Below are 60,309 nucleotides of genomic sequence, written 5' to 3' on the forward strand. Positions count from 1 at the left end.
CTCTCTCTCTCTCTCTCACACACACACACACACACACACACACACATACTGCCTGTCTTTCTAAAAAAGGGCTTTGTAGTTTTCCCTTTAGAACCAGGGTGAGGAACCTTTGGCCCTCCAGATGTTATTGGACTGCAGCTCCCAGCAGGCTCAACTAATGGCCATGCTGGCTGGGGCTGATGGGAAATGCAGTTCAGCAACGTCTGGAGGGCCAAAGATTCCTGAGCCCTGTCTTATAAGAGTAATACAAAAGCTATTAAAAGATAAAGGCAAACCAAAAAAGAGAAGGGAAGAGGTGAGGACATTGCTTTATAAAGGAAGAAGGAAAGCATTTATCTTTGTTCAATGTGGGTGTGTAACTCAGGAAGAATAGTATGCTTGGGGGGAAAAGAACTTTCCCAAGGTACTATTGCATTAATGTTTCAAGCATACAAAGGTCTTTGCAATCCTTGCTTCATCCACCAATGTAGATCTTTAGTGTTGCCAGTTTACAGATGGACACATGTAGGCTGAATGATAAGGACATTTCCAACTTCACTGGGTCCAGTGCTGACACACTTCCCCATTTATGCTGGCTCTCATTACTTACTGTAGTGAAGGAAAGTAGCTGTGGTGGTGGTTTGATCAAAGAGAAGGGTAAACTCCTTTAAGCTGGCTCTACCTTTGTGTTTTTTCACTGAAGCAGGGAGAAGTATTTCAGCACTGATATTGATTGTGATGAAGGAATTCAGAGGATAGAATTGCTAAGTGTTGCATGTACAGCACACTGTCCCCTGCACATGGCACACTTCCTTTCTTGTTTTGGATGCTTGGAATCCTTTCTCTGCCTGAAAATCTGTGTCACCTTCTTCTGTGTAAAGCTGCATTGCCACCTGGTTATAGGCTCCTCCCCTGTGCATTCATAGCATGAGTTTGGCAACTCGTGCCCAGACGACAAGTCCCTCCCAGCAAACACGGTGTGATGATTCCCAACACCCAGACCTCAGGCTTCTTCCCAACCATGTTCAGAGTGAGAGCCTGATTCACAGCATCCAGGTTACAGGCTCCCTCCTTCATACAGCTTGGTGAGTTTGCATGTTTTCCTGTTTGCTCGTCAGCCTTGTTATTCAAGATAAGTTCCTATCCTTGCTTAAAATCATATTGTTGATCAGACACATAAATCTTTCCCTTCTGTGCTACTGTGTCTGGGGCAAAGACTGGCGTCTGCTCTGTTGTGTCCCTTTATTTCTTATGCACTTTTATATTGTAAAACAAAATTCTCATCTGAAGAGGGAAGAATAATTGTTTCAAAGTGTCACACTACCTAAAACAAGAGATGGATTAAAATATAATTTCATTGTTACAGATTATCACATAGTCCTTGGAACTTTACAATTCAAGTACTGGACATCAACTCAGTGTACATCTAGCCATAAAGTTAACATTGCCAGGATATTATTATTATTACTACTACTACTACTACTACTATTACTACTACTACTACTATTACTACTACTACTACTATTATCATTATTATTATTATTATTGCATCTAAGCAGCTATATGTGGGAACTGGAATAGTAACAGGCAAACATTCTTCAAGAGGCATTTAAATCAGTATAATAATCTCTCTTTCAAAATTCCTATATTTCCATTTGAAATAAATGTGAATTTAAAAAATGTAATTATTCAGTATGTAGATATTAAAGATTAACATCTAGTGTTTTCTTTTCTTTTACTCTCCTCTCTCCAATTTAGTGTTAGAGATAGGTGTGGCACTTCTATGTTATCATTATGTTATTTGGGACACAGATCCAAAGGTGCCTTTAACTCAATTTTTTTGGGAGTATAGGGGTAGGTGGACATTGGGGATTTTGCCCATGCCCTCTGATTGTTGGAACACTGCTCACCACTCCCTAAAACTTCAACACAGTTAATTTCCAGGAATGTGGACCATCTTCACATGAGTATGTGACTCTAAAATAACAACAGAGTTCACAATGTTACAATTATCCAGCATTACGTAGGAGTGATTATACAGACAGCATACAATGGATACAGTTAGATGTGGCAGCAGCACCGATTTTTAATGAGATGCTGGTGGAAATGCATATTTTAAGCTGATGTAACTAGCATTTCCATGGATTCCGTTACAATGGAGTAAACCCTACTATCTCTCTATGGTCTCTGCTATATTCTATCCTTGTCCTACAGAGAACAGACACACACAATTATGAATATTTAAGGAATATTAAACAAAGTAACAAGCAGTATTTATGAGCAGTTACGATCAATTATTTTTTTTAAAATGCACACATTGATACCAAGAGTGTGATGTGATCCTGGGGCTTGAACACAAAGGTACTCAGGTGATCATACTGCACATATGTTGCAATGTTGTGGAATTATTCAGAAGCTGAAGCCAGTGACTGAATCATTTTACCTCCACTCAGAAAAAAACAAAAACCCATTTCCACACTATATGCTCAGTCCAACCCCAACAAGCCAAAAATATATCCCCAGCATAAAATTGCTAAAAGTGCCTAAAATTTAAAATAGCAGAAGCTGGCAATGGAAATTGACAGATTACTCTCTCTCTCTCTCCCTCTCTCTCTCTCTCTCTCTCTCTGTGTGTGTGTGTGAAGTTGACAGATTACTCTGTGTGTGGGGGGGGTTTCCAAGGAAACCACTGCCATAACCCTTCAACCCACTCACCCGATTGCCTTCCCCCATTTCCAGGAGCCATTTTACTACCACAAAACACTGCGAATGTAGTAAAAATGTTCAGCTGCATGTGGTCTTTTTTCCTACCACATTTTACACAAAACATCAGTACAGTAAACATCAGTATAATAAATCCAGTCAACCTACTTGCTTTTATTTCTGCACAGACAGAGATAGACAAATCAGTCTATTTCCATTCTGTGTCAGTTTCAAATATACTCAATCATAGGTCAGTTCCTTCCCAATTTTTGAAGATTTTTAATGCCCCCAATTTGCATTTAAATGTTTACATATTTTGTATGCATTCTTCTACAAAAATATTATTTTTGTACTTTTTCATGCATCATCCCTAAAATATGTATTTTATATGCATTTTTCTGTAAAATATGCATTTTTGTGTGCATTTGTTTGAATCAAAACTACATTGCAAAATTTAGAGAAGTGCATAATCTGACTGATAGCAGCATTCTGATCTGCACATTTATTTCGGTTATTTATTTGAAGATTTATAAACTGCTTCCTAACACCTTTCCAAAGCAGTGTACAGCAGAAATAGAAAAAAAAACCCACTACATATATGATAAATATGAATTATACGTAACAATCTAAAAAAAACCCCAGATCTTAAAAACATTGAATTACAAAATTTTGTATGGTATACAGTATAAAATGGCTGAGCTTCAGAGAAAGCCTTCTTAACAAGATAAGTTTACAGTTGCCACTTAAAAGCAAAAATGCTAGGTACTTGTCTGAGTTCCATCAGAAGCTGACTACATATAGCTGGAGCCACAACACTAAAGGTCCAGTTTCCAATTGATATCAGGCATATCTCTGGGGTATATGGAACTTTTAACAACACCCCATCAGAGGAATGCAATTGCCCCCCAGAGTTATATGGGGCAAGGTTGGGACTGTCAAATTACATCAGTCTGCCTAAAGTATGGACCAAATACATTTCTCCTCTATCCCTAGTCATGAACTGGATATCACTGGCCTAGACTGCTTCAGTGTACTGATAATGTCCTTAGCCTGCAGCCGTACAATCAGAGTAAGCCCCACCCTGTCTAATCTGGGAATGTTTCTAATAAGAGTGCCTATACATATACCACCAAACTGGAGTCAATTTATGTATTTTTTTCCTGCTGTGAAGTGACCTCTAATGACACACACACATTCCAAACCCAGCGCTGATTTTCTCTTTCCCCTTCTACATCAATATATGGAAATGTGTTCTGAAAATTATCTGTGACAGAGTGACTCTGTGTTTCCATAAGTATAAGCATCAAGACCTGCTGTCAGCTAACTCATAACTTTCCCCCCAGCAAAGTCATCTTGAATGACAAATGATACCTGTTTTCAAAAGTCAGAAGGAAAAGTTTTCGTGGGAACCATTTTCTATAAAAGGTCATTTTGAGACTATACTGAAGTATGCCACCATCACAGATTCCAGTATTATAGAAAGGTATATGACTGTGTTCATTAGTTGAAAAAGATTCATCACACAGAATATATTCCATACCTGTTAACCTAAATGTGTGGCACTCTTAATCAGAGCAACACAGGAATCTGGCTTATACCACGTCACATCATTTGTTAACCTAGTTCATTACTGGTACTGACGTGCAGCAGCTCTCCAAAGTTTCAGGCAAGAGTCTTTCTCATCTTTACCTGGAGATGCCACGACTTTCTGCATGAAAAACATGTGCTTTACCACTTAGCAATGGATCTTCCCCAGACACACCTCCCCACAAAAAACTCCCAACCTATCAGAACAAGTTGTTTTCAAAAAGCTGAATTTCCTTCTTAATATTCATGTGACAAAGTGGCCCTGTGAAAGGGCTATCACATCACAATATTATTTTATGAAATTCCAACAGGGTAGGATTTTATTTTTCAAGCCACAGTAACTAGCAGGGTTTCAACATGATGATGCCTTCACAATGCAAAAATGCATGATATGGAACAACCAGTTATATGCAGTTCCATCTTTTCCAGAGTTTCAAATATGGAGCCGCTTAGTTGCCATTTGAATCAGAAAATCAGCATGGAAGGGAGCTTCTTAACCCCTTGCCCTTGGAATTTCCCCGATATGCTTTTTAAATCCCCAATGAGGCAAAATATGGGGCAGTATTTAGCACAAAAACAGTGAGGTGGTAGAGAAGCCCGTCTCCCTCTGTGCCAATTCTTGGCTTAAAATTGTAGTCTTGGTGGTTGGATTATGTAAAAAAGGAATGAATGGTACAGTTGTGCCCTGTGTGGAACATTTTCAGCTGGTATCTATATTAAGACCCTCCGTGGTGCAGAGTGGTAAGCAGCGGTAATGCAGCCGAAGCTCTGCTCATGGCTGGAGTTCAATTCCAATGGAAGAAGGAAGTCAAATCTCCGGTAAAAGGGGTCAAGGTCCACTCAGCCTTCCATCCATCCGTGGTCGGTAAAATGAGTACCCGGCATATGCTGGGGGGTAAAGAAAGGCCGGGGAAGGAACTGGCAATCCCACCCCATATATACGGTCTGCCTAGTAAATGTCACAAGACGTCACCCTAAGAGACGGAAACGACTCGCACTATAAGTGCGGGGACACCTTTACCTTTTTATCTATATTTTAAAAAAGGCAATCCCCTCTGCAGAGAAAATAAGTGAATTGCATTGTATTCCTCAGCTGTTTAATCTATTAATTTGTTGAGCAGACAATTTATTACCTGCCCAGGAGTCAATGCCTTATAATTCCTAATTCTCAGGGAGAAAGTCAGTATATATCTTATTTAAAATAATTTAAATATCTTTAAATATAATTATTCCCATGATTTGTTTTTAACATTTTCCCCCCAAAACCTTTCTAGAAATCAGAATTTAAGGAAGGAGTTACATTCTTCAGAGGACAATGGCAGTGCTGTCCAATGACACAGCATTAAACCTTCTTTCAAAACTGCTAGAAGACTATGTGCATAAACCAAATGACCCTACACCTGCGCCATTCATTGCAACAAATGATCACCTGGAAGTAGTGTATATACTCTTATTGCTCGGCTTCTTTGGCTTCTTCGCATTTGGAATAATGATGAGTTACATCCGCTCCAAAAAGCTTGAACATTCGAATGACCCATACAATGTGTACATTGCCACAGACGTTTGGTATAAGAAGGACATGGCCAACTTGCAAGCCAAAGTGGTGGAAAGCTACAAGTCATGTTTTGTCTTGAAGAACCAGCATGCAGTAGAACAACCTAGCAGTCACATTCCTGAAGCAAAATCTTCCTAGCAAATAGGCAGTTGATTTTGCGGGAATCATCATGCCATATCTTCCAAAAGAAAGCAGTTAATGGACTATATTTACCAAAAACAAAACAGAAATGTCTTGTCTTTTCTTTCCTTCTTTTCCTTCTTTCTTTCTTTGGTTCTTTGCAATCTTCTTGCATAATGAGGGAAGTGCATTAGCAGCATTTTGAAATCCAATGCATTTTAAATAACTGTTCTTAATAATGCTGCTGTTTGTTGCTGCTGTTAGGTCAAAACTAAAATTCTGAGCTGTCATTTAAACCTTACTCACCTCACGTTCACCCTGGGAAGAGTGCGGAGCTGAGTCACATGAACCCACTGCCAGAGACCCAGGAAATAATGACAACAAGAACCTTTGACAAAGGGGACCCAACCTGTCCAGCAAGGTGCCTTCCAGAAATGGGAACCCCGTTTATTGAAAGGGGTTCAGAATATATACCCTCGAGGAGGGACTACAGGCCAGGGGGATGAACTCCATAAAACATAAAGAATTTACACGGTGGCATAAAGGTCATGACAAGAGGGGGGGAAGGAGAGCAGGGGGAGATGAGCGAAATTGCCCGGGGCATGCTGCCCCTTTGTAAATCAGAATTTGCAGACTGTGTACAGCCTTGAGATAAAGGCTGGAGCCAGAGAGCTGAAACAACCAGGAAGAGAACACTAAAACAGAGACAGAGTATAAACAAATGCAAAACACATTCATGTGGGGAACAAAGGCTTCCATCCTTTGACACCTATCTGTTAAAGCTCAACAAGCATGTGAAAAGCTGAATTCAGTTTACATTCTGGACCAAAATTTTTCCTGCAAAGCTTCCTGGGATGGGGGTCAGGTTAGGGGCAAATAAACCAAAATCAATTTTATTTCAACCATAATTCATTTTAACCCAACACTGCGGTATCGGCAGCAGCGCAGTGGCAAATCCAGAAGTGCAGGGTCCCTTCATGATAGTCATGCCACACCCCCTCACTTGCTTGGCCTCTCCATTGTCATCACCACACTCCTCAATCCTTTCAGCACATGCCTTCCTCCACAACAACAGACATTTCTAGGAGTCAGTCGGCAGGAAAGGGGAAAGAAGCATGTTAAAAGGTTATTCTCAGAGGCTAACACACTATCCTTTCACGCTGATTGGCTTGTAGGTTGCTGGAGACATAGGAATCCCACTGGTACCCTGTTCCCAAAAAAGTAAGGGGTCTAAGACACCCCCCCAAGACCACAGATGTCTAGACCTTTTGGACTGTATCTGCTGAAGGAGATATCTGTAGGCTATAATCTACTTTCACCATAATTTCTCCAAAAGGAATTTGGTCAAAAATTCATTCCACAAAAAACAGATCAATAGAGTTGTCTTGATCTCACATAGGGTTAGATATCGCTATCCAACCAACTGTAAACAAGTTGCTGATCCATGAGGGATGGAGGATGACAAGTCATTTTAACGTAATGCTAGTCGCATCATTTCCTTGTGTACAACAGGCCATCCCAAACTGGTCAGCTTTTAGCCACTTCCAATTGATGGCTTGCAAAAGATGTTTACTTTGGTAACAATTAGAAATAGCCAGAAGCTGGCTGTGCAACTTCAAAGGTGAAGTTAAAATGCATCAGTAGGTGGCACCCTAGGGCAAATGAACATGCCAGTAAACTGTGAATGGGACCTACAGACTATTTCTTTTCTATTCTTTATCCTCTGCTGTTTTTTTGTTTTTCTTTGCTTTTGCTTTTGAAAGCTCATTACCATAATGTCTTGTATCTCTAAGTTTAATTTTTGCTTCTTGGAAAGAGACCTTAAACTGAATTCTCACATGATAACTTCTTTAGTTGCTGCTCAACGTTTACTTTCTAGCTATCTATACATGTGCCATATGTTTAAGTTTGGTACTTTCCTTTCATTTCTTCAGTGAAATGTTTTGTATCCTGGTTTTCATATGTTCTTCAAAATGCTATGCATTTCATTTTAAAATCTGAGTGTGTTAAATCAACTAGGCAAATTGCATAGTAATCTGTACATCCATTCAGATCAATGAGATATTTGCTGTGAAATCCAAAGAATGGAAAATGAAAAAAAGAGAAGCAAAACAAATCCTATTACTAATCAGTCTTTTTTCAAACATTGCACATTGATTATTATTAATTTATATTGTTGCTCTTCTCAAATAATGTGCTTTCCCTTCAGTATAAATTTTCTTCATTGAAGGCGTCTATAATTTCTAGTTATTATATAACTTCTGCATTATTTTTAAAGCAATTATTTCTTTTATTTATAATAAGGGGATGATTGTAGTTACAATTTCCTCTGTTGAGGAACACATCATTGGGTGTTGTGGTTTTTTAAAAAAATATTGTGGTATGGTATTATATCATTTGGGTTGCCAACTAACCAGAAAAAATGACCCTAGCCTGTTGTTGGACTTTTAACCATGGCATGATTTGCAGAAATGAACAGGTAAATCTTTCCTTACGTTATGGAGGTAAACATTATTACCTGCTAATAACTGCAGATTAAACTGCGATTAAAGACACAAGAGCATGGACTGGTGGGGGGGAAAAGCCACCTCTATTGGCATAAATTTAGAGTGTTTTCCTTGCAATTGTAATTCTTCTTTGTTAATTGTACATTTTCTTTACACAATTTAATAAAGTATTAATAACAAACATGTAGCACATTTGTCTCTTGTATAATATTCTGCATCATGGCAAAGCCATTTTGGTTAAAGTCTTTAGTGAACAAATGCCTAGCTTTTGTTATATATTTCTTATTGTATATCTATTATTCAGACACCAAATTTGATTCCTCATCCATTCAAAATTTCTTGTTCACACAATTACAGTTGACCACAGGAATGAACAGTATACTTCTATGCAGCACTTTGTTTTGTAAAAAAATGAGGTGCCAGTAGGCATATATTGATAAAAGTGGTGTAGGTGTCAGCATAAAATAGCTGCCAAAAAAGAGGTGATGGTACTCCATACCAGTGAGTACTGTCACGAAAAAGCCCTGTTTTGGGGTATTTGCTCCTTACTTGTAAATGGCACACAAACAGTGACGGCTGGTGCCCACTAGATCTAGTAGGGCTGCTAGGAGGTCATATGGTCATGACATAGGAGTATCACGGGGGAGTGCCAGGTTGTTCTGGTTTTCTCCCCAACCTCCTCCCTTGCAAACTACTGTGGACATTTAGCATTACAATTTTACAAAGAATTAGCACCTACCTACCTCATTTTGGCTCAGAAGGGGTCCTTGCAGTCACAGTAGTTTCTCTGCTGGGAGTAAAGTGGTGTGGCCCTCACCTATTTTGATTCTCTCCTTATTCTCTTCTTTTCTAAAAAGAAACAGTAGACACTAATTCATTGCAGTTTTAGCAATACTTAGCATTGCTAAAACTGGAATGAATTCGTGTCCATAGAAGGGGTTCCTGCTGTCATAATTTCTAGTGTGGGTTCATGTAAAAAACCATAAAAACTGTACATTTCTCAGCACCAAGCCACACTGAATTCCATGGGGATTGCTCTCTGTTAAGTATGTACAGGACTGCAGCCTGAATTGGTTAGTCTCAAAGGTGCCACACAGGACTGTTAACAAGGGACCCCATACATTTCCACATCTAGGGGAAAAGATTATTCCCCTCCCCCAGCTTATTAAATTCTACATCTTTTTTTCCAGAACAAGGTGGAGGGATATTAAGTATACTAGGACGTGGGAGATGAGGGTTAAAATCAGCCATGAAACTCAGTGTGTGACCTTTGGCCAGTCACTGTCTCTCAGCCTAACCTATCTCGCATGGGGAAAAGGAGACCCAGGAATGCCGCTTTGAGCCCCTTGGAGGAAAGGTTGAATGGATATAAACATAATACTGACAAATAAAGAACAAACAAAATCAAAAGTTTCTCTCCAGCCTGCCTGCTCCTGATTTTGAATTGGAGAAGGGTACCCAGGATTGGAAAAATCAAAGAAAAAAGAATCTGGAACACAACAAGGATATTCAGGTCTGCAAGCATTGAACTTTACATGTAAATCCTTGGCAAATCAATGTGTGGCTGTCTGCAAGGACAAGCTTGCTTGGGTGCAATGTGCAGGCAGGGTGCAATCCATGAACTCATACTACATAAAAGCTGTGCACTGAGTCCTCTGAACCATCCTCTGCACCACGCTACTTTTTAGAATAACATCTTAAGTTTGCCAAAGTCTTTTATAGTATTTTTATCCTCACAACAACTCTGTAAAGAATATAATGTGCAATTTTAGCAAAACAGCAAAACAACAACAACAAAACAGTACAAGCATCTTAAAGACCAATAAAAATATTTTGGTATAAGCTTTTAGGGGCTAAAATCCATTTCCTCAGATCATTTTTGGTAGTCCATGAAAGCTTATGGAATAATATATGTGCTAGCCTCTAAAGTGCTGTTGTTTCATCCTGCTGTAAGTTAGCTACCCCTTTGATTGAGAGGATACCAGAGTAATGTACCCAACACTACACAATCAGCTGGTGATAGAGAGAAGGATATTTTTGTTAAGTCTCCAGATCTTCTGGTGTGCTTGTTTTCTAAAGGTATAAAGCCATTTATGGCTCATTTTGCGGGGCTGGCAGGAGAACTGGGTGTGCCCCTTGCAGCCAAGAAAACTGAGGGCCCGTCCACCACTCTCACTTTTCTGGGAATCGACGTCGATACTGTGGCCCAATGCTGTAGGCTCCCTCAGGATAAGCTGGTGGCCCTTAGGGGGAAAATCTCAGAGGTAGTCGGGTCTAAGAAGTTGACGTTGTCCCCACTCCAGGAGCTGGCAGGCCATATGAACTTCGTGTGCAGGGTTGTAGCACCCAGGCGCTAATTTCTGCAGCATGTATATGATGCCATGTCAAGCCTGTCATGACCCCACCACCACACGTGGGTTACAGCCACTCTTAGAGCTGACCTGGCAGTGTGGTCTACCTTTTTGCGAGAATTTAATGGGGTCTCCCTATGGAGAAGGGATCGCCTATTGGAGGCTGAGTTACTGGTAAACTCTGATGCCTCAGGTTCCTTCGTTTTTGGGGTCATTCTCCATTACTCTTGGTGCCATGGCAGCTGGCCACAGCACTGGGCACAGGCTGGGCTAACCAGAGACCTTACTTTCTTGGAGTTCTTTCCCATTGTTGTGGCCGTACACTTCTGGCCCGACAAGCTGGGTAATTCCTCAGTCCACTTTTGGTGTGACAACCTTCCTACGGTCCATGTCATCAACACCCTGTCTTCTAGAAACCCCAACGTTATGCGCCTTGTGCGAATGTTCGTGCTTCAGTGTCTTCACTATAATATCCAGTTCCTTGCACGCCATGTTCTGGGTATTGATAACTGTATTGCTGATGCTCTATCACAGAACCAGATGGAGAGGTTTCGCCAGCTGGTGCTGTGGGCAAGGGCTCAGCCAGACGTGGTCCCCCCAGCGCTATGGGAGATTGGAGGACCGAATTGGAAAGGGCCTGTCCATGGCACCCAGCACTTTGGCCAGCTACCAGGGGGCAGGTAGGGAACTGTCAAACTTCAGGGGGACCAGAGGCTACGCCCAGGAGTGGCCCATCCCCATGGAGCATCTTATGGAGTTCTGCATGGAGGAAAACTGAGGGGCTCTTCTGGTTTCCGACCTCAGCTGGAAGGCAGAGCGGGCCCTCCTGCGACTCAGATGGTCCAAAATGGACCAACATCATAAGGGGCGCGTGATTGTATTAGACCCCTGCCAGCAGGAGGAGCTCTGTCTGGTGACAGCCCTGCGCAGCTTTGCGGCAGTGCGGGGGGGGCGCAGTGAGGGTACTATTCATACACAGGGACTCCCAGCACCTTACCCGGTATCAGTTTTGGTTGGTGGCAAAAGCCGCACTGCGCAACTTAGGTGTGGACCCCAGTAAGTTCAGGACACACTCCTTCAGGATAGGTGCGGCGTGCACTGTGGCCCACCTGGGTTTCTCCAAAGAGAGGCTACAGGCGGTGGGCAGGTGGTCCTCGGACACATATAGGTCTTATGTTAGACCACTCGCTGAGGTGCATGAGGCCAGCAGCTGATTGTTGCCCCTTCACCCTGATGTCGTTTGTTGTTGTTTTGACAGGCTGCTGGAAAAGATCGGAGCAGGCGTGCATCCTCCTCTGCGGCTACAGCATGGTTTTCCGGGCAGGCCACAGGGTGGCGAAGTCTCGCTTTGGTACGCAGCTGGGGCTCAGTCAATGGGCCTCAGTGTGGTGGCTGGGATGCCAGGGGATGTGTTGGGATGGGCTCCTACCTGCCTTGTTTCAGCCAGCTGTCGACCTGGTGGTGCCCCAGGTGCTTGTCATCCACCTTGGGGGTAATGACTTGGGTCTGTTGAAGGGCAAGGCCCTAATCAAACAGGCTTGTAGTGACCTCCGGGCCATCGCACGTCGCTGGCTGGGGGTGCACTTGATGTGGTCGGACATCCTGCCGTGCAGGAAATGGAATTGTACCGGTGACCCACGGGGTTGAACAGGGCTCGGAAAAAGGTTAATAGGCAAATTCAGAAGGCCCTCAGGGACTTGGGGGGTTCTGTCATCCACCACCCAGGGATAGGGCACGATAGGTTGGAGCTGTTTCAGCCAGATGGCTTGCATTTAACTGACAGGGGCAATGACATCTTTCTAATGGACCTGCAGAGGGGCTTACACCAGATTCTTATCAGGTGTGGGGTAAAGGGAGACTAAGCAGAGGCTTGTCCCCCTTTGGTGGCAAAGAAGTGTGGGGAAAGGTTAAAAGGGAAAGGGCAGCTAGGTGACACCTTTAGGCATCTTTGGGGGTGATAGGCGGTCCAGAGGCCTGCAGCTCAGGGCTATACGGCCCGGGGGCAGAATACCTTTGGGGCCAACGTGCCTTATCCGCTCAGAGTTTCAGGGCTCCAGGGGGTGGTGATGTGGGTTGAGCCCCCTACACATCTTCAGGGTGTGGCCTGAGCTGGGGTCTGGCACAGGGCAGCCCCGGGCTCAGGCAGGGTTTGGTTACCCAATAACTGCAAGCAGGCTTTGCCTGGATCATCAGAATGCTCCCGCACTTGATTTCCCCTCTGCAGGTTCATTATTCTAATTGATTCCGTTTAATAAAGTGGCCCATGATTTAACCCAATGAATGGTGTTTGTGTTTTATTTCGGCAATAGGCTGCAAATAGATATTATAGAAAGATACTCACACAGAGAGTGTTGAAGAAGCTGAGAGCTTCTGAGAGCTCAGAGCAATGCCGTCAGGAGTCTAGAACAAGAGGCTAGATTCCTAGCAGGGGAACCCAAGGTGGAATGGTCAAAGCTGAGACAACAGACCATGATGCATCCAAACTCAGAGGAAGGCAATGGTAAACCACCTCTGAATACCTCTTACCACGAAAACCCTATGAACACAGTATCTAAAATTCAACACAAGATAGTGCTGGAAGATGAGACCCCCAGGTCAGAAGGCACTCAACGAGCTAATGGGGAAGAACAAAGGACAAGTACGAGTAGCGCTGTGACTAATGATGCAGCTGGGTCAAAGTTGAAAGGAAGCCCAGAGGCTGATGAGCACAGAAGCAAAAGGAGAGTCCGGAGTTGTATGATGCACACAATAGGAACATGGAATGTAAGAAGCATGAACCAGGGAAAGTTAGAAATTGTCAAGCAAGAAATGGAACGCATCAACATTACAATACTTGGCGTAAGTGAATTAAAATGGACAGGAATGGGACATTTTCAATCAGGTAACTACAAAATATTTTATACAGGAAATAAGAAATCAAGAAGAAACAGGGTTGCTTTAATAGTGAGAAGTGATGTAGCAAAAGCAATTAGGAGCTACAACACAAGGTCTGAGCAAGTGATATCAATGAGATTAAACAGGAAACCTATTAACATAACCATCACCCAAGTCTACGCTCCAATGGCAAATGCAGAAGAAGAAGAATTGTAGAGATTTTACACAGAAGTACAGGAGGAAATTGATCACACACCAAAACAAGATGTGATGATTATCATGGGGGACTGGAATGCAAAAGTAGGGAACAGAGAAGAACTAGGAATTGTGGGGAAGCAGGAGAAACAATCATTGAATTCTGTGAAGCCAATAATTTGTTTCTTGCAAACACATTTTTTGAGCAACCAAAAGGACGACTGTACCAGATGGACATCACCAGATGGTCAATTATAGGAATCAAATTGATTATATAATTGGTAACAGAAAATGGAGAAGTTCCATTTTCTGTTACCAATTCTGCAAAAACAAGACCAGGAGCAGACTGCAGTACAGATCATGAAGTGGTCATATCGAAAATCAGAGTAAAGCTAAAGAAGGACAACAAAGCAATCATAATGCCAAAATACAATTTAAATAACATCCCAGAAGAATGTAAAGATCAAATAAGGAACAGGTTTGAGGCTTTAAACTTAGTTGACACAGATCCAGAAAAACTATAGAGTGAAGTCAGAGACATTATCAGGAAAGAATGCAAAAAGACAATACCGCTCGTTAAAAAGAGAGAAAGACCTCAATGGATGACTGAAGAAACTCTTAAAATGGTTAAAGACAGAAGGAAAGCAAGAGCTAAAGGAGATAGAAACATGGTCAGAGCCCTAAAAGCAACAATACAGCAACTAGTATGTAGGGACAAAGAGAACTATTACAATAGTTAGTGTATAGAAACAAAAAGGGAAGAACAAGAGCCCTATTCCAAAAGATTAGAGAAATGAAAGGGAAATTTTAACCAAGAGTAGGGATGTTGAATAATCAACAGGGGAACACACTGACTGACCAAGATGAAATAAAAGAAAGATGGAAGCAATACACTGAAGAACTCTATAAAAGATATGCAAGGATGACAGATTCATTCACGGAGGAACCATATGATGAAGAACCAGAAATTTTAGAATGTGAGGTAAAAGCTGCTCTTAAAATACTTGGAAGAAACAAATCACCAGGAACAGATGGCATACCAATAGAGTTGCTACAAGCTACTGAGAATGAATCTGTCCAGATTTTGACAAAAAAATTGTCAACAAATATGGAAAACTAAACAATGGCCCACAGACTGGAAGAGTCCAATATATATCCCAATTCCAAAGAAAGGGGATCCCAGGGAATGCAGTAATTATCAAACTATTGTCTTAATATCCCATGCAAGTAAAGTAATGCTCAAGATTCTACAACAAAGGCTCTTACCATATATGGAGCAAGAAATGCCAGACATCCAAGCTGGATTTAGAAAGGGAAGAGGCACCAGAGATCATATCACAAACGTATGTCGGACAATGGAACGGACCAAGGAATTTCAGAAGAAAATCACCCTGTGCTTCATAGATTATAGCAAAGCCTTTGACTGTGTAGATCATGAAAAACTATGGAATGCTTTAAAAGAAATGGGGGTGCCACAGCATCTGATTGTCCTGATGCACAACCTACACTCTGGACAAGAGGCTACTGTAAGGACAGAATATGGAGAAACCGATTGGTTCCCCATCAGAAAGGGTGTGAGACAGGGGTGTTTTTTATCACCCTATTTGTTTAATCTATATGTAGAATATATCATACGGATAGCGGGATTGGACCAAGATGAAGGAGGTGTGAAAACTGGAGGGAGAAATATCAATAATTTAAGATATGCAGACGATACCATACTACTAGCAGAAACCAGGAATGTTTTGAATTGATTGCTGATGAAAGTTAAAGAGGAAAGCACAAAACCAGGACTACAGCTGAACATCAAAAAGACGAAAGTAATGACAACAGAAGATTTATGTAACTTTAAAGTTGACAGTGAAGACATTGAATTTATCAAGGATTATCAATACCTCGGCACAGTCATTAACCAAAATGGAGACAATAGTCAAGAAATCAGAAGGCTAGGACTGGGGAGAGCAGCTGTGAGAGAACTAGAAAAGGTCCTCAAATGCAAAGATGTATCACTGAACACCAAAGTCAGGATCATTCAGACCATGGTATTCCTGGTCTCTATGTATGGATGTGAAAGTTGGACAATGAAAAAAGCGGATAAGAGAAAAATCAACTCCTTTGAAATGTGGTGTTGGAGGAGAGCTTTGTGCATACCATGGACTGCGAAAAAGGCAAATAATTGGGTGTTAGAACAAATTAAACCAGAACTGTCGCTAAAAGCTAAAATGATGAAACTGAGGTTAACATACTTTGGACACATAATGAGAAGACATGATTCACTAGAAAAGATAATAATGCTGGGAAAAACAAAAGGGAGTAGAAAAAGAGGAAGGCCAAACAAGAGATGGATTGATTCCATAAAGGAAGCCACAGACGTGAACTTACAAGATCTGAACAGTTCATGACAGATGCTCTTGGAGGTCACTGTTTCATAGGGTCGCCATAAGTCATAACTGACTTGAAGGCACATAACAACAAACTCACACACTCTGCCCGCTAGTGCTTTCTCTTAACAAATATTAATTTTAAAAACTGCTCAATCTAGCAACCACACCCTTCTCCTGGCTAGCTACAAAGAATGTGCTTTGAGGCATGTCCTTCAAGGAAACAGCTCTGAGCATGCTTGGACTACCCTTCAAGGCAGTCCTACTAGGCCCATAACCCTGCTGGTTAGTCCTCATAAGAACAGATGGAGTTAAGAGCCTTCCTAAAGTAGGTTGGAAAGCTGACAGCCCCACTACTCAATTTTCACATTTTTTTTCTGCCTAGAGAAATATGGGAGGAACCTCTTTACCATAGCTATATTTTTGGATTAGGATTGCCTGGGTGCTACAGAGACCAGATTGAGCACAGAACAATAGATTGACAGAATTGTGTGCAGAGGTTCTCTGAGTTCAAATAGAAGTATAAAATGTGTGTGGGACAGGAAAGGGTGTGTAGCTTTGAGATATTGGGGGGAGGTAAAAATGCTTAGCATTCTCTTTGGGAGGGCTGTGCCCCAGTAGCCCATCCTCCACTGTTCACAAATGCAGCTGGGTGTAGGGAAGAATAGGGTAAGAGACATTTTCTTTTAAACATGCAAGAATTCACTTTACAATTGTCAACACTTATCATACTTTGAGTTTGCCCAGGTCAAGTATGCACTATACAGGAAACAGAATTTAACAAATTGAGATAGGAGCAAACCAAAGTAATCAGAGTGCTCTTGGTTGCCCATGATTAATTTTTCTAAGGCATCCAATCTGCTATATTATTTTTTATAGAATTGTTCACTAATCTTATGCAACAGAAGCCATTCATTCTGTTTGTTTAACTGTCGCAAAAACCTCACCAAGCAATAGTTCATCATTATTTCCTTTTGCTTAAACAAACAAAAACGTGTTAAACTGAAGACCCCTGGCACTTTTACAGGAAATAAAACAGTTAGAGGAATGGGTTTGAAAGAATTCAGATCTTTTCTGAATTCCTGAAACCCATCTTTATGGAAATCGTTCAGCATAGACTACAAGTCTGAAGTGTCTTGTAATGCAATGAGGATCGTGCCTTTGATGGCGAGGGTGGTAGGACTAGTCCTACTCAGGATAGACCCACTGAAGTTAATAGACATGACTAACTTAGGTTCATTAATTTCAATGGAACTATGCAGAGCAGAACTTAGTTGAATACAACCCTGAAAGTTTTCAGGTCACCAAACTCATCCTGCAAATATTTACAGCTCAGAGTATAAGCAATAAGATTAACATTTCTAGTCTTAGTGTTTCAGTTTTTATGGTTAAACTTGGCTTTTAAGAACCTGAGTCATTATGATATCCATACTATTCTGTTCATTACAGTGCTATGACACAATGTTATCTGTCAAGCCAGCCAGCCAACCACACACAGTGAATAACAGCAGAGAATTTTTAAACATAGAAAAAATGTAAAGTGTTGGTTGACATTTGATGTATTTATTATAGTGCTGACATGCCAAAAGTGTAAGGAAAATCACTTTGCTCTCCGAAAAGCTGCATATAAACACATTTCTTCAGGTTTTCAATGTAAGAAGTTGAAGTTTAGCATTGCATGATCACCATCTGGTGGCCACATGATGGACTAAGAGCTCAATGTTATGTCATCATAATCAACAAAATGTCCTTATGCATCACTGTTAACAGGATGTGAAGCATAGGATGTGGAGCACATTGCTTCGTGGTACTGGAGTCATGAAGACAACATGCTTACCCCTTCCCATATATATTACATGAGTATTTATTATAGGATTGGTGCACACTGTGTCTTGATAATTATATGGAATGTTTTTTAAGGTATCCAAATATATTTCAGTAATACTGTATTATTCAGAGCAGTTTTTTTTTAATAAAATGTAAGGCATGGATAAAGCAAGTTGTAACAGCATGAAATGGTTGTTTGGGAGAATAAAACACAACTGACCACAGATGGTATTTAACTTTTAAATATATTTACATGGTAATAATGTTTCCATTTCACTTAATCAGTATCTCCTAATGAAGCGTGTGTGCACGCACATACACACAATCTTTATTTTACAAGGCTTGCCTATCAAAACTAGTTGCAGGAGACCTTCAAACATTTCAGAGGCCTATTTTCAGATTCTGAGAGAACCATTGGGTTCCTGCATTGAGCAGGAAGTTGGACTTGACAGTCCTTCCAACAATACTATTCTGTGATTCTATGAAAGTAGCATCCTCTTCCAATTTGCAAGAATCTACTTGTGTTGTGAGGCTTTGTGACAAGGTGCCTACTGTAACCAACCTTTTTCCTGGAACATGCTTAACTACTGGGTTAAACCTTATAATTCATATTAATAGATGGTGTCATAGTGCTAATTGGTCCAAATTGCTTCCTTTTATCAAGATGAGCAAGGAATTATGGTCTGTGAACAGCCTGAATGAAGCAGTAATGCTGCCAGGTTTGAAGGGGCCCTGGGGAAGATTGGAGGTCATCTGCCATCAGATCCTTTTCTCTTCCTCTCCCCTCGTACTTCCCTGGTTGCTTTCTCCTTTCCCCTACTCACCAGGCAGCTGGAAGGCAGTGAATGAATGCATTTTTCTTTATGTTGCGGGGGGGGGGAGGAGAAAAGGGGACAAAGTTTCCCCCAAAGCCTTCAAAATGAATGAGGATGTTTCTCCTTCAGGCAATGGGTAATCATTTTAATTTTTTGTCTCTATGGCCAGTAGTGTAGTGGCAATTCAGAAGTGCAGGGTCCCTTCATAATAGTCACAGCCACATCCACTTCTAAGATTATACAGCCTTCTAAGAATATAGAATAATCTGGCCAGGTTTAACTACTGCTTTCTGCTTCCTTATCACTGTCACCATTTGACTGTCCTTTCTCACTGAATGACTGGATTGAATCTACATGTTTATCTCCTGCTGCTACCAAACTGATTAATGATGTAGATGGGATGTTATCATCAGGATTCACTATCTCTTCTTCTGCAGTTCCAGAATTCTTACTTTCCACAACTTGGCTTTTTGAAGTAGGTACTAATAGGAACTAGTTTCACTGTGACTGGTTCTAATCAGCAGGAAGCAACAAGAAAGCAGAATATTCTTCTCAGTGGCTAATAACACTTTCATGCTGATTGACTCATATGATGCTAGAGATACAGAGGCTCTGCTGGGAGCTGGCTCCCAAAAAAGTAAGCAGTCTAAGATCCCCAAGACCCTGGATGACTACACCCCTGTATATGGCTAGCACTGTAGGATGCCCATGTGTGCAGGGGACAGCCTGCTATTTGAAGGATTGTCTGGTCCACATCTGGTTTAAGATCAAGAACCATAAAAAGGAAGGACGGAGTGGGAGCTTGACATGGCCCATCAATAGTTACCACCTGGATTGCAGGCTGAGCAGACACAAAAGTCACCTGGTTACTGTCTTCCTCACTATGCCAAGATGTATTTTATTTCTATTAATTATTTTGCTAAATATGAAGCTATATGTCTAAATTAGCATATGTAAATTTTATGCAAATCTTTCCCCCACTTAGATAGATTGGCAGTTGGGTATCTTTCTCAGTGTGCTGGGCCATCCTACAGCACCAGAACTGAGGGGTTGCTCCTCTCCACGTCTCCCACCTGCCATGGTGAGGGAGAAGATCAATAAGCAGCTGACTGGATGAGTGCAGTAAGAGGAGCAGCCGCTGTTTACTTACTCATCTGCCCTCTTTTTCTAAGTGGCTCTGGGCAGTAACAGCAAGAAGGAAGAGCAACAGGGGCCTCTGGCCAACAAATGGCTCTTCACAATGACCACTCGTGCTGGAACAACCAACCAAACCCTAAGAGAGAAGAAGGGATGATGGAGCAAAGAGGTATTGTCTGCATCATAGTAACAGCAACTGAGGCCACTTCCAGGCACTCCATTGTTTTGTAGGTGGTATTCAGTGCATACCAGCAAATTCAGGTTGCACAGTTAAAGTGGACTTGGCACTTTTGTGCAACGTCCCCTGTCAGGATCCCTCCTGCTGCCACCACCTGTCAGGTCCCACCCTGTGTCACCACCAGTCAGGATCCTGATTTGCATTATTTCTCTCACCGGCTCTAGCACAAATCTCGCAAAATCCTACTGCTAGGCAGCACCACCAGCCACTCCCTGTTTCACAATATTGCCTTGAGACTTTGCCTTAGTCTCCTTCTGGCTTATTGTTACTTTATGTCTGGGTGCACTTGCAGGCCACAACCCCTCTGTATCTTTGTGCCAATAAAGCTTACAGCCCTGGGTTGCCCTGGATACTTGATGATACACTATCTCTTCACTGCTGCCACCATTTGATACTGTCTCCACCTTGGTAAATACCCTGCTCACCCTTCTGGTCTGTGAAAGCCCCAGCCAAGGATCAGGCTTTTGGTAAACAAAGAAAAATATTTATTTATAAACACCAGGAAATAACAAGATTACTTATGGTATATTTAACAAGGGTATGATTTCATATATTGTGCTACTCTTTATGTTTCTAGTCATATAGAATCTGCCTCAATACCAGCCTAATACAATCCAGCCCACAACCAACTCCCCTCTCATCATCAACCCCCTCACAACCAACCACCCTCTCTCAACTGTCATCCTCTCATTTATACCTTCAGCCACTCAAACACTCAGCCAATCATCATACAGCATTCTCCAGCAATCTAGCCCATGTACTCCCCCTTCTCACTCAGTCCACTTACCATATATACTTTAATAAACCTGCACTTACCATATTTACAGTAATATCTATATACAGAGACATCACACACACCCCTCCCCAAATTGGACTTTTTGCAGTACAGAAACTGGCAGGAAAATGCACTTGAAAGTATGGGACATCAATTGCTTGATGTAAAACTTTCTGTAAAGAGATTGTTAGGTCCAAACCCAACACGCAAGCCGCCCTGTCTACCCCAACTCGCTTATTACACCCGGGAAGAGTGCGGAGCTGAGTGCAAATGAACCCACTATCAGAGATCAAGTAACACGAGACAAAAACCTTTGCAAAGGGGACTCAATACTTACAAGCCGAAGCAGGCCAGCATGGGAACCTCGTTTATTGGTGTTCAAGGGTTTATATAGGCTTACCCCAAAGTTTACAATATCGGGTTCACGTCATAAAATACAAAAGAAGCAATTGCTAACTGTCATAGCTTTGGGGCATATGTAAGGAGGTAAAGGGGTACAGGGGGAAGGACAAAGTAGAAACATCAAGACTATCTCTTAGCCTCTATGTCTGCATATTTCGCATGTCCTTGAGATAAGCACTATGCAGGAGCAGACAAAGGCAACTATTGAGGGGAGGCCCAGCTGCAACCGGGTGCCCCCTAAACTGGAGACAGACATGATATCACTCTGCTTACATATTAAAGGAGTAGTACAAGTCAAGGATATGAGGGGCATTGGAATAGCGTTTGACATTTCTATGCAATGCACGTTTGTAACAATAAGCAAGGCCATAAGCTCAAATGTGATACAGAAATGCATAGTAGGGAAGTTTCCAGCTTAAACCGGCTTTTATTATGCGAGCCACTGGAATGTAGTAAGGGTCAGGTCACCAGGAAATAAACCGATGTTTATATCAAAAGTCAAATAAAGGCCACTTTGGTTCTATTTCCCATAAAGCCCAAGCTGGTTTAGATAGGACAAGTGAATTATAGTTTTACTGGCACTGGGGGTTTCAATTTATCCCTAACAGTCCCCCCTTTCAGCCCTGAGAGACTGACTAGTCTCTCAGGTAGCTGTATTTCCCTGCTTGGGTTGCCAAAGCGGTCTCAAAGCCATTTCCATGTAAGTCGGTTGTGGTTTTCGGGAAAAGGACAGTGTGAGCTTGCCCAAACAGACCGAGGCCAATTGCATCAAATTAGGAATACATTGCAAACAACAGCAAACAGAAATCAACAAAACAAGTACCATAACAATGTAAAATAAAATTTTGTGCCAGTCAGGCCATGCTGAAAACCAGTCAGAAAACCCAGAGAACAAAGAGAAATTCCCAATGCGCTCCACCTCATGATAAATGTTCCCAATATCGTTGATGTGTTTAATGACGTCAGCTTTGCTGTCCGTAATATGGGTACAACATTCACTCCCTATTAACGAACAGACCCCCCCGTGAGAGCTCAATAAAAAGTCCAAGGCGAGCCGGTTTTGCAAAACTACAGTTCTAATTTGCCCTTGTTCATTTGTAAGATCTGAAAAGGAAATAGCCGAATCATTCATAAAATGTTCAAAGGCTTGAGAAAGTTCTATGAGTTCCTGGTATGTTTTGGCTGCGCCATACATTGGAAAAAATCCTCTCAACACTGCCTCCCCTGTGCCTCTCTTATTACGGCGGCGCAAAGTGGGCAGAGTGGGGGAAACCCGGAGCCCTGGCACCACCCTTCCCAAAGTGCAGGTCCAGGAGCCTGATACTGGTAGTTTCCTTACCGCTGAGTGTCCACAAAGCCACCAGAGTCCAGCTGGGGTTTGATGGTCCACTAAGTCCGTGAGGAAAGGCACCAGATGATGGTCTGTAAAAGTCAGCCGCAACAGATGCTGCCAGATGGATAACCAAGTCAAGCCCTCTGCTCTATGTGTTCCATTCAAAAATGTCCAATTACCCGGGTTTGTAGAGTAAATCAAGCCATCACACATCATCCCACCCGTTGGCTGGCTTCCGCTGCCTACGCAGACTGATCTGGCGATGGGCCCGCTTAGAACCAGCCCCCCTTCTAGTTCCTGTGAGCTGGAATGTGAGGCAAAGGAAAGATATTCTTTCAACGGCAAAGGGGCCCCAGTCAAGGGGACTCCAGCCTGTCCATGTGGTGGTGTGTGTGCACAGACATAACAAGTGCCCTTTTTAGGAGCTGTTTCTTCCATCAAGGCAACAAACGTATTACCATCCCACCCATCGCCTATTTTAGTATTTCTTTGTTTAAACCCACCTAATGTCTTTGTCTTTTGTGTAGCCTGTGTTACCTGTTACCTATCCCTAACAAGATCATAATGAATGCTCAATAACAGTGGATGTCAACATCCCCACAAAATTTGTGCAAACAGATCAGGATGAATGCTCAATAAACAGGTTGTCAGGAAGCAACCTGATGACCCCATGTAATTGCCACGTTAAGCCACTTACCAAGCCCTGGCACAGTTAGCCACTGTGTTGTTGGAAATGTAGAGTTCACAAATTTGAAGAAAAAGTACACTAGGAACAAACTCTAGCACCACATTACATTGATAAGTCCCAAAATCCAACTGATGAAACTCCATAGCCATAGACTATGAATGTCCATAGACATTCATCAGCATAACCAGAGGACTGAATCTGGGGAGGAGGCTTTCCTAAATTTGGAGGCAGAGTGAATCTGAATATCACAGCAGTGGGGTAAAAGAAAATGAGAACACAAACCTAAAGGCTCAGCCAAAAATGAAAATGTTTTTTGGGAAAAGGATATTTGCCTGTTTTTGAAAGAGTTTTGAATACAGGGTACCAGGCAACCCTTCCTAGGAAATGCACTGCAGTTAGAGAGCACCACAACCAAAAGAGGCCTCCTCCCTGGTTGCCACCTGCTTCACTTCAGAAGGCTCCCAAAGAAAATCTTAGCGTGCAGAAAGGTTCACATGGGACAAAATATTATTTCAGGTACCTGGATCCCAACTTCTGTAGCACTGGCAAGCACCAGCCCTCAAAACTGAACCTGCAACCTGTGAAGGTGTTTCAAAACAGGTAACATATATCCCAACAGCTTGCCAGTGAGAAACCTAACAGCTGTACTCTGAACTCACATTTCCAACAGTCTTCAGAAGCATCCCCAAATATAATGCATTACAAAATCTGGAGGCTACCAGAATATGGAAAATTGTGGCCAGGCCATCCATATGGAATTGCAGCTGGGCACATAGTAGTTCTAGAGGCCATTTAGGCCTTCAATAATAAGGTAGACTCTACCAGTATCACCAGACTACACACCTGAGTTTTTAGGGTGAAGAGCAACCTCATTCAGAAAAGATAGATGACAACCACCTGAGACAGATGAACCAACCTTAAGGTTGTTAGGATCGGGCTTCACTCTATTGCCCTTCAACTGATCCATTGTTGATTGCAGGCACCAATTTATCCTAGATCAGAAAAAAAAATATTGATGACAATTTTCACCAAATCCCCAGATGGCATTCCTCGGTATGGTTTTATGTAGATGTTAAGAAGCATGAGGGACAAGATGGGACTTTGTGAGACCCCACTGCATAAGTGCTAGGGATAGAAATTAAAAGAAATAAAATTGTCCTGGGGGTTGCTCTGGTAAGATAGACAGAACAGACAATGAATTACATCCCTTCTTCTGATCCTTTTCCCAGCCCTGGGATCTCAGTGCCACGTCAGCTTCCCACACATCCTAACGCTACTGCTACTTAATACCAAATCATCATTAATACTACTATTTTAATCCAGGTTGAAAAGGCCATCTGGTTTACCTCAGGAGACTTGCCTAGATGAAACTGCAGCTGCTGCCCTAATACTTTCCCCAGCTGAGTACTGGGTTTGGTACTGGGTACTGGGTTTGGTTTCCTTGGGAAGAAGGTCAGCAGAGACTGTGGTGTCTTTATGAAATATGGTTTATTTATTTACACACATTCCAATCTGAGTTTAGGATGGAGGGGTTCAAGGCATTAGCAGCAATATCCAGCTTTTCCACCAGGGTTACAGGAGGCATCCTAAAGGCATGGTGCAGAGACCCAGTCTCTCTGCCTGCCTCCAGTTCCCAGCCATTTCTCTGACACACCCTCCACACACTCATACACAAACTCTCCTAGATGCGGGGGGGGGGGAGGCTGTCCTGAAGAGTTTCAATGACAAAAGGATCTTCCTGGCCCATTCACCAGTTGCTGGGCACCTGATAGACCCATTAACAAACCTGGCCACTCTATTAGCTTAACAAAGAAACTCATCAGACCCGCAGAGCGAGTTTCTCTACCCCAAGGCACAGGATTCCAAATCAGAGGCTGGAAGGGGACTCGTAGAAATTATCCATTTCAACCCCCAAACTCACAACAGTATATTGAGTTGTTGTTGGGAAATAGGTTCACAGATGGAAGATTCTTTTTGTGTACTGCTTACCACCACTGCTGCTTAAGAGACTTCCAGACTGAGCTCATGAAGGTGAGCTCTGTTGAGGACCCCAAGATGGTAAGTTCTGAATTCTGTCAAGTTTCATGATGAGGCTCTCTTGTCTGGTATAGTTCAGGAATTCATGGTCACCATGACAGCTATGGGGCTGTCCCAGCATTTTTCAGGCCCAACACATCTGGCAGGTCATATTTTGTATAGGGTGGTTGTGAGGAAGTGGACCTGCGTTTGGAGGAGCCATTGATAACTCTTTTGTCATGGATCATTATGTATTGTGGGGTGTTGGTGGACAGAATCACAAGACTTGAAAATCTTCAGAGCATTGGGGGACTTACTGAAATTATTAGAGGCTATTAGATCCCCTGACTTTCCAGTTCTTCATCTGCAATGTGTCCAGGTGATCTAGCAAGCCTTTCAGTCAAAGCCCTGAGTCTCTAGAATAGAGAAATGCCCCTAGTAATTGAACAGAGAAATGGCCCTAGTCACGCCCAGATCCCATCTCCCACTTACTAAAGAAAAACAGGTCATTCCCCCCCCCTCAGGATTTGTTCGAAATGAAGCAACTGGAAAAACAGAACAAAAGAGATGGAATACTTATGATTAATCTAACTGAGCAAACTAAATTATACATTAGCTATGTATCTGTACCCCTAAGTACAGCAGGGTTTCTTTTCTTTATTTTTTTCTTTACACAAATTTAAGCACAGATCAGCACTACATGTGGAGGAGCAGTAACAGTTTATCCCCTGCTGTGATACCAGTCCAGATCAGGGACTCCCATACTGCAATTTCCATTGGGAAAAAAGCTCCCATTCACGTCAATTGGAGGTTTTTTGCCTATGTAAAATGTAGGTGCAAGGGGCCCTGTCTATATCTAGACCACAGTAGGGGCAAAGGGTTAATGTTCCCTACCTTCTACAGTAGAAGCACAATCCAGATTGCATCCCCCCCCCGGGCCCCACATAGGTCCTGTATTTTAAGGCACAGATACATAACTAACATACTGCCTAGTTTGACACAGTAGAGTCAGTTGCCCTCTTCATGTGTGTTCAAAAAGAGGAGGTCAAAGACCAAGATGCTGGAAAATGGGAACTTTTATTTTTTATAAAACCCAACGCGTTTCAGCCTGCTATCTACAGGCCTTCGTCAATCGTTTGATATTGGTACAATATAGAAAGCGATTTGCTTGTCTTATAATCTTACAAGCTATAAGCCCCTGATGAAGGCCTGTAGATAGCAGGCTGAAACGCGTTGGGTTTTATCAAAAATAAAAGTTCCCATTTTCCAGCATCTTGGTCTTTGACCTCCTCTTTTTAAATTCTCATTTGGATGCTAGCCACCCTCTGCTTATCCTCTTCATGTGTGGACATAAAGTATGTAAGGGCAGTGTGCATCTGCTGTCCTGGCCCCAGCATTCCTGCATGTGCCAGGCCTGCTAGCTCTATCCCTGATCTTTGGATCACTGAGCAGGAAGGTCTGAAAGGGTCTTCTAACCAAGTTTGGCTGAACACACTTTGAAGCCTCCTTGCGATCAAATACTCTTAAAACACATTTAGTGGGAAGGTTTGAGTTGAGCAGACAGGGACAGGAATGTTGGGGGTGATGCCAGCAAGCACGTGCTCATTCATCGTACACACTTTATGCCCACACACATTCTTCTGAGGACATGAATAGGGCTCATTTGAAGACTTATTCTGTGGCAATGTTTATGATGAAGAAATATCTGACAGCATTGTGTCTGCAGAATGTCATCACTGGAGAGTTCATGGAATAATGTGCACCTAGCTGCAGCCAGTTTGCCAAGTAGTTTGCAGATAAGGTCAGTCATATCTTGACTTGCACTCATATTGAACTTACAGCCTCCTTAGCCTCTTCTAGCTGCAGTTGTTTGAATGAGTTTTAATTGATCTCACCCGACAATGCACAGAAGCTAGTTGGGCAAATCTGTGCTATCATTTGCTCACTTGATCCTTGCCCTTCTTAGCTGGTAACAGTTTCCCATTCTGGCACTGGCTGATGTAATCATGAATGCATAATTCAATAAGCATTCAATTCCTAAAAGTTTATTTAAAACAGGTGGCTGTAAGGCCCGTTTCTGAGAAACTATCTTTGGACCAGGAACTACAGACCAGACTTGAATTTGGTATTTGGGAGCAACTATGCAAGTGAGCAGTTCCCAGGCAACTACAGGTTCTCCTGGAGGAAGTGGATTATTTTTATTGTACTTATTTAGAAGATGTTGAGCAATCTTTGAGTGGGCAGGTGGGTAGGGGGAAGCAAGATAAAATTACCTTGGTTCATATCAGTCTAGATGTATGCCTGGAATAGGAACAGCCTTGTCCAATCTACTAGCTAAGAACATTAGAACATAAAAGAGCCCAGCATCCTCTTTTCTCCATTGGCCAACCAGATCCCTATGGGAAGCCCACATGCAGGACATGAGATTAATTGCCCTGTTATGTTGCTTCCTAGCAAATGACATTCAAAGTCATGTACCTTCTGACTTTAGAGTTCGCATATAGTGTCAGGAGAAGAACAGAGGTACTCTGGTACTTATTCTTGGTTTCTTGAATCAGCAACTTTTGATACCATCAACCATGTGATTCTTCTAAACTGTTTGTGTAGGATGGGAATTGGGGTTCTGCTTTGCAATGGTTGCACTCCTTCCTGAAAGGTAGAGATTCCAGATGGCTGTTCTGGGATATTATTGTTCTTCTCAATGAGAATTTTCTTCAGAGTTCAATATTGATAATGTTTCCACCCACATTTGTAGCTTTGTCCAGCAGTGGGTGAGGTGCTGAAGAAATAGCTTGTGGCAGATGCTCATAGTAATGGAAATGAAGTAAGAATCAGCTAAGTGTATTGGCATATCACAGAAGATGGGATCTGCATTTTGAGGAGTTTAGTTGTTGGTACACCACACTTGCTCCTTGCATGCCTAGGAATCCTTTTGGCTGAAGGCATGTAACTGGTTAATGCATATGATGCTTATTATTCTGTAGAATATTATCTGTTTCACAGAGATAAGCTTACTACATTCCAATCCCATAGGCTCTCCAACTGGTACCAGGACCAGGGACGATCACTGATCAGCTATATATCTTGGCTGCTTGCCACAGATTGTGCTGTTTCAACCTTATGAAAACATAAATATTGTCACAAGGGTGAATGGATAACCCACATACCAGATGTAAGCCTCTAATACTTGGCACGGACCAGATAGATCCTGGGATGGTGCAACATGCTGATCAGCTCCTACAGGGGCCATTCGCCCTCGTTCTGAGGGTTCCCAGGCAGCAGAAGGGATGTGAGATTGATCACCTTTCTTTCTGCTTTATATGTTTTTCTTCATTAATAAACCTGTTAACTTTCACTCCATTGGTATGATCATTGTCTCCAGATCTGCAAAGAACCTTGCCCTTTAGCATTACAAATTGGCTTGGGCAATTCAATGTGGCACCATGCTATGCCTGTTAACAGTGGCCAAAGGGTCAGTTCCAAATAAGGAAGAGAGATTAAAATGTGGGAGGAGAAATCATTTACAAAAGTCTACAACTCTATGGGAAAAAATAGTGGGTGGAGGACTAGAAATGCACTTCAGATAAATGGCATTTGTTCAAGGTCACATAAATGCATGTATGTGTATTGGTGCCAACAGGTATGGAACAATGCTTTGATGGAGAAGCTCTCCAAACATGTAAGAGCTCTTAGAAATTCACAAACCAGAGATGCCTGTCATATAACATTATTTATTTATTAAATGTATATCCCACCCTTCCTCTCAGAAGGAGCCCAGGGCAGCAAACAAGTGATAAAACACTAAGAACATGTTAAAAGCATATTTTAAAAATCTTAAACATTTTTTTAAATGGCAAGATTTATTGAACATATTGCTGTGAGAGACCATGATTGGCAACCACCATCAACCAATGGTGTTTATGGACAGACACAATGAGATGAACTGCTGGGAAAGACCTGGAAAGACATATACCTTGATGGGCTCGGAGGAAAATGTGATTTCATATTGTTACCAAAATTATCCTATTTGCTGTGATGAAATACTGATCGCCTAGAATCTCACATATTTTTCTGTGTTGTGATTCGTTTATAACCTAACACCAAATAAAATATTTTTTATAAAAATGCACGATGGTGTAAATTCATCTTCCTTCACAGCCAACAGATGATTAGAAAGGTGATATTTGTATTTTAAACTTCCACACATGCACATGAACAGCAGGAGTGTGGTTTAAAAGCCCTCTAAATTGCATGTATAAATTCATCCAACACTCTTATCTGCTGTACTACATTGGCCAGCTATTTTAAACATTTATACCCTAAATCTCCCTCAGAAGTAGTCTTTGATGTGTTTATTACAACAAAGGTTTAAGTCAGAAAGGCTAAGAGGAAGTTTACAGGTGTGGAAAACCACAGACAGCTTTGTCTGGAATTGCTTGGGAGAAGGAAGCCACCAATTAGGTTTATTTGAATACGGGAATATGAATGGTGAAGAAGCATGCCTTGAAATTTTGTACTAGGTAAAGAGGCCAGGAAATTCCCACCTGGTAAAAGAAGGCTTAAAAAGTATTTATTTGGCAGGAAGTCAAATCAACCATGCATGGTTCTACAGTAGCCTATTTCCTCTTCTGAAATTTCCATTCACTATTCTGGTCTTTCAGTACACTAATATGTTCTTCTTTCACTTGTTTCTTTCCTTTTCTGTTCCCTTTTCGACTCCCAGCATCTCACTGGTCATTAATATTCCAGTAGCTTTTCTTACCTCAGCATGGTGCTGTAACTTACTCAGGCTGTATTCATATGGCATTTTATTCTAGGATAAATGGAGACAAGAGTTCTTGTTTCTTCTATCTAGCCCACACATAATTTAGACCTATTGTATATTTTTTGCCCCTGAAAAACACTTCTTGACAAACTGGATAAACACTTATTGTAGATGGATTGTGCATTACCCTGCAGTGTGTCCATTTGAAAGCAGATGGAGGCAGTTCCAGCAATTGCGGGGGTGTATTCACACCCATCCAATGACCTTGTATATACCAAGATCACAAGGGGAGGGTTTTCAAATACGTATCAAGTAAGCACATCCACCCAGTGGACAGCAGGATCTAAAATCAAAGTAGATTGAAAGAAGCACATTAAGGATGAGCATGAAAGATTGTCTTGGGGAAAAAACTATGTTTGTGCTAAACAGGTGTGTATATGCACCCTCAGTTGTTGTTCCATACTGATGTTCACCATAGTAAAACAGAATTGTCATTTCAGTGCCTAAAATAACTTCAGTTAAATCTGCCATTTTGTGCACTATTTGCTCATTTGTGAGCTGTAAATGTTAGTTCAGCTATTCTTATCTAGATTGCTTCACCTATCTTATTCTAGTAGGTAAACACTGCTTGTTACTTATGAAGTCAGTACCCTCTGATTTGTACTCCAAACTAGTACATAAGAAAAAAAATCATGGTGTGCTCTTTAGTATTACTGTGTAAAGATAGGCCAAGCATACAATGTCTGTCACCGTTAGAATCTCCTGCCTCAAGCCCAAAGACTAACTTCTTAATTGCAGGGAAACAAAACAGGGTGCAATCCAACTCACTCTTCCACTTGCCTGGGGTGAGCTGGATACTGTGGATTCCTGGTAACACCGAGAGGCTCTGCCGGCAGTAGCCCTCTGCTGCAGTGGAGATGTAGCTCCACCAGGAGCCTCCCGGCACTGCTGGAGGTCCGCTGAGGACAGCCAGCCTGGCAGACAGAGGCCTGGCAGAAGGCCTGAAAACAGGGTGTTCTGGAGGCATGGGGGGGAGCCATGGTGGGGACTTATGCAAGATCCTTCTCGCATTCAGACCCCTCTCCTGGGTCCCAATCCACCTTCAAAATCCCATTGTGGCCTATGGGGAGCTCTTACTCCCCAGGAGGTATGTTGGCCAGAGCCAGTGCTTTCCGGCCAGCTCATACACGCAGCTCCCAATGGAGCTAATGTTCAGATGGCCCAGCAGCTCACGAGCAGGAAGATGATCCTGCAGAGCTTTCGACCAGCAGCTCCTCTGCCGCCACCACCCACCAGCTGCCCGGCAGTTGGATTGCTCTCCCCATGATCCTACCCTAGGCAAACTTACAGAGCATTGCAAACTTACTTGCAAGATGCAGGTCTCCCTCCCAGTCATACACTGAAAGGCAAGTTCCATAGGAAACCCAACCCCATATATCACCCTAGAATCAGCAGGAAGAGGATTGACAAGGAGGAACCCTCCAATCAGGATTGCTGAAGGGATTGTGAGGTCAACATAACTTAGAATAGGAAGGTAACACTTGTGAAGAGGACAATTCATGCTTCCCCAACTCAGAAAGGGATGAGAAAGAGGTAATGGGGAGATACTCTTATTTATCACTAATATGCAGAACTCATCAAGGAAAAGGCTCAACCTGTGGATCTGTATAAGGGCAAGAGTTATATGACAATATAGTTTCATTTTAGTGCTTCTACTTATATCTCCCACTCTCTTACCTTAAACCTTAATAAAACTTAGATAATTTGGAAGGTTGAGATGCTCAGACATTTTGCATAGTCCAAAGGATCTATTACACCTCCATACCAGGTCGCTTGCATCCATGTTACAAAGAGAGATACAGGAGAGGTGAAAGGCAACCACTGATTGAGCTCCACCTGGCAGTAGTTAGGAGGAGAGAGTTGCTAAGAATTGCTTCTCTCCTCTCAGATAAATAAACCACAGATCATGTGCTGAATAGAGTGAGTGGTGGTAGTGATTCATGAGTAATTATTTTTAAAAGATGTTTGATCCTTAAGAGCAGGCAGGACAGTTGGAATGGTGTCCTTTAGATATGTTCATATGGATTTCAGAACTCCCATCATTCTGGTCATTGGGTTTTTCCAGATGACTTGCTTATTGATCATTCATCCTGATTTCTTGGAGGGGAGACCCAGATGACATTGTGTCAAAGCAAGTGTTATCCTACACTCTCAAGTGCACAGAGGTGCGTCTGGCATGCATCCTCACTGTACAGCTTTTATCATAGGCTGAAGATGCACCTCTTTACCCTGGTCTTTGGCATTTGATATATATATATATATAGTTAGGGCCCTCTCAAGTTATTATCATCATTATTATTATTAAATTTTATTTATACCCTGCCTTTTGGCCAAAGGCCCTCAAGGCGGCTTACAAAGAAAAATAAACACAGGTATAAAAATACAATATAAAAATACAATAAAAGCAATACAATTTACAAAAATTAAATAAAATAACAAATAACATTATCATTATCGGCACTGCCAAGAAAGAGGAGGTGGTGTTAGCGGGGTCGGAAGCTTCCGAGAGGCAGAAGGGCAACAGGCATTTGTTACAGCGAAGCTGTTTGCTGTTTCAATGTTGTCTTCCTCTCCATTAGCCTTGGGGCTGGCCTTCTGACTCCTCCTCTTTAGGAGGAAATTGAAGATATCCCTGTTTACCCAGGCACTTGATGGCTGAAGGAGACGTGCCCTGGCAGCCCAGAGATCACTGGATGAAATAATGTTATCTGCAAATGTTGTCATTGTCCTTGTGAAAATGTTTTGTGGATGTGTTTGCCAAACTGGCCTCGTTCAGGAAGGAGGTCTCAGGCTGATTCATGGTCTACTTTGCTCTTCAAACTATGTGTTGCCCTGTTTGTCTCCGAGGCTGCCTTTCCTGCTGGGCTTTTGACTGACTGACCAACTTGTGGTGTCTTTGCAATATATGCTTTATTTATAAATGTACAATCCGAGCATAGCGGAAGCAAGCAGACTCCTGAAAATTTGTAGCAGATTCCCAGAGACAGAAAGCAACCTGTGTACTTTCATTTTTTCAGCAAACTCTAGAGCCAAACCACACAGGACAAACCACACGAGTTGTGAATGTAATTTGTTTGTAACTGTTTTTAATGTATTTTATATTGTTGTGACCCACCCTAGGACTTTATTATTATTACTTTCTTGATTGCAAAAAGTCCAATATTTTTGGGGGGGGAAGCAGGTTTGTTGTGCAAGACGTCCCAGTCCATTATAAATGTGAGACCTGAATTTGCCAGTATGTGATTAAATCCCACTTGAAAATAGAGGCAGTCTGGAAGTACCCGAAGTCTATATTCCTTCTCTACCTTCAGGATTTACATTACTGTTAAATTCGGATTTATACATGTCTGTCGTGCCAACCAGTCTTTACAAAAGAGTTGACTTTTGTAATATTTTCCCTTCTGACCTTCCACACCACTAGTAGTTGTTTCATAATGAAATATTACTTAAATCCTCTACTTAAGATTTTGCTGTATATTCCAATAATAGTAGCTTTACCTTATCATGCTGGATCTCTGGCACTGCACAGATTTCATGTAGTATGATTAAAAAACCACTGTAATGCCATGCTTCAAAATTGTGCCCATTTAAAGCTACCTCCAAAATACAAGCAGTTGATGAAAAGAAAAAGTAGGCACTGCAAACAGGGATAAGCCTGGAGGCATTGATGGAGATGTGCCAATCTGGGACATAGTATCAGGAGGCAAACCTACATACTTAGAATGAAATAAGAAATAATGGGGCTTACTCCATGTAATTATGGTTAGGATGGGATATTAAGTTTCATTTTAATTGGGCCAAGCCTGCACAACTTGTCAAGCCCACCAGACTTGTACTGCCAGGTACCTGAACTCCCAAACAAGCAACAAAAATAGGTTTATTGAATCCCTTGTGGGCTACCACACATGGCTGGTGGATTGTGTTCATCTTGGTGGGACACAAATTGACAGGCTTGAATCAGGTGGAACTAAGGTGGAAACTCCAGCCAAGCTGCTTGGAAGTAATTTGCATTTATCAGATGACCTAAATATTAGATTGATGTGAACATGTTTATTCCCATCTTTCCATTTATTATCCAGTATTTCCTTGTGAATACTAGAAGGAAACCCGGAAGCAGAAAATGAGGCCAGATAGTGAGAGCAATGCATTGGGTTCTTGCTATTCTAATTGCCATCAGTCCTTTCCTCAGCTGTTGCTATTTCCATATCATTGTTTTAATATCCTGTTCTGATGTTACAGGAGAATTTGCTTTTATTCTTTTGTTCTTGTGGAAGAGATTGGCAGCTGGAGTATTTTTAGGCTACTGTAAACAGTTTTTTTTTTGAGAAACTATTTTTCCACTGTCATCACCACCACAAGAAATACTCTAGAAATAGACTAATGTCACCATTGCCACCCAAAGCCCCTTCATTTTAACAGTATGTGCTTAGAAAGGGCCACAGCTCAGTGGTAGAGTGCCTGATTGCATGAAGAAGGGCCCAGGCTCAATCCCCAGTACCTCTAGGCAGGGCTGGGAGAGAGCCCTGCCTGAAATCCTGGAGAGCTGCAGCCAGGCAATGCAGACAATACTGAGTTTGATGGTCTGACTCAGTAGAAGGCAGCTTCCTATGTTCCAATGAAAACTGGTACCTCTCTCCCTTGACGGGCTCCCTGCAAACCCCTAGCTTTGGGAGGTATAGGGTTCTTCTCTTCCTGACTCCCAAAATGTTTAAATCTGTATCTGTTCATCTTACTTATGGTCCAAAGGGTCTTTGGATGTTGAAACACACTTTGAATTCATTAGTTTGATTCAGGGTTTATTTGATTTAAATCATGATTTAAATCGCTTCTCTGAAGGACTCAGTTTTCATGATTTAAAACACAGTTTAAATCTCTAGCGAGGAAGAGTCTATTAATCGTCATTTTTAGCAGAAGTACATTATTGTTTAGTATAACCTTAATACACGTTCAGAGAATTTTTACAGAACCTGCCGAATAGGACTGATCCCATCTAAACTGCTGTTAACATATTCGTAGAATATAATTAGAAGTTGTATAATCAGCATTCATGATGATATCCTTGACATAGGATCTTTTTTTACTCATTGTTTTAAGAACATTTTGAAGTCCGATTTAAATTTAAAGCTTCGGTTGGTAAGACAGCTGCGACTGTTTCTGGACCAAGGAAACCCCACCACTGTTGTCCATGCACTGGTAACCTCCAGGCTGGATTACTGTAATGCACTCTATGTGGGGCTGCCCTTGAGGTTGGTCCAGAAGCTGCAGCTGGTACAAAATGTGGCAACACGACTGCTCACTGGAGAAGGGTATTCCCAGCACGTCACCCTGCTGCTGAAAGAATTGCACTGGCTGCCCATTAGCTACCAGGCCAAGTTCAAGGGGCTGGTTTTTGTGTACAAAGCCTTACACAGCTTGGGACCAAGATACCCAAAAGATCATCTTACCCCTTATATAACCAGTTGAGCACTACCCTCTGCAGGTGAGGGCCTCCTGCAGATACCATCTTATCAGCAGCTCCATTCCACACAACATAGGAAGTCGGCCTTTAGTATAGTGGCACCTACCCTTTGGAATTCTCTCCCCTTAAATATTAGACAGGCGCCATCTTTGTTATCTTTTCAGTGGCTACTAAAGACCTTCCTCTTTCAACAAGCCTTTTAAGCAGAGTCCTAGCCTGCTTCTGTGTTGCAATTGCTTTTTAATGTGTTTTTAAAGCTTTTTTAAAAATATGTTTTAAAAGATATTTTGTTTTAATATTTTAAACTCTTTTTTGATGTTGTAGAGTGTTTATAGTGTTTTCGTTTGCTGCACTGGGCTCCCAATAGGAAGAAGGGTGGGATATAAATTTAATAAATAAATAATAATAATACATAAATTTTAGAAGTCTGGGTTTTTTTAATCATTGATTTTTATCAACCCTGGTTTAATTATTATTTGTTGTCAGTAATGCATATCTGCTGCTATTCATAATATGAACACAAGTGCCATCCATTGTGATGAGCATTGTTTTGCATCACAAATAGTTTCATTCAACTTTTTCTTTTACATTCTAACCAGTGAAGCAGTAGAGAAATCTTTAAACTAATTATTATCTGGGTTGCAATTTCTATTTGATTGAATACAAAAGTCCTAGCTTGCAATTCTGTTCAGAAATGTCCCATTTTAAGTCAGGTGGCCCTTTTGAACATGCGGAACAAAGAAGCCAATTGACTTAGTTGACTTTCTTCCACTTCAAGCGCAGTTTCACAACAAATGCCCCTGGGTTAGGTATATTAAAAAAAACATGAGTTCTGAAGATAAGTAGGGCAGATACAATTCTTATCAATTACTGTTACCTGTCAGGCCTCATTATCACGTGCAGAAGAACCTAATCATTACTCAGTGACCAATGATCACACAAATAACAATTTGCAAGAGCTGTTTAAAATGTGACTGCAGGCAGAAAAGTTACTCAGGAAAACAATGCCTTCCAACTCAGCAGATCTACTGTAAAAATCCAGTCTCATGCACTGAGAGGAAATATATGTTCCCCCCCCAACACACACCTATAACTTTCCAGTCAACCTCCTGAGGCAGGCACAGACATTTCCAAGAAGAGAAACAGGCTATGCCTTAACCCTTTACATCATATCTTGACTGGATAGAGCACCAGATCCTGTCTTCCAAATTAGTGCAATATAACAAGGTTGTGCACCCCCATGTCAATCCCATAGCGATTGTTGCTGCTAATGGATAGTGTGCTATCATAACTTTTTAGAAAACAAGACCTCCATTCTTCAGCCATATATCACAGAGTAAATTCATATCCAGCCCTATCTCTAAATGGAAATCAGGTATTTAGCAGTGTAAACAAGAAATGGTTTAAAATGATTTCCTGAGCGTAATACCATATTGGCACCAGCGTCACTGCCAGGTTTGAGAGGACCTCAGATGAAGTGCCTTTGAAGGGAGGGGGCACCACCACTTTGTCAAAAAACATTTGGCTTCCTAATTATTTTTGAAAATAATTATCTTCATTTGGAAATTTGTACTGGAACTAGAAATGAAATGGGATTTAAATAACTTGCATTTTGACGTTTTATATCAGAAATTTTTATACTGAAGCCTATAGATTACAAATGTTTGGCCACAAGCTCACATGTGCCAGATACCAGGAACACAGCACTCTCTGCCCCTCTAACCCATAAATATGTATTCAGTTACACACTCGTACATACACTCTCACATATATACATGCAGACACACACACATTTGATAAGCAATTCCAGACCTTTCCACTCCAACACTGGGGGGTGGGGGACTGGAGAGATCCTTCTGCCTGCTCTTTAGAAAGGATATCTAAAGAGCAAGCAGAGGTATTTTATGTCCCCAGAGTAATGGTAAGCACTGCACCACAGCACTAAAATCAGAGATAAACAGAGGGCTTATCTCCTATCATAGCACTGTAGTGCTTAGTGCTAAAATTGGATGTAGGAGATCCCTCTGCTGCTTTTTACTCTTGGAGAAGACTTATCTCTGATCGTAATGCTACGGTGATTAGACTGGAGATTAACATCCATTTAAAGCCTGAGGTCATATGATGTCAGGTGCTCAGCGGATGGGGTAGTTTGCCCAAAACAGCCTCACAAGCAAAATTAGGTACGCAAGATGAAACTTCCTCCCCCCGAAATGTTTAACTGGAGATGCCACAGATTATAAATCAGTTAAACTGCATAGTCCACTACTACTAATAAATAAAAATACAAGAATATAACTTGTTATCTGTTAAGTTAGCTACCAAAATAAACCAACCAGTCACAACGTACGTTTGTATGTTTTTCTATGTTTTTAACTACATGTAGTTCTATTTGTAAGCCGCCCTGAGTTCCAGTTTAGAAAAAGGGCAGGGTAAAAATAAAGTTTAAATCAATCAATCAAGCCACACACTGGGTCAACATTTCCATTGAGCTATATACCACAACCGCAAAATTCCTTGCCTGGATAGTCACAGCCAGTTTAGATCACAACTGCATATATGTGCAGTTGGGATTTCCCCCCCAAATGTCCATCATTTTACACTTTCTCAAACTGAACCACATTTGCCATTTTAATGTCCATTTCCCCAGTTTGGAAAAAACATTTTGGAGTGTCCTACAATTATTTTATTATTTATTAAATTTATATCCCACCCTTCCTCCCAGTAGGAGTCTAGGGTGGCAAACAAAAACTCTCTAAAACATCATAAAAACAGACTTTAAAATATATTAAAACAAAACATTTTGTTGTTTTTATGTGCCTTCAAGTCAATTTCAACTTATGGAGATTCTATGAATCAGTGACCTCCAGTAGCATCCGTTTTAAGCCACCCTGTTCAGATCTTGTAAGTTCAGGTCTGTGGCTTCTTTTATATCAATCAATCCCGTGTTTGGCCTTCCTCTTTTTCTACTTAAAAACATATTTTAAAAAAAGCTTTAAAAACATCTTAAAAAGTTGTTCCAACACAGATGCAGACTGGGATAAGGTCTCTACTTAAAAGGCTTGTTGAAAGAGGAAGGTCTTCAGTAGGTGCCAAAAACATAACAGAGATGACACTTGTCTAATATTTAAGGGGATGGAGCTCCAAAGGGCCCACTACAGTAGAAGTCCACTTCCTATGCTGTGCAGAATGGACCTGCTGATAAGATGGTATCTGCAGGAGGCCCTTACCTGCAGAGTCCAGTGATCAACTGGGTATATAAGGGATAAGATGGTCTTTCAGGTATCCTGGTCCCAAGCTGTATAGGGGTTTGTACACCAGAACCAGAACCTTGAACAATCTCTTACAACCCCTTTTTGATTTTATTTATTCATTTATTTATTTACTTAATTTGTATTCTACCCTTCCTCCCAGCAGGAGCCCAGGACGGCAAACAAAGCACCAAAACACTTTAAAACATCATAAAAAACAGATCTTAAAATACATTAAAACAAAACAGCATTAAAAACATTTTTTAAAAAACAACCTTAAAAAAGGGTTAAAAACATTATTAAAAAAACATATTAAACAATTCTCTATGTGTGTAAAATTCAATCATAAACCAGGAAATTCAGATTACAAAATTAAAGAGGATTTTGCTTTTGTGCATTTGCACAATAAATTCATTTCCAAAAAAGTTTTGACTTTTTGTGGCAAGATGATGGGAAAATACACTGGAAAGTGTGGATATCAATTTCTTGATGCGACTACTGTATAATCTTACCACAAACAAATCTGAATGAATGCTCACTAAGCAGATGTTGTATAACTTCCCTGCAAACTTTGTGCAAACAAATTAGGATGAATACTCAATAAACAGGTTGTTTGGAACCAACCCTAGCTTGCATTCCTTTATTGTGATAATTGTTCATTTATTCCTGCAATCTGCTTCTTATCCTTTAACTAGTTATCTGACTACTAAATTTGCTCAGGAGTCTTTGGTGAGGGACTTTGTCAAGACCTTTATGAAAGTCTTTCAATTAAATGTGTCCACCAGTTTGACAAGAAAGCAAGTTTTTTTTTCCAGTAAACATCAGTAGCTGTCAGCAGGACAGAGCGGGGTGTGTGTGTGAAGCGGCATTGCTCACCTGACTTCACAATGACGAGGTTGACACCAGTAACTGAGGGGGAGGTGGCAGGGAAGTTGACATGGTGAAGGCCCCACTAACCACTACTGCTGAACACGATCCTCCTGGTGAGTGAAATGGGACTGTATTCCTGTCAGAGCTTGGAAGATTACTTTTGAAAAGTAATAAATTACAGTTACAGTTACATGGCCCCCAAAAAGCAGTAATTACTGTTACAGTTACAATTGCTCTGAAAGTAACTGATTACTTTATTTTTACTCAAAAGTAATTGCTACAATTACATTTTAGTTACTTTTTTAAATAAAATTGCCTACAAGGTGCTGGCCTTGGCCGCTGCACATCCAAGTAGCCTAAACAACATTAAAAATAAGCACACACACACACAGAGGGTAGTAGTATATATTTTTTTATCCATAAGATTAACAGAATGGCATAACAGAATCTCACATCCCCTCACCCCACCCCCAGCAATGATACCCCAACACACATATTTTTGTATATTTATATTGCCTCCAGCTATTTTCTCCTTCCACTCCTGTCAATTTTTAAACAATTGTTTTCTCCACGCAGTCTCGCTCTCCACCTCCTCCCTCGTTGCCTCCTAAGCACCCATAGAGCATGAAGGAAGAACAACGCTGCACAGAAGCCCAATTTGAAGCACATGATTTTTATTCACAAATCAGAGGAGCAGAAGACTTCCCCTGCTCCCCCCCCCCCAAGTAATGTGCAAAAGTAATGCTGGAAACATTACAATTACTCCTCAAAAGAAATGAAGTTACTACTATTACCAGCAAAATGTAATGAAGTTACCCACTCGTTATTCAAAAAAGTAATAAATTACAAGTAATTCGTTACTTGTAACTAGTTACTTCCAAGCTCTGATTCCTGTACATAAAGAATGTGCAGAGAATGCAAAAGAATGCCTTCTTGAATAATCCTAAAACAACAACAGCCAACAGTATTTGCTACACTTTGAACAAGCACAGACAAGGAGCTTCAGTCCTGCTCTGAGCAAAAAATGCAGCAAACCAGCCCCTCACCATATCAAAGGAAGTTGGCAAAGATATAAAAGATCATACATTTTTTCTACAGACTTTTCTTTTTCAGTCATCACCTATAAAGTGCTTAAAGTTCCCTAACAGTTTTACTAAGACTTTTTTTTAAAGTCCATCCCTGCTAACAGGCATACAATCAAATAGACATGACACAAAAGTGAAAAAAGATGGAGAAAGAGAACAGGAAAGCCAGTACACCCAAACACTAGTTTTAAAAGTTACATGATTGTTCTTATGATGAGTTGACCAGTTAGAAGATTGACAATTAGGGAGGGGAGGAGCCAAACAGCAGCTGGTCTCTCAGCTCAGCCATGATGTGGGCCCCATTATCCAGTTGCTCCCTCAGTTAGGTGGAATGCCTACTAACAGATGACAGCTCTGGAAGAGGAGCAGTCAATAGCAACCGTTGAATCAAGAGTGGTTTGCCCAGTGGGATGAAGCCACAGCAATACACTCTTGGCAACAAAGCCATACTGGGATGGGAATGGATGAGATAGCAGCAGAGCAGGGCTGCACAGATGCACAAGCAGAGCCAATTCGGTGCAACCCTGACCTTGCCATCACCTCCCTCCTCCATCTCTTAGTAAGTGATAGTGGCTCCAGTGCTGGGAAGCTATTACTGTGGTGGGCAAGCGGCCCCTAGGTGGAACTGATTAGACATGGCTGCTTTACACAAGGTCACAACTACATGTAGTATTAAAAATGTTTTTTAACTATGTGCTTAGAACTATCTAAATCTCTTTCTTTGAGAAATGGCAACCTGAGGTGGGGGAGTCACAAATAGCACCTTTCAGGAAGCAGATCTTCAAGGAAAGATTTTTTGGTATGACAATGGTTCAAAGGGAAAAAAGAACCCTCCCATGCAGTCCAGAGTCTCTGGTAGGCATGGAATAATCTGTCAATTTCAGTTCTCCAAGTTTCTAATTTTCTAAACTTAGATTTGGATCTTCACATTTCTGCACCCATTTGCAAAATTTTTAAAAATAAACCCTCATTTGGTGTAAGTTTCTCCTAATAGATACATTTTTGCATGCAATGTTGACTAATGTATGCCCTGGGTTCCTACTGGGAGAAAGGGCAGGATATCAATCTGATAAATAAATTAAGTACTAAATAATAATGCACACATTTTTGCAAGCAACTTATCCTAATCTAATGCATTTTTGTATGTACTTTTTAACAATATATTCACTTTGTGCACACTTTCCCCTAGCACATGCATTTTTGTAAACAATGTTTGTTGGGAGATGTCATGCCTCCATCAGATAAGCCCTAAGAGGAAGAGCAGGGAATTAGCACAGCAGACTCACCTAAGAAGGAGCTCCAGACCTCCTACCATTGGAAGATGTTCAGAACACAGCTAGAGTCCCTCAGTCAAACTCAGAGAATGAACAGGAGACACCTCTGCTCCCTGCAGACTGAAGATACCTGCAAGTGGTAGAGCAACCCAGGTGTTCTGGCTATTTAAGGTTACAAGCTCCCATGAGTCAGAGGGCTGATTGCTAGCACCTGAACCAGGGAGGGGAGCTTAAAAGGCTGGGAGAGGTCTCTGCTGCAAGCAATGTTGGGCACCAGCATCAGACCCCCCACCAGCCGTATCCTGTGGAATCTTGAAACCTGGATTACCCTGTGGGAATATTGAACTTTTGCTTTGTTGACTGACTTTGCCTTTTGAAAGGTAAACTGGTATGTGAACTGAGACCCCTTGACCCTCCCCCTTGCTTACCTGCATTCTCTTCCAGCCTTAACTGCTTTATAACCAAGGCCCTGCTTGGGTAGCTGCTGGCTAATTGTTTTACACTTGTAAATAATCATCTTGGTGCAGCCAGCAGAGACTGACAGGAGAACTGCATTCAGATAAGTGCAAAATTCAGTTAAGTGCAAATTTTGAAGGATGCCTGTGTTTTGGTTCTCATATTGTTTTGGAAAGTGTGAATTTGATACATTTGGTTTTAAATGTGATATGAATTTCTGTCCCATCCTTAGTCTCTTGTCAGGAATGGCAGTATCATGACACACGCACGTGCGCATGTGCACACACGCGCACACACACACACACACGAGAGAGAGAGAGAGAGTTGGGTTCTTCTAAAGAAAAAGATGTGGCCAGTTCTAAGCATGTTAGTTAAAAGCTCGTTTGATACAACATATAGTTTGGTCATTAGTGAGCACTATATTAGTGAACACTTTATACCTCAAGAACAAAACTTTGTTCAGGTTGATGCAGCTTCTGTGGAAACTAATAGGCCTAGTTTCAGCAAGTATCTTGTGAATTAGTCATGAAATGGGTGTATAAACAAAGTGGTGTAACGTGCACTGATTTGAGGAACGTGCAAACTAAATCCACGCCCAGTGCAGGAAGCAGGAAAAGCTTGTGACAGGAGGGAGCATCCTGGAGTTACTTAATCTTAGAGTCGTGTAACAATGTTCCTTTCTTCCTTTTCTATGACTCTTTTGCCCTGAGGTAAAAGTAAGAATCATGAAAGTATTTATTTACATGAGGTGAGAAAGAAACAAATCTACCACAGAAAGTTATGGCTGAGGCATGCACTGTTGTACTATGTGAAACATTCCTTGTTAAGCAACAAATTCTAATCCATTTACAATTCAACATTGGGCTACAACATTCCCTGTATGAAGGAAATCAAGATGAAAATTATGCTGAGGAATGTATTTACTTGATATCTGGAAGACAAGGCCCAGTAACCCCCTTTTATTATGGCTCCAGTTCCAAAAAACCACAAACATCTTATTACATTTCTGTGGAAGACATTCTGGCAAAAATCCTTTAAAAACCTTGTCAATGAGTCCACCTCACAGATATTTGTTGGACCTTCTTATGAGTAAGTGTGCTTGGGATTTTGACTTTTGTCACATGGCCACTTCCTTGAATATTTGTTTGCCATCAGGAAAAAGAGGCCACTCCTCTCTTCTTAAGTACTCTTGATAGAGTCAGTCTAAGGCTTACATTAAGTTTACCTCAGGCAGGACAGTGCTTCACATCTCATACACAAGCATGAACTGTAAGTATTTTAATAAAATCTGTATACTATTTTACATGCTTTGTTTTAAATGGACTTTGCACTTGCCTCCACTTTCAGGAATGGCTGTATGAAGGTAGGAGAGAAAGGAATAACTTTTCTTTCTTTCCCTCCCCCAGCCCCTCAACCTCAGGGAAGATTGATTTGTCTACAGGCTTTTCAAATAAATTAAGATATTCAAATAATGTATCCATAAGAAAAATAATATTGCTTTATTCCACTTCAGAAAAGCTTTTTTAAAAACTCTGTCATGCTTTGGAAGGATGTTGAGATTTTCGGGTTCATAAAAGCTAAATTTCTGACCTGCATTGTTACTTCTGTATTAGGGATTAAAAGACATGTCAATTTTGGTTCTCTCAGCTTCTCCTTTTTCCAATCTTAAATTCAGTTCTCCACATTTTTGCAGCAATTTGCTAATTTTTTTAAAATCATGAGAATTCTCCATCATTTTAGTGCAAATTTCTCCTAATAAACACATTTTCATAGGCAGTTTTGATGAATGTACACATTTTTGCAAGCCATTCCTTGTCATCTAATGCATTTTTGCATGTTATTGTCACTCTTATATTCATATTTATGCATCCATTCCCCTAATATATGCATTTTTGTAAACATGATTTGGTTAGTGAACTGCATCACAAAATTTGGATAAGTGCACATTTTGAAGGATGGCTGTATTTCAGTTCTCATATTGTTTTGGAAAGTGTGAATTTGATAGATTCAGCTTGAAATGCAAACTGAATTGAAATTCTCGCCCTTCCTTTGTATGGGAATTTGCTTTGTCATAAAACATAGTAACTCAGATAAGGTAAACCAAGTTTGGAGAGAACTTCTCAGGTTCTAACACCAGATGCAGAGCTGTGATTTATGCTTTTAAAAATCCAATTCAAACAAAAGGCTCTTAGCTTGGTATGAAAAAGTGCTCACATGAGCATACGCCTGACCTTGATGACTTGCAGTAGTGGAACATGTGAACTGTCCACTTGAAATATTTTGTACTTGAAGTGATGTGAAAAAATATGGAAAATGATACTTAAGGTTTTGGGGGTGAAATACCATCAGTAGACTAATACAGTTCTACCTCTCATTTCTATAATCTGACCCTGGGGAGGTGGTGAAAACTCTTGAGCCAATCTTGGCATGGATGACAGCAAACAACCCAAACCTTCAGACAAAACAAATGTGCTTTCGATTGGGGATCTGTAGATCTTGCAGATGGCATACAATCATGTCCTGTACTGGGTTGCACTCCACCTGAAGAATCAAGTAGATTCCAGGTGTTCCTGGACACAGCATTGACCCTGGCTACTAAGGTGACATCCATGGCCAGGAGTACCTTTTATAGCTTTGCCAGCTGTGATCATAAGTGGAGAAATCTGATATGTCTCCCTCCTGCCAGTCTGTTGTGCACTAGTTACTTCTAGTTTGGATTACTGCAACCCTCTCCTCATAGTTTGGTTCTCTTACTTTTAAAGCCCCATTAAAGCTCAATACAGCCTAGGTCCAGGTTACCTGACTAAGCATTGAGATTGCCTTTGGAGGTCCTATCACTGTGGAAGACTGAACTGTCAGTGCCATGGGCCTTCTTGGTGGTATTGATTGATTGATTGGATTTCTTAGTTGCCCATCTGGCTGGCTAACCAGTCGCTCTGGGCGATGTATAAAATAAGCAAAATAACACAAAATGACAAATCAATACAATACCATTAAAATCTAAGTCCTGTAAGTGTGGAATTCCCTCCCTGAGGGAGAGCTATCAGACTCCCTGTTGATCTACTTTTACAGTTTTTGAAAACATTTTTGTTCCAGCAGACCTACAGACATTTGCAAGATCATTCATTGCAAGCATGATTTCTATTAAAATTTATATTTTTGCTCTTTATATTGCTGCTAATTATTATGGATTTTTTAGCTATTTGTTGTTGTCATTTTTTTTAAAAAAAAGAAATAATACTTGCAATGGGCGTTGACCTGCTTTGTGCATTTAGAAAAGTGGGATAAAAAATGAGATGAGTAGTGAGCGTTCATATATGAATTCACCCAGTATCTTCAATGTCATAATGAGAAGGTTGGGAATAGACTTGATGGGATTTGGTAATTAAATTTTATCTAAGGAAAGTGGAGACATAATCAGCGTGGCTGCAAGGTTTGGCTGAAACCCCTCTCCACAATATGCACTTTTAGTTATTATAAGATTCAAAGAAAGGTGTTCAATCCCATTTTGGATACAAAGATATCCCTCCCAAGAATATTACACATTAGTGGAGATTTGTATCCAGTAGTACTTTTCTCCTTTCTCCTGCTAATAGTGGTGAAAATTCATTACGCATAACAATTTCTGCATATTTAGGAGGTAATATCTCCAGTTTTGTGAAATCCAGAATTTGTTCATAGATATATATGCACTGAAATTAACCACCATCACCAAATACAACCCCCACCCACATGTAATTCACTAAAACAGACTTAGCCAATATTTTATCAAATAATGTAGCATGCTGGAAATTACTGCATCGCCCATAACTGGAGTTGTTGCTAGTGCTGCGTAAACTTTCGTTTACTTGCTTATTTTCTTTGTCCTCAAGAGCTGTTGGTTTGAAAGAGAAAGTATTTTTTCCCTAGTATTTTTGCTTGTACCCTCAACTTGAAATGATACTGTACAGTATTTCCTTGATTGATAAGAAAAGCCCCAGGATTCTAGTCAAAACAGGTCTCTGTAGGTTTGCCATACCAAGAATTACCTCTTCATTAAAGTTCTAACAGTGCAATCTGTGTTTACCCAGTTTCACTGCCTTTGGTGGAGCTTATTCTCTAGTAAGGGCATTTAGGATTCCAGCCTTAACATACTTACAATGTCAGCTACTTGATTCTTCATATTAGCATATTAGAAGTTTGTATCAATTACACATTTTCTCTTGAATTTGTCAAAAAGTGTAGCCATTAATATTGTTTATAACAGGGGCTCCCAGACTTTCTACCCCCAGGGTCCAGAGAAGGCTAAAAGTACTAAGGCCCATCAGACACAAAATTTATTTATTTATTATTTAATTAATTAATTTGTATCCCGCCCTTCCTCCCAGCAGGAGCCCAGGGTGGTAAACAAAGCACTAAAACACTTTAAAATATCATAAAAACAGATCTTAAAATACATTAACAAAACAGCATTAAAAACATTTTAAAAAAACAACAACTTTAAAAAAGGGTTAAAAACATATTAAACAATTCTGACACAGATGCAGACTGGGATAGGTCTCAACTTAAAAGGCTTGTTGAAAGAGGAAAATGGTGTTACAGATGTGACAGCAATATCAAAATGGTGGCAGATGCAAATAGAGATTAGCATAAATAGTTGACCCTCTTTGGAAATTACTAAATCTTTTGCCAGCATTTCCTTATCGGAGCAAGGTCCATAGTTCAGCTTTTCTTATCTCTAGAGACATCATAACTCAGCCTTCCCATTTTAAACAGAATTTGCTTATTCAGAGGTTCTAAGATTTTTTTATTTTCTTCCCCCACCACCACCATGCCTCTCAAAATATTTTTACTCATCTTCTGTCATTTCTTCTCCCGCTCTCCTTTCACACAACTTTTATCCTATTCCTAACCCCAAATATCCAGTTTCCCTCCTCCCTAATCCTTTTACATTCACTTCCTCCTCCTAGGGTACAAACACACTCATTGTTCTGCTGGTTCCTGTGTTTGTCCACCTCTCTCTTCTGAAAATGGGGGCACACCATGCTAGTCAAACCCCGCCCTCTTTTATTGTAAAACCTGGTCGGATCAGCTTGAGTTTTTTTTAAAAAAATCAGCTTCAAAGAGACTTTGCAATTGATCAGCAAATCAACCTGTTCCCCCTCCAGGTGTGGCTAATAGAAATGCTTTGCTTTAGGTGACTAGTGTGTTCACAGCCAGTTAGTAGCTTCCCTTTCTAATCTCCTACCTCTCTGTTCCTACTTGACTATTAGTATTACTTATAAAAATGTTACCTTTGACCCTTCATTCTCGTTTCCTGGTCATGTTACCTGGCGCCTTCAGTGGGAAGGAAGGAGGACTGATGTGGGTTTGTGTGAAGAACAAAGGCCAGGAGGCCCAACAACAGCACTGAGGGCTTCTCATATTCTTACCCTCAGCCCTTCCCTTGCACTCAGCAGGCCACATTGTTCATGTTCTGTCTTTCCTTCTATTCCCCTGCTTTCCTTTCCTCCCCTACAGTTGCATACCTTGCTTGCGTCTTACTCCCCGTTCCCATGCATGTCTTTGTACTAAGTATGTGGGGAGCTACTCCTGCTGCTGCAACCTTTTTAGAGCACAATCCAATAAGCTGCCATGCAAACAAGACTGCAAACAGTACTGGGGCCCTGCTTTCTTGTGACAACTCAGAAAGAACTTATTTATGGCCGAGAGCTGAAATAACACACAAAAACTAGTGCTGGGTCGAACTATTTCACTAAATTATTAAAACCATAGGTGCAGGAGCTAGCTATCGAATGTCAGGCCAGGCCTGTAGCTATCAGGGTGACCAGACCCTGCTGGGTGAAGGGCAACCCATTCTGTCTACCCCACACACACCCAGAAGGTGAGAAGGAAGACCTGCCTGAGTCCCCCACTCCCCACATTGGGCTGCTAATTGTCAGTGCTGCTGTCCTACAAAACCCCTTGCCCAGCATTATCTTTTGCTGGTTTTTATTTATTTTATTTATTATTTATTTATTATTTGATTTATATCCCGCCCTTCCTCCCAGCAGGAGCCCAGGGCAGCAAACAGAAATGCTAAAAACACATTAAAACATCATAAAAAGACCTTAAAATACATTAAAACAAAAGAACGTTAAACATCTTTAAAAAGGCTTTAAAAACATATTTTTTTAAAAAGGGTTTAAAACATATTATTAAAGAAAACAAATTAAAAGCAATTCTAACACAGACGCAGACTGAGATAGGTCTCAACTTAAAAGGCTTGTTAGAAGAGGAAAGTCTTCAAAAGGCGCCAAAAAGATAGCAGAGATGGCACCTGCCTAATACGGTGTTAAATAATGTGTTAAAATGGTTGGGATTTTAACATGGTTTTAAATATATATAGTATTAAACTGCTTTGTGAAGGATACTCCCCTCCCTTGAAAAGAAGTATCAAATGTTAAAATAAATAAAGAGCTTTCCTGATAGAAGGCAGGCAAAGCTGGAGGTTGTGCTGGTAGGGGACAGAACCAAACAACTTTGCTCATAACTCCCATCCCAGATATAAGATGCTCCTGTAGCTGTGAAAATACAAATAATTGTTTGCACACAACACTGCCATAGTAATCTCTGTCCATAAACAAGTAGGGCTGTAATCCTAACCCTGTTTACCTGGAAGTAAGCCCTAGGCTGCATTAAGACAGCAGTTTATTCTGTTTTTTTGACGTTTCCTTACTTGATAACTTCTGCATTTTATTTGATCTTTCACACAACGTAAAAGCCACTTTTGGAAATCTAGCAGAATGTAGTGGAAGTTTAGTGCTCATATCTGTTTTAATTGCTTGCAGAAAAAAATCTGTTTGCAACCCCAGTAATCCAGAAAATTACAGGAATAAAGTGATGAAATTTGGGGCAGTATATCAACATATAGTTCTTTCCTGCCATTTTCATGGGGGAATTACGGGGGAACAGAAATATGCATGTGCAGAAAGGGTGGGGGAGCAGTGGCATGTATGACTTTCATTATAGTGTCACACCCACGTCCATTGGTGTGAATGAAATTTAGCTTGACGTGGCACAGTATATTGGTCAGAAAGCCACAGTTCCATAATGTAATAGGGACTGCAGTGTGAAAGGAACATTAGGATTGGGACAGAAGTGCTACCATTATAATAAGTAAAATCAATGCAATAATTCTTGTGGCTAGCCCTATTGAATTCAATAGGACATTCAACATGGTTAGGATTTTGCTGTAAATTATCAGACCTTTGGATTCATTTTTCTTCCAGACCTTTAGCACAGAGGTATAGATCTGTCAAGAAGTCTTTTGAGAATGCTAGTCTTTCAGATTAGCTAGATTGTTCAGTTGATCTGATGACAGAGTCTTTCAACACACTGTACATACTCACCCAACTGGTTGTTCGTATGTTCTCTTTTCCTCCTTGACTTATGCCAGTTTTCTGGAAACCCACTAAAACAAGAATTTCTTTCCTAAAGTCCTACATTTTCAGACGTTTCCAACATATCAAACAATAGACTAGTTGTGGGGAAGCATGTTTGTTTGTTTTTATAAAAGTATTTATATACTGCCCTCTCGCAAAACATCAGGGCACTGTACAGCTACATTAAAAAGAAATTAAAAGCAGTACAGAGCAATCATTAAAAAGACTGGCTACTCAAGAAAATCTTAAACAAGTGCATAGGCCTGTCAGCATAAGTAAGTTTTCAAGAGACACCTGAAAGTCAAAAGTGAGTCTAAATCTCTGCTGGAAGAGTGTTCCACAGCATGCGGCAGACAACAATAAATGCCCTACATCTCGTTGAGGCCAGTAAGACCTCTGTAACACGGGAGACAACTCCTCTTAGTTATTAGGCTAAGGATTATATCCACACAATATAAACTTTAAAATGTGTAATGGTCCTCTTTCCAGGGAACCCTAAAAACAATTTTTTTGTGTTAGCACTAACAGACTGTTTTCCGTATCTCACCAAACTACAATTCACAGCATCTTTTGGGGTGTGGGGGATCTTGAAAGTAAACTGGCATAAAATGTTTGTCAATATTATGACAGAATGTATTACCTGCTATATTATTGATTAGATTAAAAATACCATTGGTGAACTGTAGCTCAGTGTTAGTGCACATGCTTTAACTTGGATTCCTGCATTGAGCAGGGGGTTGGACTCGATGGCCTTATAGGGCCCTTCCAGTTCTACTATTCTATGAGTCCATGTTTTGCATGCAGAAGGTCTCAGTTTTAATCCCTGGCATCTCCACGTAAGGCAGGGAAAGGCTCTCTGGAGAGTCACTCAGTGTAGACAATGTTGAGCAAGAAGAACCAGTGGTCTGACTTGGTGTAAGGTAGCATCCTATATTCCTCGGGAAGAGCTGAAATGCCCTATTTCTTTATTTTAAAATTTATTTAAAATATTGATATCCCACCCTTCTGCCCTACAATAGGGCACTCAGGGCGGCCTCAATAAAATCGCACACCTATATAATAAAATACACAATAAAAACACAAAACATTACAGTAAATTAAAATGCATAAAATACTATTAAAATACATAAAATGCATTATGCACATACATAACATGCATTATGCATACACATACAAACATACATATATAAGAAAGTGAGAATAAAAGAACTTAAAAGATAAAAATAAAAGATTAAAAAACGTAAAACATATACCCAACTTCACCATCCAATTCACAGGCTATGAAGCTGGGAGGAATTTCAGTGGTTTTGAGAGGGAATTGAAACAGGAACAAAGTACAAACAGTATTCACTTCAGAGGCGAAAAGAGTTCACACTCCGCACAGCAGACAGTGCTGTTGTTCTTCGAAGTTACTTCCTATTTAAAAGAGCTCACAATGAGGGAGGGAGGCATTCCGCCTTGCTCTTGCCCTTGCTTTGACATGGCTTCAAGACAATACTAACAGAGTCAGAAGAAGGTAAATGGGGGGGGGGAGAGAGTAACACGTCTGGTTTAGATGTAGATAATTGAAAAATAATTATGCTCGTCTGACTATAAGCAGTTATTTGTAGGGCTGTGCACCAGATCCGTCTGAATCTCAGATTCTAAAACAAATCAGGCCAATTTGGGTAGACCAGGGATTCAACCAGCTCAGGTGTTCAGCCCCAGATTGCCCCAGGGTCAAAGTGATGGTCGTCCGACAGTGAGAACAAGGGGAGAAGGAAACACACAGGCAGACTCTCTTGTGTGCAGCTCTTGCCTCACTCCAAAATGCATGTCTAATCAAGAACCGGAACAGGGCCCAAATCAGACCAGGGCCCCATGCACAGTGTTGTGCTCTTATAAACTACGTGCATAAAATTCAGTCCCAGTTCCCACACCACCACCAGACTTCCTTGATACCAAAATGATAGGGGAATTCAGATTTAATTTCTCACCTAAGAGTGTGTGTTCGGTTAGCACAGAGCCAGTATATACAGAGCTAGCAATCTGTCTTGCTAGGGACATTGTGAATTAAGCATGGGGATTGGAACCATTCCGGTTATGATGATGATGTAATATTCAGGATCTTCTCCACATGATCAGGCAGCTTGGAGAAGGAATTACAACTCTCCAGTCTTGATGATGCGCAATATGGTTGGGATAATTTGCTGAAACATAAATTAAAATCCTGTGTTTTGTTTGTTGCACCAGGATAACCTTTCTGGGGTTCACAGACTATATTCTACTTTTCAGAGAAAAGAAAGTCTAGAAAGAATTTACTCCACAGTACATGGTTCATCCATGCCAAGAGATAAAACAATTATCTGGATCCTTGCAACAGCTCAGCTAATCCTAGGTAACCGTCACTGAAATAGTATCTTATTTGTGAACAGAGATGCCGTGCTTTTCACGTGCCTTTCAGTGTGCTTTTATTTACTTTGTAACTAGAGGCCTGGACCCAGCATTTTGTCTGACAAATAGTATGCACAGTGACTATGTACATCATACACCCAAATGAATAGACTGTGTGAGAAACTCCTTCCACACATGCTGACTCTGTTCTCAATTTTTCTCTCCCTTACACAATCCTTACTCCAACCTCACTCCTTCCCCTTTCTAACTCAATCCCCACTTCTCCTTCCACAGTCATTATCCCCAGCCTCACTCGTCCCTCCTTTCTAACCACCATTCCTTACAATCTCCCATGAACTTACCCTCTCCTGCCCTCCAAGTCTTTCCTCTCTCACTTGTCTCTGTCCTCCAGATCTGTCTCTCTCCTCCATCTTCCCTGACCCACACACATAATGTTTGTGGCAATGCTTCACTGCCACAAGTGTAATGACAGGAGCAAGGTCTAGACTGAGGCCCCTTCTCCTTTTATATCCTACAATGACGACTTGCTGTGGCTCCATTCTTGCCATGGCTTATTTTCACTACAAGATAAATGCATATTGCTCATATCTGCTGTTCAATGGTGGCTGGTCCATTAGGGCAAAGGGGGCACTGACCCTCCAACAAATTCAGCCTGCCTTCAGCCAGCCTCCACCTGCTTGCCTTCGTACTTATAACCTATCCAGGGGAGTGGCACTGGCTGGCAGTTTCCTCTTCCTTAGTATTGCCCTTGTCGAACTCAGCAGAGAGGAGGATGGGGACAAAAGTTAGCTCTGCCTGTGATTAACTCTGGCTCTGCCTACTGTTGGCCTCTCTGCCTTCCATCCTACTCATCTCCATGGGTTCTAGCCACCAGTGCTGCTGTTGCAACTCTATGACTGTTACAGTGAAATATCCCTGATGTATGAAGTGGAAAACTCACTCCTTCAACTCATGGATCACAGGCGCCATTTGAATATTAATGGGTGCTGGGATTCCAGCCGGACCAGTCACAAGCCTCATGGCAGAGTAAACACTGCCATTAAAGTATAATAATACAAAAGGTGGAGGAGGAGGAAGGTGAGTTGCCAGGGATAGCAGAACTGAATCATACAGGATGTTCCTGCATCTTCACATGGCCAATGATAGCTCACCTCAGGACTTTACAAAAAAGAATTAAAAAAAAGGTGGATGGAAGGAAATGCCTTGCTGTCCATAATCAAAAGTAAGGTTCTACAGAGAGTCAGGAGAACAGATGATACAAAACAGCTGCTGGAGACCTGAGGGAAAGACATTGTATATGGGATAGGGTAAGATGGCTGAATGGAAGAGGAAGAAGCCCAGCCAAAGCGGCAGTTTGCATTGATCTTGATATCTCACTATCATCCAAAGGAAACTCCTGTTTAATATTACTGTAAGTCTAACACCTTCTCTTAAATGTAAATAAATCTGTCATGGGAACTTTATGTTTCCATGTTTAGAATGAATAGTATTGTTTTTTTCCCTAGCATATCTTTCGTGATCTTTAAATGACAGGGTTATGTGGTCTGAACATCTGCATGTTGGTCCTGGATTATCAGTACTTTGTATGTACATCTGGATCCACAGATAGCATAAACTGGGATATGACATAATTAATTTTGATGGTGTTAGATAAAAGGAGGTACATTATGATGATCATTATTAGTACTGTATCTGAAAAAGAAAATAAATAGCAAAAGAAGTTTCTGTGGGCGCTAAGGGACAAAGAAGGAAGCAGCTCCTATATGGAACATTGCAATTGTAGAAACTAGTGACATTTCTGCTTACAAAGCAAAGATAATGCATCACATAGATTTCCTGCTTTATTTTCTTTTGGATGTCATAGGATACAGGGAGACAAATAATGGCCATAAATCTATAATTGTTAGATATTGGACTCAAAGGACAGAGGCAATCTAAAGTAATATGATTTTCTACTGGCATCACCAGTTTGACAAGGGAACGGGACCATGTTATTTTCATTATAGGTGACACAGCAATAATGCTGTATCTCAAGTTTGACTCATTAAGGAAGTCTTGGAAAATAAATGGTTTCTGAATACTTGGTGTGCTGGTTTGATGTAATCGAGAAGAGATCTATTGTCAACCATTAGACTGAATGTTCTTTTTTCTTTTCTTTTGCAGCCTGAGTGGCACAATAAAATGAACATCAACCCCAACCCCACTGAAGTAAGGTCTGTGCTGAAGAAATTGGTTTATACCTATGTCCAAGAGAGGAACAGGAAAGGATGCTGTAATTACACAAACCCATATCTTGAAGAACAGGAGGAGATTGCTGCTTCTCTATTCATCCTGATTATTGTAGGGTTTTTTGGCTTTCTCCTGTTTTCTATGATGATCAGCAATATTGTTACCAGGCAGCGAGAAAATTATACTGACTACCTTTATCCAGAGAACATTCAGAGAAGTGGAAAAAGACCTCCCTGCAAAGACACATTGGCGGCAGCTGCTTGCAAGGTCACACCAGAGCTTGGTCCTTCTGGCCAGTGCCAAAAGACTAACAGCTGTACAACAGCAGCTGAGGCTCCAAGCGCAGAATCAGGACTGGGAAATGTATGAAAGTGCACCTCACATGTAGCATGAGGGCTTATTTTTAACCATAGGTGATTTTGTTACTCACTGAAGTATGGGACTAATTGTACTAGCCTCAGCCAGTTCCTGGCGAGTCTTCTTCAGCATGTGCTTCTACAATGTGTCTCTCACAGAAGAAAACCATCTCCCTCCTTAATTGTGCCATTGTGAAGGCATTTGTTTTTCTAGCTGTGGCCTTTGGGCACCCTTTATGTGTTTTCTTCTTGACATTAAGATTTATTTATTTTTTAACGTATAACATGGATAATGTTTAAAAATAAAGACAAAAAACTTGTCCTAGTGCAAGGTCTTCATTTCTCAGAGGGCAGCAATACCGAGAATCAAATTAAACTAAACTCCACATTAAATTGAGAGCAGAACTAAAGATTACAAGGAACATGGACTGTTCTCCTGTTCCTAATTCTTATTGACTGCTGGGAGGGAGGAGGAAGAGAAGAGCATTAACAATGCAATGAAGTCAGAATGTGAGTAAGGTTGTACTAGATCAGGGGCTGACAATCTGCTTAGGCCAATAGGCACTTTTAGATTTTTCACTCAGTGCTGTGGGTGCCACCTCTGGTCCCTTCTGTTGCCCCTCCCCTGGATCCCCCCCCCCGAAGAGACAGAAAGAATAAAAGTGTGTGCGCTCAACTTTACTTTTCCAAGGGATCTAGGTAAAAATCAAATCCTGTAGAATTAATCTGGGCCTTGAAAAGCACACAGAGCTGAAAAATGAAGCAGGAAATGAAGCATCACTCTTCCAACTTCCTCTTTCCTTCTTCAGCCCTATGTACTTTTCAAGGGGGGGGGAAGTATCCAACCTCACCACCTCATGACCAAGGGGGTGGTGAGGGGGTGCTCAGAGCCACGTGGGTCCCAGGGAATACCTCACAGGCACCACATTGGTGAGCCCTGTCCTAGATGTTACAGATGGAAAGGAGGAAATATTGCCATCTTTCACAGCAGCCCTCCATTTCTTGTAACGTGTAGTTCCACACTAAAAGTTATTGCTTGTAGGTGTTAGAGAAGAAAAAGGCAATTAATACAGAGAGGATTATTATAGTTTTGCACAATTTCTTCCATATTCTAGGTTGATTTTTCAGGTTTTGAGCTACCAGAGGAGAAAGAAGCTCTCTCTATCCAAGGTCTAAATGAGCCTCATTCTCATTTCTTCATAATGAATCAAAACGAAAAATTCCTACATTGTTATATACTGTGCTGCCATTTGTGAAGTAATTGGGAAACGTATGTGGCTCCTATGTCTGCTCTACTACTTTGGGGACCTTCTCAAAACAGTGGAAAATATTGTGAAGCACTTGTTATTCTATTTGAGTGACAATTCCCTTAGTTCTGCTGAGAAAAGCCTTTTTATTAGCTTAGATACCTAAGAGTTTTTTTCAAAGCAAAGGTGAAGAAAATGCAGGCTTCAGATGTACATATTAGAAATGTTTTTTGTCTATTGCTTTCATTTCTTTGGAAAAAGTCTGTCATTTGGAAACTTAGATAATGCTTCAATACTAAGATACTAAGCTGAATTAGCTTAAGGAATTCACAGAAGAATTTTTTTCCATCCCCTTCTTTCCCCTGCAGACAACTGCAGGAAGGACCATAGCTCAGTGTTAGAGCATCTGCTTTGGAGGCAGAAGATTCCAAGTTCAATCCCCAGCATCTCCAGGTAGGAGATCCTAGACAGTTGTTGCCAGTCAGTGTTGACAGTACTGAGCTAGATGGAGCAATGGTCTGACTCAGTATAAGGCAGCTTCCTGTGTTCCTATGCATTCCCATAGAAGCCTCTCTGGGGGGTGAGAGGCTCAGATGTGAGATGTGGGCATGGGGGAGGGGTCTTGGGGGAGACGAGAATTACCCAAAATTAGACTTGGAGCCTAAGACAAGTTAATTGAGGCTGCAATCCTACACCCTTTTACCTGGCAGTAAACTCCTTTGAAGTCAGTGAGACCTACTTCAGAGCAGGCATGTATAGAATTGCACTGTTCATGAAAGGAAACTTTTACCTGCAGCCTCCTGCTCTCCATCCTGCATTGTTCAGGAAAGCTCCCCTGGAAAGGCTTTTTGGGGAACACAGATGGCTTCAGGGGGTAGAAGGAGAGAGGAAATATTCTTTCCATTAACATATCTTAGGATCTAAACCATAATTATTATTTTTTAATTTGCTGCCACAAAATATAGTGCTGGTCATTGACATAGGAGGCGTTTCCAAGGGAACTAGAAACAGTCACAGAGGATAGGTCTCCAGCTAGCGCCCAGCTATGAGTGCTAAATGGAATTTCCAGGTTCAGAAGTAGTATGCTGCTGAGTACCTCTTCTTGAGGGCAATAGCTGGATTGGGCTATTTATGCGGTGACTGAGAGATTCTTAAATACAGGTACCTGGTTGGGCCACTGTGGGAAGCAAGATGCTGGACTACATGGACCGTTGATCTGATCCTGCAGGGCTCTCCATATATATGGTCCAACATTATACCCACTATACCATGCTGGCTCTTCCACTGAGTATGCAGACAGAATCTGCCTTATTTCCCAGTTGTTCCTGCTAAATTCTGTGGGACAAAATAAATGGACTTAAGTATAGGTCACAGTTGAAGAAGATGGGAAATGAGACTAGACAAAGGATCAGAACACTTAATCCTTTCTCTCACCTACCCATCAAACAATGGGCCTTCACTTATACTTCATGCAACCTGCTAGGTATTTCAAAACAATTAAGGGCAAAAAGTTTCAGGCTCCAGCTTTCAAATGCATAAATATAACCTTTGGACTTTTTTGCATGATCATTTGAGGCTATGGCAGCATAAGTTTTCAATCAGTCTCTTCTTCCAGCAGCAATAACCCATGGCAAGGTAGCCGCATGAAGCCATACACTGAATGCTACATGGAAAGGCTTTGGGGAATCAACTGCCAATGCAGCTCAATAGCAAAGTCAACCCACAGTGGGTTCTCCACGGAACACAAGACTACCGTACTGCAGAAAGTTATCATAAGCTCTATGATAATGACATCTGTTATAGGCCCAATAGGTCACACAAATTTGTCATCAGTGAACCAATTGTATAGGAAAGGAATAACATGGTGCAATTGCAACACAATGTGACATTCTAACAAAACATTCCTCTATATTCAGAACTAAGTTTAAGAGTATCAGAAAAACATTTTTATAATTCTAGCAAAACACTTGACCCTTAATGCTTTTCTATGAAAACAAAGGTCTCAAACAAAAGGACCATCTAAACCCAGTGTATGACAGTGTCAGAAATATGAATTTGCATGTGATTTTAGTATATAGAATCCTTTTTGTGGAAATAATATATTCACATTTCGATATAGATATAACTCACTAATTATTTCTCCTTTCACAGATCCTTTTCTTTTTCAGCAGATAAAGATCTTTACAAAAAAATAGGCAGCTTACAGCACAATCATCATCATGTTTACTCAGCAGTAGCAGACCTACACAGCTGAGTAATACTATTCAGTTTCAGGCAGCACTTTGAGCAGAACAATGGTCCTCTGCAAAATGATTACCACCTGCTCAGTGTTTCGTCATTCAAAATCACAGTCTCTTAAGGCTATTTTTAATTCATCAAAATCAGGCTACACATGCAACGTCCACATTTTTATGATATTTGGAGGCTATATTTATGTGTAGGATTAAATGAGAACAATATAGGCATGTGCGGGATCTAAGAGTACATCATCCACACAGTTGTTTTGAAGAGGGAGAGGGACATCTAATGCACATCAAGTTCTTGAAATACATATGTCTGCAGCTGTCTTGCCACCACTTTCACCTTTGGTCTGCCTGCACTTTGGGCATTTTGTAGTATGCACAACTACAGCATCTGGAGGAGGATAAGGGCATCTCTCAGTGGAGCATCTACTTTACATGCATAAGTTCCCAGGTTCAATCCCCAGCATCTCCAGGTAGGGCTGGGAAAGACCCCAGTCTGAAATCCTAGAGAGCCACCACTGGTGTAGACAATACTGAGCTAGATGGGCCAATGGTCCATTTCCTATGTTCCTAAAGAGCACATGATTTCATCTGAGGGTCAGTTCCTGGCATCTCTAGTGAAAGGATCTCAGGAAGCAGAGCTGATGAAGAACAGAGTAGCTGCCAGCCAGAGTAGATGAAATGCAACTTTCTATGTGTCCTATGATATAGAGTGCAGCCTCACACATAAGTTAATATGAAACATTTACACAAAAAGCTTTCTTCTGAATGATACAAAATGCATTACAATACATGTAAATTGTCATTTGAAATCCTCTCTGAAAGGCAGATACCTCCGCCTTGAATATATCTTGTAGTTTAAGGCTACAATCTTATACCCACTTACCTGGGAGTAAATCCCACTGAATTCAATGAGAGTTACTACTGAGTAGACATGTATAGTATTGCACTCTACGCTGCCTATAAATGTTGTAATAATCTATACTTACTCAAAAGCATTGTAATTAAGTAGGTGTGGGAACAACTAAGTTACTTATCTAAAACAGATCTCCATAGCAATCAAAGCCTCAGAAGACAAATTACTAAATGCAATTCTTCCTCCTTTTGATTATAGTATCTCCACTTTCTACCTATTGGATAGCTATCTCAATGCATATCCTTTGCCAAAACAAACAAACAAAAATCCTATTGCCAAATGTTTGCTATCAATGAGGAATCTTCATTGGCCTTAATAAGATCAGAATCCATGGAGACATTAAACAGATCTCTAAATGTCACAGGCTTCATCATCTGTGACAATAGCCTTTTACACGCATTTTATGTGTGTATAGGATGTATGTGCTCGCTGTCTCACCCCTAACCATCACCCACTGATTGGCTCTTTGTAGAGGCAATTGGGGGCTACCATCATATGGAGAAAGCCAGAACACATACAACTCATGGACATTTTGAATACATGTAAATGTCTGTTTAGCAATCCACAGATACAGATTTCAGTGAGATAGTGGGAAGCAAATTTCAGAGCCTGTGCCACCTGAATAGTACAATCACATCACATTCATACAAGAATGTTGTAATGTTGGAATAACCTACCCATGCCAATGTTGCAGAAAAGAAAGTGCTTGGTTGTGAAGAAAATTATTCAAGTGACTGATTTCTCACATTACCAGTTTTAGCATTACTTATTCGTATTACTCTCCCTCCTCTACTGTTCTAAGAGTTATCAGTGAAGAGTGAA

General features: G+C 41.0%; 1 protein-coding gene and 2 long non-coding RNA genes across 6 annotated transcripts; 2 read left to right on the top strand and 1 right to left on the bottom strand.

Moving 5' to 3' along the window:
- The first annotated feature begins 938 nt into the window (after nt 1-938).
- KCNE1 (potassium voltage-gated channel subfamily E regulatory subunit 1) lies at nt 939-8,055 on the top strand. Its single transcript, XM_061627722.1, has 2 exons — nt 939-1,064; nt 5,544-8,055. Exon 2 carries the CDS (start codon nt 5,585-5,587, stop codon nt 5,960-5,962), a length of 378 nt encoding a protein of 125 aa, XP_061483706.1. The 5' UTR covers nt 939-1,064; nt 5,544-5,584; the 3' UTR covers nt 5,963-8,055.
- A 21,207-nt stretch (nt 8,056-29,262) lies between these two features.
- On the bottom strand, nt 29,263-42,381 carry LOC133385189 (uncharacterized). The gene is made up of 3 exons (XR_009762810.1): nt 42,256-42,381; nt 39,891-40,041; nt 29,263-30,591 (listed from the first exon to the last, which is right to left on the bottom strand). It is a non-coding gene; the product is annotated as an uncharacterized LOC133385189 (long non-coding RNA).
- A 51-nt stretch (nt 42,382-42,432) lies between these two features.
- LOC133385188 (uncharacterized) lies at nt 42,433-55,401 on the top strand. 4 transcript variants are annotated; one of them, XR_009762809.1, is made up of 3 exons: nt 42,433-42,623; nt 52,335-52,479; nt 54,660-55,401. It is a non-coding gene; the product is annotated as an uncharacterized LOC133385188 (long non-coding RNA). The 4 variants fall into 4 exon arrangements; XR_009762807.1 differs by having other exon boundaries at nt 42,437-42,631; nt 52,377-52,479; XR_009762806.1 differs by having other exon boundaries at nt 42,441-42,623; nt 52,377-52,479.
- The last annotated feature ends 4,908 nt before the right edge of the window (nt 55,402-60,309 follow it).

The sequence above is a fragment of the Rhineura floridana genome, chromosome 5 (assembly GCF_030035675.1).
Source record: "Rhineura floridana isolate rRhiFlo1 chromosome 5, rRhiFlo1.hap2, whole genome shotgun sequence".
In the NCBI taxonomy this organism is placed as follows: domain Eukaryota; kingdom Metazoa; phylum Chordata; class Lepidosauria; order Squamata; family Rhineuridae; genus Rhineura; species Rhineura floridana.

Excerpts from the sequence above, each read along its gene's own strand:
- KCNE1 (XM_061627722.1), top strand. The coding sequence starts at position 5,585 with ATGGCAGTGCTGTCCAATGACACAGCATTAAACCTTCTTTCAAAACTG.